The sequence below is a fragment of the Eptatretus burgeri genome, chromosome 1, assembly GCF_056783735.1.
Source record: "Eptatretus burgeri isolate ZD-2024b chromosome 1, Ebu_testis_v1, whole genome shotgun sequence".
NCBI classification, from domain to species: domain Eukaryota; kingdom Metazoa; phylum Chordata; class Myxini; order Myxiniformes; family Myxinidae; genus Eptatretus; species Eptatretus burgeri.
In genome coordinates, this window is record NC_140961.1 from 76,536,986 (window position 1) to 76,609,074 (window position 72,089).

General features: G+C 42.4%; 2 long non-coding RNA genes across 2 annotated transcripts in view; both read left to right on the forward strand.

Annotated features, from left to right (window-relative positions):
- The window catches only part of LOC147034785 (uncharacterized), a 97,308-nt gene extending 93,039 nt beyond the window's left edge, over positions 1-4,269 (forward strand). The window contains exon 3 of the long non-coding RNA XR_015060245.1: positions 4,053-4,269. This is a non-coding gene — a long non-coding RNA (uncharacterized LOC147034785). The remainder of the gene's footprint in view (positions 1-4,052) is intronic.
- A 27,118-nt stretch (positions 4,270-31,387) lies between these two features.
- LOC147034788 (uncharacterized) lies at positions 31,388-55,615 on the forward strand. Its single transcript, XR_015060261.1, has 3 exons — positions 31,388-31,605; positions 51,458-51,572; positions 54,810-55,615. It is a non-coding gene; the product is annotated as an uncharacterized LOC147034788 (long non-coding RNA).
- The last annotated feature ends 16,474 nt before the right edge of the window (positions 55,616-72,089 follow it).

Here is a 72,089-nt window from a genome sequence, read left to right on the forward strand (position 1 = left end):
GTGTGTGTGTGTGTGTGTGTGTGTGTGTGTGTGTGTGTGTGTGTGTGTGTGTGTGTGTGTGTGTGTGTGTGTGTTTACAGTGATTAGGTTTGGCTCACAGGGCACTTTTAACTTGCCATTGTTAGTGTAAAATCTGTGATTCAAATCGTCTCTTAAACATAATTTTCAGCATTTAGACAAAAGAGTGGACATTTGCAAATGGTTAACCACAATCGTTCTGTTCCTGAATACAAATCAGACTCACGAGACTATAAAAACACGATAAATATCTATGAACCTTCGGCCTTACTCAAGTAAGGGTCTCAAGTAAGGGTCTTACTCAAGTAAAGGTCTCAAGGGTCTTGTGGCCTACATCGTCGGAACTTTTCGCAATATGAACTACAACATATCAACTTTTTGGACGAGTTGATCAGGAAGTTCTCCAACTGTTTCATTGTGCAGAGGGACACACCTTTCTCACAGGTACGCTTACAAGTACATTCAGCTTCTTTAAAAGTTTTTTTTTTTTTGGTCGTTTCATTCGACAATCATTATCTGGGAGGCATGAAATATGTCTTGGCCACCTCAATTTGCTTCATTACAAGGAGTTTCTGTGCGTGCCTACCGAGCAATCTGGGGCGGATTTCGAAAGTCACGTATTAAAGCCAGACCAGAAAGTACAAAGCCAAGATTTCCTATCGGTCGGACTGAGGAATAATGGCGAGTTATTTTAAAGCACCCACTGTTATATTCGATAGAAAGAATTTTGCAGAATTTTTCTGGTTTATTCTTTCATTCATTTTTGTTTGTTTCATATCAGCCATCACGATTTGTTCATGAACAAATCCTCCATGAACAACATGAACTTGTCAGAGTAAAGATTATTAATTTATTCGTATGCAGCCTGTAGCTGCTTAACTGCATCATTTTCTGGCTGTGCCACTGATGCAGTGCCACTGTTACCAGTTCGCTGGTGCTCATTTTGCCAACCTGAGAAGGATGACAGACTGAGTCAACCAACCTGGTGTTGATTCAACGGTCAGACAGGGGCTTAACTCTTTCCTTGCTCTTCCTTGAGCCTAGATTTTGTTGACAAAAAAAAAAATGCTTGCTTGGTGAAGTCAGAAGGGACTTGGTCACAGAGAAAGGGCATTTAGTCCTTCATACCTGTGTTGCAGATTAATCATGATCACCTGGACACTTACAGCATGATATGACGCATACACACTGAGAATCAATGTCGATACACTTCATCTAAAAGGTCCAAGCATGTATAACTTACTTTCTAAAGGTTTTCCTTAAGGTCAAGCAGCCAAATTGATTTAGGGGAAAAAAAAAGAAAATTATTTCCAATCTACAAAGTCTAATTTTTATTTTGTTAACAAACACGTCATGCTCGATCCGGGTCGGTGGTCTCTCTGTCTTCTACCGCTTCCTTTCTGGTCTTGCACCCTCTGCCCTTTCCGTGATCTTCTCCCCCCTCCCCCAATGTTTCTGGAGAGTGCACCATCAACCCTTTTCTGGTGAAACTCCCAAAATACAGAATCACTGTTCATCTCCACTCATTCGTTTCTCCTTGTTTTTCTCGCCTGTGGAACCAATTTCCACATTCTCTTCAATCTCATTCTTCCCACCAGGTAATTCAACACGGCTGTTCACCACCATCTCAGATCACCCCCCCCCCAATCCACAACCATGATCTTTCCTACCCCCTTAACCCTTCTGAATGCCACCTCTTTCCAAGTTTCCAGTTTTTCCTTCCTGACAGTTTGCGGCTGTATCCATCTTGTTCACCCCATCTTATCTCCTTTCTTTTATTCTTCCCCACATCCCTTATTTCTCCAAGTCTCCTTCTATGTTGTACCTCAACCCTGCTGTTGCTGTGTTTCCCCCCTCTTTGTCTACTGTTCCTTTTGTTCTATTACGTCCTGATCCATTCTATGTTCCAGTTCCTCAACAAGCCTCCACATTGTATACAATAACAACGTATCAGCGCTTATTGAATCTCCGCTTAATATGACATAATGCGGGAATGAAGTGCCCGCTTGAAGAGCACAATTACAAAAACCACAGCGCTTGTTTGAAGACCTGAGCTGTAGGCCCAGCATCGCCATCACCACGGAGCCGTAACCCAAGCCGTCTGACGCTACAATCAGATGTGGCTGTCCGTTATCCAGCTAACGAGGCACGAGCGAGGTGTGCGGGGTGCACTACAAAGGCGTCCTTCAGCGGGCTGGGTCTTGTGGCCAATGCTGAGTGCAATGGGCCAGCCCAGCGGCCGGGGATTAAGAGCGTGAAAGGCACCGCTGTGGCCCTGCACGCTCCGCAGGCCACAGCTGCTGCTGGGATTTGACTTGCCATGCGCCAGCCAGTTGTGAAGCTGCGGCAAGACCGCAACCCTTCCAGCTAGTCTCTTGCACGATCTGCCTTCTCTGGCAATGACCTCCTCGTGGCATCCACTGCATGGGTAATGCAGCTAAAATGGTCATTCAAGAGTGGCTTCCAGTCGGCCTACTATTATTCACATGGTGTTGAACAGCGGCTTACTGAATTCCGCAAATTAGTGTAAGTGCACTTAACTTTTATTAGTATAAATTTACTTAGCTCTAAATTCTTTTCCCAAACACAAATACTGTACAAATATTCTGCCTGGGTGACTTAATTAGGTTCATAACAGTGTAATTGGATGTGTATAGCAGTAGGCATGGCACAACATCAGAGCAAAAGCAAAGAGAAGTTGTGAAAGACTATAATTTAAGACAACATCTCAAATGGTGGAAAGAGTACAGAAGGGAAAGGTTTTGTCCTCAGTCGAGCCCAACGGATCACTTGTGCAACTCCATTACAACCAGTATTGTATAGGTCAGTGTAGATGCCCTCTTGAACCCTGGCTTGCAAACGGGTTTCCTTGCTCCTCTCTACAGGGGGTGCAGAGGGTCAGGATTGGGATTTGAACCTGAGGCCCAGGAGCACCCAGGCAGCTGATGCAGTGGCAACATCTCTCCTAAATGATTTCCAACATGGACGGCACACAAGCGGGCAAGAATGCAGGGAAGAATGCGGGAATGCCTTTGAGATATCTTGGTATATCAGAACATTATATGCCGCAGAGAAATTGGCAAACGCTGTATTTCGGATTATTTGCTTTAGTCGCTGGACAAAGACAGGTGTCAGCTGTTCAGTCATGACAGGGAGCTGCGCCCGGGCCTCGACACACTCAGCACCTGTCGGTGGATTATAAGCACGCAAAAGCACCCCCATTCAGTTGGCCACGCACCCGATGGCCACACGACACGGCCTCACACAGACGTTCTTTTCACGGCGCCGAGTTGAACACCCTTGGCGTGCAGGCACAGCGGATGCAGCTATCACGTTACGAATGAGGATCTCCCATCCATGCCATCACAGATATGATGGATTGCGCATTGTTGAGCAGAGCGAGCACTCATCCACTGCTAAATTGCTTGTAAATGCAATACATCACATCTACATGGCAATGTCATATATGGTATACAATATATCAGGTGATCTGTTCCTAATTTACTATGAATGGATGATAATCACAGAAACTGACCATCTATTTAATACATATGCCAATATGGTGGGATATTTAACCTCAATCGCTGATTAACCCCCAAAGTATATGTACACTGCACACTTAAACCCAAGCCCCTTTTCAGAGTACTTAATAAAGATGGCTCCTAACTAGAAAACGTTCTCCACAACAACGATGCCAACACATTCAGCATAACGTTAAGTTGTCAGCTTGTCTTCACTGCTAAACATTAACCATATAACTAGTAATAGGCGTCCACAATCATCCCTGACCTTATTGTGGAACGTCGGCCAAGGCCCTTGTGTGAATGGGACGAAAAAGGATTCTACTGAAAGTTCCGGTCAACCCAAAGTTCAGGATCATATTTTAGTGCTCATTCTCTTCCATGTTGTCTATTGTGCCACATCGGCAGCAATTGTGCCACACCGCTGACACGCCACGTATGATTTGAGCTGAGAAAAGTTTTCAAACAAATCCAGCCCAAGCCAGTGTTTCTTCCCGGTAAATTGATTTCCAGGAATTGCTGGAAAATTGTGGGAAATTGATTCGAGATTCCTGCTTTTTCCTGGTCGTTTTGGTCCGTGCTTGAGAAATTTGGTCTCGAACCATCTGCAGTACATGTCGTGGGCAAGTATCGATGTGGTTGTGCAGTGTGCTCTTGGCACCTCCTTTCCCAACATGAATGAAAGACTTAACAACTTGTATTTGTTCTAAAATGTGGAATCAATAAAATATTTATGAGTTCACTACTTGTTTCACCAGAGGGGGTTATAGGTTTGCTCTCCATCTGTCTGTCTGTCTGTCCGTCCGTCCATCCGTCTGTCTGTCCCACCTGTGGTTTTTCAGACTTTTTTCCCCATCCCCTTTGACATATTCAACCTAAACTTGGTACATACCTTTACTATGATAAGTTACAGAATATGTTTGAGTTTCAAGGTGTTTAGTCAATTTTTCCCAGAGTTATGCCCTTTTTGGACTTTGAAAATATTACGTCGGTAGGGGACAGGGATTGCAAAGCAATTCTCACTCTTGTTGAAGATGCCACTATGTCACAACATCTCTTGATTCATCATCCATCAATTTATGTTGACCGATACAAGACCAAGCACTGGCACTCTGCCATTCCATGTCTCCCCTTAGAATCGCCCATAAATTAGCCATGTACAAGGCCTTTATGTGCAGAATTATAGAATACTCCTCATTAATATGTGTTGTTTGTATGATACCTCCTGGCTGATCCTCCTTTATGCTGTAAATAACAAGACTGTAGGTATCATTAACATCAGGTGCAGGAGGTTGAGGTGCAAGTTTCACTGCTTGCCCACTGCAGGTAGACCAATTTGTGGATTATTTCTACTGCTTCTGAGGACTTATCCAATCTACCTGATTTACTATTTGTTCTCCTCCAGTCTGATCGAGTAGAATCTACACGACTATTTCCTGCATCTGGAATGTTCCATATCACTCTGCTTTTTTATTTTTTATTTTTTTATTTACAAGGTTCAGGTTACGGTAACAGAGGGCACAAAGGCAAAAAATGGATAGTGGAGCAGTGGGGCACCAGTTGGACTCAACAAGCAAAGGCATGAACAAACATGACACGCGTGATGAGGGGAGGAAACAGTAATCTAAGAGTAAGAGGGTTTGGTTAGATAGGGTTGATGGGGGTAGAAACGATCACACGATGGATGGGGGTGACATGAAATGGTGCTGCATGGTCTCCATGAAGCCCTGGAGGGAAGAATGGAATTGAACAGTCTCAAGAAAGTGGTTCCACAAACAGGAGAAAAGAGGAACAAAAGATTTGAGGTGTGCAGAAAGTTTGGCCTTTGGAAGTTTAAGCAGGAGATAGATATTGGAAGTATGCACATGTCTTAGAGTTTCTGGGGAGGTTAAGAGAGTAGAAGGAGCTGATCAAGTGATTTGCAGACATCCAAGTTTTCCATCCTTCACCATTTCTGACCCAATCTACCTCTGTAGTACATCTCTGTCTCCTATAATGTTAGTAGTTGTCTCAACTCCATGTTTATTCACTTGACTTCCTGTCACTGCCAGCCTGGTGTTGGCTTAGTTGATAGGGTGGCTGGCTTAGGATCTTCGGGTCCTGAGTTCAAGTCACTTCCTGTCACTTCCAGCCTAGGATTGGCTTAATTGTTAGGGTGGCTGGCTTGGGATCTTCGGGTCCTGAGTTCAAGACCTGTTGGCCACCCAACACCAGGTGGGGTTGACTCAGCCTGTCATCCTTCCGAGGTTGGTGAAATGAGTGCCAGTGTACTGATATGGGGGCACACCATCAACTTCATAGTTGTGCCCCAACAAAATGATAGATACCTGGCAGCCAAGCTGCCATAACCAAGGAGAAGACTGTCGCTTCCTGTCAAATCATAAAAAACACACATTAGTCTTTGGTCATCTATATGATGCCAGTGGAATACCAGCTCTTCCATGAGCCTTGATATATGTATACCAAAAAAATTGATAAAAACACATTCCCATGAAATGAACAATGTGAGTAGAATGATCAATTTTCTCAACCGCAATTCCAAATGGGACAATGATTTATTTTTAACAATAACAGTGTAGCATCTACTAGTCTCGTCTATTCTATTCTATTCTATTCCATCTATCTACCTATCTCTCTATCTTAACTCAAGATGACACTTGATACATGAGAATCGATTCGATCTAGGTCTGGGATACACATGTGAAAGTAAAACATTACAATATACAAGCGAAGATAGGAAGAGATTGAGAGGTTATAGTCGAATTTATTAATAACTAATATTAGTATCCGTTGTACCCTTGAAAACCCCCCATCGTGAATTACTCCATCAGTTTAATCTGAAATTTAAAATGCTATGTTGATCAGTGTACACCAACAGCTTCCAAGTTGAACATTTATTCTACTTTATCACGGGTCATCTGGTAGTTTTCGAGTCGGTTCTTATTAAAAAGCAATGCAGCTCGTACAACACTGTACGATGATGTCACAAGAATGCACATGGGAGATGATTGTGGTATTAAGTGTTCACCTGATAATTCATCATGAGTACTGTGATCACTCAATTTGAATGCATTTGCAAAATCTTCCTTTTTAGCTCACCTGTTCGAAGAACAGAGAGCGAAAGCGATACCCCGGCATGAGGGTGAGCGTCAGCGTCAAAATGTTAAAATTTTTGGTGCAAGTTTTTTCCTTTCTAATGTTTTTATCCACCACACTATTTTTTTATACGCCCATATATATATATATATATATATATATATATATATATATATATATATATATATATATATATATATGTATATATATATATATATATATCGGGGCGTATTATGTCGTCCGTCTGTCTGTCTGTCTGTCTGTCTGTCTGTCCGTTCCTGTCCGCACTCCAACTCCCAAAGTTTTAAACTTTCACATTTCATATTTGGTACATAGGTACAGACTGTGGAGACGGTGTGTCGCGACACACGTTCGTCATCTAAAGTGGTTGCCATGGCAACCAGGATGCTGTGTTCCATGTAGTAGCACAATTCTGTATATACCTTCTTGTTCGGGCATATATTGTGCTCACTTGCGCTCTTGTTACTGATTACAATGTACAAATACATATATTGCTTTAAAATTATTTGGATCAGACTTCACTGGCAATGCTTTATAAAAAAAATATTAATTATTAGACGAGTCTTTTAAAAACGATAAATGTATAAACAGGCGAGCATTGGGTGTCTTTGACACCAACTCTGGTTAGACCTGCAATAAACTACTCTATCTACTTGTCAAACAATCTACCCTGCAATCATTCCTTTGTTTAGAAATCTCAACTTACTGATCTTGAATGTATCCTCCCCTCTCACCCCAAAATTCTTATTTTGATTATATTTCACCGTAACTTCAATTATACAAATACGAGACTTTTGAAATGATGTATAAATGCTTATGAGACCTTTTGCGCATGTGCTGCATGCGCGTTTTCAGCAGCTTACTTCTGCTAGCCGGGGCTCTTTTAATATGCCCGGGAGAAATCTGCAAGGGGACTCGTCTTTTTAACATAATTTTCAGCATTTAAATGCAAAGTGAAAGAGTGGAAATTTCAAAATGGTTAATCAAAATGTTTCACCTTCTAAGGATGCTCAACATGCTGCCCTGGAGGCTACTTGCTTTTGCACATTAACCCTCAACCCGAGCCTGTGTCTGCTCTGTAGCCTCAGCTGACCTGAAGACTGCTTGTCTTGCACGTTGATCCTCAAACCAAGCGTGTGTCTGCTCTGTAGTTTCAGCTGACCTGGAGGCTACTTGGCTTGAACGTTGATCCTCCAGCCATGCCTGTGTCTGTTCTGCAGCCTCAGCTGACCTGAAGGCTGCTTGTTTTGAATGTTGATCCTACAGCCGAGCCTGCGTCTGCTCTTGAGTCTCAAGTGACTTGTAGACTGCAATTTTCTTTGCATCCAATTTGTTTCTGCCCATCTGCCCATCAGGGGGTCTTTCTTGGTGGCATGTGGCAGTATTTATAATGCAAGAAAGGTAGGTGAAGATATTTCTTAACTGAAGTGTTCCATTGGGAGTTCCAAAAGTGCTCCAGTGGGCATTTTAATGTTCAGATGTTTGTGACGCGGTGAATTCAAATTTTAAAAAGCAAGAGACAGATCGTACAGAGATGGAGAGGAATAGAGGTAGGGGAGAAAAGTACCAAGGGAATACACAGTTTCTGTTATTAACTTGCACACTTATAGTATGACCTCAACAGACGATCTTCACAATACATTTTACTCGATTGTGGCAGTGTGTAAGTAATGTACTCATTCAAGTCCTGAACACGGAAGTATTATAATAAACCTGTGTAAAGCTTTAAAAAAAAAAAAAAACAGGCTCACATGTAAACACGATGATAATTTAATTTGAGTTGTCGACAACAATCCACTCCAACCTCAACATAGAATCTTCACAATACATATTACTCGATCGCTTGTGGGATAAAACGCAGGCAGTGGATAAGCCCAAGATGCGATTGAGGCCTGAAGGCCAATTATCTGATTTTAATTTTTTTTTTTAATGTATCAATTTTTTCTAATCCACACATTGCCCTTGACCTTTCTCTGACTGAAAGAGGAGGCCATGCAAAGTTTGGTTGCATCAGTTCCAGCAGAGTGTGAATGCATAAATGAACAAACACACACACACACACACACACACACACACACACACACACACACACACACACACACACACACACACACACACACACACACACACACACACACACACACACACACACACACACACACACACACACACAAACACAAACTTTCTTCTAGATATATTAGATACGATAAATATACATGGATGAGATGTGTCTAGTTCCTATCATTTCCTGTTGATGGAAGTGAGCAGTGGCAGACACACACATGTGGAGACACACACGCACACGCACACACAATCTCGTACAATTATCTCCACCACCGAAGGTGGACGGAGGTTATGTTTTCACTCCTGTCTATCTGTTTGTCTGTTTTTTTGTTTGTCTGTGAGCAGATTATTTGTTTGTTTATAGACGAAACTTGGAGCAGGATATATCAAAGAGTTGCGGGTGGATTCGGATGAAACTTGGTGGACAGTTTGGGTTTTGTGAGAAGGAAGAATTTATTAGATTTTGGTGAGCATCCAGATGTGGATACGATAATATCATTTTTATTTTTTGAGTGATTTTTTTCACCATTGAGAGATGGGGCCAAAAACTATGTATTGCATGATATTTCAAAAACTTGTGGATGGGTTATGATGAAACAAGGTGGATGATTTGGAGAGGTGACAATAAAAAGCCTCTGTTTTCTCTCTCTTCCTCTGTTTTTGACCGTGTGTGCTTGCTTTGTTTTTGCTCCTTTTCTCCAAGATATTGTTACTTCTGATCCCTCAGCTTAAATATTTTTCCTCTCCTTGCTCCATAAAATATACAAACAACAAAATCTGTTCTTCACTCCAAACAAACCAACAACAGAAAAAAATTCAAACTCGATCTGCAGCGCATGGTTACTCCTCCATGCGCTGCCCCTTTTCTTTTTCAATATCCCCAAACTGAATAAAACGTTTCTTCCTTTAAAAGTTCTCAATAACATTAAAAAAAAAACAACAAAATTGTTATAAAAAATGCCTTACTCCACTTGGTACTCCCTCAGCAACAACCCATTCATTCATTCATCCATTCTTCTTCTTCTTCTTCTTCTTCTTCATCATCAAAACCTCTTCTTTTTACAGCGCATGCGCAGTATACAATTGCACCGAGCTTGAAATGTCCCCGGTGTCTACCATGTCTCCGGTGTCCCCCCCCCCCCCCCCGTGCCTCAAGACAGCCAATGACGGCCGTCCGGTAGATGGCAGTGCGTAACCTAGACGGAAATGGCGACAATTCATGGAAATACCTGAGTATTTCAATGGAAATCTGTGAAATTAATGTGTTATATATGTGAAAACCATTGAATTTATTGATTGATGGAAAAACAACCAAGAAACGCTCCCCTCTCATGAAGGAATGAACGAAAGATGTCATTTCCGCCCACCATGGCATTTCGCGCCAAATGCTGAAAGCTGAAAGCTAAGTTCTTCTTATTTTACATCATTATTTTGCGCCCCCTGCCACGCTGTATCGAATGATTTCATTCCTTCTGTTATATATAAAGGTGCTTATCACAATAATAACAAAATTTTTACATTTCAAATATTAAGTATGCTTTTTAATTGTTTTTCAACTGAAAAAGCATAAATTGCATATTTTAACATTAGTGTACTCATTTGATTCACCACACGCGCTGTATTGAAGTTTTTCACTTGTTCTTTTTCACGAGGCTTATTTCCCAAAACCTTTTCACTCTGAAACCCTAAGTTCATCCAGCCTCCTCTCACCCGCACAGCTCCTTTATCTCCCGTTCCTTCAACGAAAAACATTATTACCACCCCACCCAAGAAATCTGTCATCGTATATCCAGTCTGGCAATCCTGAGAAGTCAATTTTGCAGAGGTTGTGTGCATACGACAATCAATTCCACTCCATGTCCATTTATGATGTCAACTCCTCCATGTCAGTACCCACCAACTCTCTACTTCTCCCTCATTCCACCAGATCTCAACTTCCTCCATGACCCATCCCCTCTCAGCTTCCCCTATGTCCCATCCCCTCTCAACTTCCTCCTTGTGCTGTCTTCTCTCAGCTTCCCCCCCCCCCAAACCCTCTCAAAGTTTCTCCACCATCATCCCCCCTCACAATTCCCATCCTCCGCTCCTCCCCCACTCAGCTTCTTCCCACCCTGCACTCCCTCACCTTCACCCCAGCCCTGCACCCTCCCAGCTTTTCCCTAGCCCCCTACCATCCCAGCTTAGTCCCCAGCCTCACATTGTCACATCTTTGCCTCAGCCCGACACCCTCTAATCTTTGCCCAGCCTCACACCCTTCCAGCTTCACCCTGAACCTGCATCCCTCTGCATCTTTCTAGCCATTCTCAGAGAACAGCCTCAACGCTGGCAGTTCAGTCAGGCAAATTGGCAGGGACTGCAAGCAGCCATCTTTCTTCAAGACAGGTCTCTTATATGTACCTTCCCTGATGTTAACTCAGCTGACGAATTCTTCCACAGAAACTTGCTCTCACTTCTGCACATATTTATCCCATCTCATCTTCATTTATCACACCCATCATCCCAAACATTGCACACGGAATCATGTGGTGAGGCAGTTGCGCTGACAGATCTTGCATTTTTCTACCGGAAGGCAAATCTGACCAAAGGTAACCTCAGATCATTCCATACAGCACATAACAAGTGTGTCTACTCTCTGGAGAGCCAGAAAACAACATCTGTCCAACCTGAAGATTGAACTTTCAAAGTTTTCTCCCTCCTGTAAAACCTGGTGGCAACTTGTTAAGTCTGTCTCTGCAGGATGCCCCCCCTCTATCCCTTCCCTCACCTCAAATGGCATCACAGTCGACTCAGTTTGTGAGAAGGCCAAATGCCTCAGTTCGGTGTTTGCTTCCAAATCTTGTGTCCCCCAACCCCTCACTTGCACCGAATTGCACAGAGTTGCACCTAATTGCACATGGCCTCTTTTGCACCTGAGAAGGTGGATAAGTTTCTGGCAAACTTAACGTGAAGGACACATTCTATGCCACGCTCGAGTCTGTGGTTAATCAGTGCCCCAGGCAAGATACACTTCTCGACTTGAGGGATTTCAATGCATCGACTGGAACTGATAGTGATGGTTATGAGACGTGTGTTGGTCTCCATGGGTCTGGAACTGTGAACCAGAATAGCACTAAGTTCCTTGACTTTACAAGAAGTCATGGACTTAGGGTGGCTGGTTCATGGTTTTAGCACCCACAGGCTCATTGCTGGACCTGGTATTCCAACACTGGTGGGGTGGCAAAGGTGATTGACCATGTGCTCGTTGATGGTCACTGGAGCATGACCCAGAATGGCAGGGTCTACTGGAGTGCTCAATTCCTCAATACTGACCACAGGCTTGTTGTAGCAACTCTGACGTTGCAGCTTAAATCCAGGAGAATGGTATCATTCCAGCCTTGGCTGGATGTTGGTGAGGTCAAAGATAATAGGGTAGCTGAGGAGTTTGTAAACAGGCTGAGTGGGGATTTGGGGGGGGTCTAGGTGCTTTGGGGAATCCACAAGTGTTGTGGAGGATCTTCAAGACCACCGTCCTTGATGTTGCCAGTGGATGTCTTGGAACTCACCATTGGGTGAAGATGAATTTTGTCTCTCTGCAGTTTTTGAATTTTGTCTCTCCTTTGTGTACTGCAGTTTGTGTGGAGGATGGTGGACTCTTGACCGAGGAGTCTGAAGTGAAGGTCCGCTTGGCCGGTTACTTTGAGCGTCTGTTCCAGGATGATCCACCAGCTGTCGATTTGGATGCCAGGGGGTGTTACTATCTCTATTGCTGACCCTCCAATAAACTGTGATTCACATTTGTTTGTGGAAACACAGGCTGCGGTGAACCGATTGAAATGGAGTAAAGCTCCTGGGATCTGTGGCATCCATGCTGAACTTCTCAAGGCTGGTGGAAATTTTATCATGCCATTGCTTGCAGTTCTGTGATCTGCTTGGAACACAGACATCATCCCAACTGATTGGAAGAGGGATCTTGTTGTCCCTCTCTGGAAAGGGAAGGGTGATGGCAAGGATTGCAACAATTACCGTGGGGTGATGTTGCTCTCAGTGCAGGACAAGGTCATTGCTCGGAAAATTATTGATAGGGTTCACCAGCATCCAGAGCAGTCAGGCTTTACACTAACGAGGTCAATGATTGACTGTATCCTTACGCTTCGGAGCCTCACCAAACGCAGATGAGAGAGTTTCGGCAGGGGCTACCAGGTCTCTTCGGAGAATCCTTGGCTATCGTTGGTCGGACTTTGTGTCCAACGAGCGGTTGCTGAGACTCAAATGAGATTTTTTTACCTGCATAGTCTGTGAGCATCATCTTCGGCTGTATGGACATGTGGCTCATTTTCCTGACCCTGATCCTGCTCACCAGGTTTTCTCAGCGAGGGAGCCTCGTGAGTGGAGGAGGCCAATGGGCCGACCACTTGCCTTGTGTTTGAAGTGGGTTGATCAGAATCTCCTTGAGATGGGGAAAGTGGATGCAGCGACGCGCAACTCCGGCGCTCACTCCCATACCTGACCTGACCTGACTCTACCTTGAACTTGACCAAAACCTTCATCACCTGTGGTGTAGCAAAGTTTGTTCATGCTATTTAAAAATGAAACTAATCGGGGTCTAAGCAGATCAAAAGGGATCGGGTGTGTGTGTGTGTGTGTGTGTGTGTGTGTGTGTGTGTGTGTGTGTGTGTGTGTGTGTGTGTGTGTGTGTGTGTGTGTGTGTGTGTGTGTGTGTGTGGTCATTAAGCACAACATATCATTCTTTTTGTTAACTATCCCTCCCCTCACATTTTTCTCTTTTTTCCTCCCCCTCCCCCCACCTCACTCTCCTTCTCTGTCCCCTCTCCCCCTCCCTCCCACCTTCCTCCTCACTGCCCCTCCCCTCTCGCTCTATCTCCCCATATTTCCCTTTCCCTCCTCCACCCCCTCTTAATATTCCGATCAGCGAAGCGACAGGTTGTATTTGCTTGCGAAGAATATAATAAGTAAAGATAAAGATAATTTTCAATGTCACCCTCAATTACAAAACTGAGAGTTTAAATTTACTCATTCAGAGGAATTCAACAACAGCTCATAATATTTGAGATGTAAACAAATAAAATCTGTCAATAAAAGTGACTCTTTGAGAGAGAGGAATGGAGGCACAATTTGTTCACAAAAGCAACGAGAAAGCATCTCAAAATGCAAAGCCTGTCCTTGTCCGCTTTGTCCTCAAACTGAACTTTACGAAAACGCAGTTTAAAAAAATTGTTTTGGTAGCATTCTGATTGGGAGGTCTGGAGAGGAAGATTTTTGAAGGAATTTACATGATTGTGCAAAAAATATGACTAAATCCATCATTTTGACAGACTTCGGGTCATGCGATCGGCATGACCTCCACAATTTAACATCAGGACCTTGTCCTAATGTTGGAACCCAAATTTGGTAGCATTCTGATTGGAATGTCTGGAGAGGAAGATTTTTGAAGGAATTTACATGATCGTACAAAAAATATGACTAAGTCCATCATTTTGACACGCTTCCGGTCATGCGATCGGCATGACCTCCACAATTTATCATCACAACACTGTCCTAATGTTGGAACCCAAATTTGGTAGCATTCTGACTGGTGGGTCTGGAGAGGAAGATTTTGGAAGGAATTAATGCGATTTTCCAAAAAGTTGACCAAGTCGGCCATTTTGACACACTTCCGGTCAAGTGATCCACATGAGTTCCACAATATAATTAACATCCCCACCCGAGCCTAATGTTGCAACCCAAATTTGGTGGCATTCTGACTGGTGAGTCCAGATAAGAAGATTTTGGAAGGAATTTGCACAACCACCATTTTTACACAGTTCTCGTCACGTGATCGGCCTGACCTCCGCAATTCAACATCCCTACCCTGGTCTAATGTTGTAACTCAAATTTGGTCGCATTCTGACTGGTGGGTCTGGAGAAGAAGATTTTTGAAGAAATTTACTGTCGGCCATTTTGACCTACTTAAAGTCACGTGACCGAAACGAGCTTTGAAATTCCTGTTATCAGTCATGAGGGGAATGTTGCTGCCAAATTTCAGACGGATTGGCCCAGCGGTTTGGCCGGAGAAGTCGAAAATGGAGACGGACGGATGATGCACGTTGACAATACCTTATCTGGAATGAATAATTCCAGATAAGATAATTCCAAAAATCGGACCGGCATCCTGAAGCTCACCTGGATCAGGAGCAACAATCACTCAAACCCCCTGCAGACACCCTTAGACCCTGATTTATTTTAAAACCATGAACAGACTTTCGTACATCATGGGTGATGCAGGTTGTGGTCAAGTTTCATTGAAATCGTATGTATAGTTTCAGACAAGAGAGCAAATACCTATTTTTGGGGGGGGGGCTCAACCCCCCCCGCCCCCGTAAACCCCCTCAAGAAGTGCAGATTTTGATGCGGTCAATCCACCTTTGTTAGGTTCCAGAGAAAAGCTTATGGCCAAGTTTCATCAAAATATTATGTTTGATTCAAGCAATAATGACTGAAGTGTTTACAGACTGACTCACTCACTCACTCACCTCCAGACAATGCTTGATCACATAAGCTCACCTGACAAAAGTCCAGGTGAGCGAATAACAAAAATTGTGAAAATTATTTTTACAAAATTATTTCTTTGTCTTCTCTACATTCTCATAAAAAAAGTTTTGTTGAAAATTTGATGACAAAAGCTCAAAAGGTGAAAAAGTTACGGCCCAGACAAACACACAGACAGACAGACATACAGACAGATCTACAGACGTGATTGCAAAACTCCATCTTCTGCTGTGCGGGGGATGAGCTAATAAATAAATATCTCGCAATTTATCATCGATAAAGTTTCACTTGTGCAACGATACAAGAAACAAACATTGCAAACAGAGTTGACAATGTCTCTTAAATCATCATTTTGCTAAATTTCATTAATGACACAATGCATTGTGAATTGTCTGCCAAACAAGATTATCAGAACTTAAAGATTTGTGCCACACAGGTCTGTCTACCTTGCTTTGCTTGTCAACACCATCACTTTCTAGAGAACCAGAGGATTCCAGGTTGGTTGTGGAAGGCACCTCTCGGTGTCGGGTGCATATCCATCGTTGCATGACAGGAGGCGCACGGACCACAGAAAAGCACAAACATTTACAGTAGCTTGGCTCCCTCTATCTGTCACTCCCTTTCACTTATGATGCCTTTCGGTGCATTTCTCACCAAAGGCAGTGGGCTGGCCGAGAGGTGTGTACACTCACCTCAAAGCAGTCGAGCATGGGTTACACAATGATACACAAGGAAGTTTGGTGTAGGAGGAGGTCATTCGGCCCATCATACCTGCGCTGCACCAACCCCAGTGTCGTCACTTTCCACACAAGCCAATCTCCCCAATCCCACTATCCAATGCATCCAAGTACCTATATAAATCCCATTTATACTTATCCACCCCCTCCACCGCCACTCCTTTCCGGGGAGACCATTCAACGCATTAACCACTCTCCGACTGAAACACCCTAACTATTATCGTTTTTACCCTCAAGCTCTGGCTCCTGGTCCAAACACTGTCCACTTTGCTAAAAAACAAAAAAAACAAAACAATTGCACTGCACCTATCTTGTCCACACACTTCATTATCTGAAACATCTCTATCAGATCCCCTCATAATCACCTTCTTTCCCATGTAGTAAATTCTGTCTCCTTCAAACGTTTCTCATAGCTTAGTCTTGCTAGCCCTCATGGCTTAGTCTAGCAAGCCCTCATAGCTTAGTCGAGCTAGCCCTCATAGCTTAGTCGAGCTAGCCCTCATAGCTTAGTCGAGCTAGCCCTCATAGCTTAGTCTAGCTAGACCTCATAGCTTAGTCTAGCTAGCACTCATAGCTTAGTTTAGCGAGCCCTTATAGCTTAGTTTAGCTAGCCCTTATAGCTTAGTTTAGCTAGCCCTTATAGCTTAGTCTAGCTGGCCCTCATAGCTTAGTCTAGCTAGCCCTCATAGCTTAGTCTAGCTAGCCCTCATAGCTTAGTCTAGCTAGCCCTCATAGCTTAGTCGAGCTAGCCCTCATAGCTTAGTCTTGCTAGCCCTCATGGCTTAGTCTAGCAAGCCCTCATAGCTTAGTCTAGCAAGCCCTCATAGCTTAGTCGAGCTAGCCCTCATAGCTTAGTCGAGCTAGCCCTCATAGCTTAGTCGAGCTAGCCCTCATAGCTTAGTCTAGCTAGCCCTCATAGCTTAGTCTAGCTAGCACTCATAGCTTAGTTTAGCTAGCCCTTATAGCTTAGTTTAGCTAGCCCTTATAGCTTAGTTTAGCTAGCCCTTATAGCTTAGTCTAGCTGGCCCTCATAGCTTAGTCTAGCTAGCCCTCATAGCTTAGTCTTGCTAGCCCTCATGGCTTAGTCTAGCAAGCACTCATAGCTTAGTCTAGCTAGCCCTCATAGCTTAGTCTTGCTAGCCCTCATGGCTTAGTCTAGCAAGCACTCATAGCTTAGTCTAGCTAGCCCTCATAGCTTAGTCTAGCAAGCACTCATAGCTTAGTCTAGCTAGCCCTCATAGCTTAGTCTAGATAGCCCTCATAGCTTAGTCTTGCTAGCCCTCATGGCTTAGTCTAGCAAGCACTCATAGCTTAGTCTAGCTAGCCCTCATAGCTTAGTCTAGCGAGCCCTCATAGCTTAGTCTAGCTAGCACTCATAGCTTAGTCTAGCGAGCCCTCATAGCTTAGTCTAGTTAGCACTCATAGCTTAGTCTAGCTGGCCCTCATAGCTTAGTCTAGATAGCCCTCATAGCTTAGTCTTGCTAGCCCTCATAGCTTAGTCTAGCTAGCCCTCATAGCTTAGTCTAGCTAGCCCTCATAGCTTAGTCTAGCGAGCCCTCATAGCTTAGTCTAGCTAGCCCTCATAGCTTAGTCGAGCTAGCCCTCATAGCTTAGTCTAGATAGCCCTCATAGCTTAGTCTAGCTAGCCCTCATAGCTTAGTCTAGCGAGCCCTCATAGCTTAGTCTAGATAGCCCTCATAGCTTAGTCTAGCTAGCCCTCATAGCTTAGTCTAGCTAGCCCTCATAGCTTAGTCTAGCTAGCCCTCATAGCTTAGTCTAGCTGGCCCTCATAGCTTAGTCTAGATAGCCCTCATAGCTTAGTCTTGCTAGCCCTCATAGCTTAGTCTAGCTAGCCCTCATAGCTTAGTCGAGCTAGCCCTCATAGCTTAGTCGAGCTAGCCCTCATAGCTTAGTCGAGCTAGCCCTCATAGCTTAGTCGAGCTAGCCCTCATAGCTTAGTCGAGCTAGCCCTCATAGCTTAGTCTAGCTAGACCTCATAGCTTAGTCTAGCTAGCACTCATAGCTTAGTCTAGATAGCCCTCATAGCTTAGTTTAGCTAGCCCTTATAGCTTAGTTTAGCTAGCCCTTATAGCTTAGTCTAGCTGGCCCTCATAGCTTAGTCTAGATAGCCCTCATAGCTTAGTCTTGCTAGCCCTCATGGCTTAGTCTAGCAAGCACTCATAGCTTAGTCTAGCTAGCCCTCATAGCTTAGTCTAGCGAGCCCTCATAGCTTAGTCTAGCTAGCACTCATAGCTTAGTCTAGCGAGCCCTCATAGCTTAGTCTAGCTAGCACTCATAGCTTAGTCTAGCTGGCCCTCATAGCTTAGTCTAGATAGCCCTCATAGCTTAGTCTAGCTAGCCCTCATAGCTTAGTCTAGCTAGCCCTCATAGCTTAGTCTAGCTAGCCCTCATAGCTTAGTCTAGCTAGCCCTCATAGCTTAGTCTAGCTAGCCCTCATAGCTTAGTCTAGATAGCCCTCATAGCTTAGTCTAGCTGGCCCTCATAGCTTAGTCTAGATAGCCCTCATAGCTTAGTCTAGCTGGCCCTCATAGCTTAGTCTAGATAGCCCTCATAGCTTAGTCTAGCTAGCCCTCATAGCTTAGTCTAGCTAGCCCTCATAGCTTAGTCTAGATAGCCCTCATAGCTTAGTCTAGCTGGCCCTCATAGCTTAGTCTAGATAGCCCTCATAGCTTAGTCTAGCTAGCCCTCATGGCTTAGTCTAGCTAGCCCTCATAGCTTAGTCTAGCTAGCACTCATAGCTTAGTCTAGCTGGCCCTCATAGCTTAGTCTAGATAGCCCTCATAGCTTAGTCTTGCTAGCCCTCATAGCTTAGTCTAGCTAGCCCTCATAGCTTAGTCTAGCTAGCCCTCATAGCTTAGTCTAGCTAGCCCTCATAGCTTAGTCTAGCGAGCCCTCATAGCTTAGTCTAGCTAGCCCTCATAGCTTAGTCGAGCTAGCCCTCATAGCTTAGTCTAGATAGCCCTCATAGCTTAGTCTAGCTGGCCCTCATAGCTTAGTCTAGATAGCCCTCATAGCTTAGTCTAGCTAGCCCTCATAGCTTAGTCTAGCTAGCCCTCATAGCTTAGTCTAGATAGCCCTCATAGCTTAGTCTAGCTGGCCCTCATAGCTTAGTCTAGATAGCCCTCATAGCTTAGTCTAGCTAGCCCTCATGGCTTAGTCTAGCAAGCACTCATAGCTTAGTCTAGCAAGCACTCATAGCTTAGTCTAGCTAGCCCTCATAGCTTAGTCTAGCAAGCACTCATAGCTTAGTCTAGCTAGCCCTCATAGCTTAGTCTAGCTAGCCCTCATAGCTTAGTCTAGATAGCCCTCATAGCTTAGTCTAGCTGGCCCTCATAGCTTAGTCTAGATAGCCCTCATAGCTTAGTCTAGCTGGCCCTCATAGCTTAGTCTAGATAGCCCTCATAGCTTAGTCTTGCTAGCCCTCATAGCTTAGTCTAGCAAGCACTCATAGCTTAGTCTAGCTAGCCCTCATAGCTTCGTCTAGCGAGCCCTCATAGCTTAGTCTAGCTCGCACTCATAGCTTAGTCTAGCGAGCCCTCATAGCTTAGTCTAGCTAGCACTCATAGCTTAGTCTAGCTGGCCCTCATAGCTTAGTCTAGATAGCCCTCATAGCTTAGTCTTGCTAGCCCTCATAGCTTAGTCTAGCTAGCCCTCATAGCTTAGTCTAGCTAGCCCTCATAGCTTAGTCTAGCTAGCCCTCATAGCTTAGTCTAGCGAGCCCTCATAGCTTAGTCTAGCTAGCCCTCATAGCTTAGTCTAGCGAGCCCTCATAGCTTAGTCTAGCTAGCCCTCATAGCTTAGTCTAGCTGGCCCTCATAGCTTAGTCTAGATAGCCCTCATAGCTTAGTCTTGCTAGCCCTCATAGCTTAGTCTAGCTAGCCCTCATAGCTTAGTCTAGCTAGCCCTCATAGCTTAGTCTAGCTAGCCCTCATAGCTTAGTCTAGCTAGCCCTCATAGCTTAGTCTAGCTAGCCCTCATGGCTTAGTCTAGCTAGCCCTCATAGCTTAGTCTAGCAAGCACTCATAGCTTAGTCTAGCTAGCCCTCATAGCTTAGTCTAGCAAGCACTCATAGCTTAGTCTAGCTAGCCCTCATAGCTTAGTCTAGCTAGCCCTCATGGCTTAGTCTAGATAGCCCTCATAGCTTAGTCTAGCTAGCCCTCATAGCTTAGTCTAGCTAGCCCTCATAGCTTAGTCTAGCTGGCCCTCATAGCTTAGTCTAGATAGCCCTCATAGCTTAGTCTTGCTAGCCCTCATGGCTTAGTCTAGCAAGCACTCATAGCTTAGTCTAGCTAGCCCTCATAGCTTAGTCTAGCGAGCCCTCATAGCTTAGTCTAGCTAGCACTCATAGCTTAGTCTAGCGAGCCCTCATAGCTTAGTCTAGCTAGCACTCATAGCTTAGTCTAGCTAGCCCTCATAGCTTAGTCTTGCTAGCCCTCATAGCTTAGTCTAGCTAGCCCTCATAGCTTAGTCTAGCGAGCCCTCATAGCTTAGTCTAGCTAGCCCTCATAGCTTAGTCTAGCTAGCCCTCATAGCTTAGTCTAGCTAGCCCTCATAGCTTAGTCTAGATAGCCCTCATAGCTTAGTCTAGCTGGCCCTCATAGCTTAGTCTAGATAGCCCTCATAGCTTAGTCTTGCTAGCCCTCATAGCTTAGTCTAGCTAGCCCTCATAGCTTAGTCTAGCTAGCCCTCATAGCTTAGTCTAGCTAGCCCTCATAGCTTAGTCTAGCTAGCCCTCATAGCTTAGTCTAGCTAGCCCTCATGGCTTAGTCTAGCTAGCCCTCATAGCTTAGTCTAGCAAGCACTCATAGCTTAGTCTAGCTAGCCCTCATAGCTTAGTCTAGCAAGCACTCATAGCTTAGTCTAGCTAGCCCTCATAGCTTAGTCTAGCTAGCCCTCATGGCTTAGTCTAGATAGCCCTCATAGCTTAGTCTAGCTAGCCCTCATAGCTTAGTCTAGCTAGCCCTCATAGCTTAGTCTAGCTGGCCCTCATAGCTTAGTCTAGATAGCCCTCATAGCTTAGTCTTGCTAGCCCTCATGGCTTAGTCTAGCAAGCACTCATAGCTTAGTCTAGCTAGCCCTCATAGCTTAGTCTAGCGAGCCCTCATAGCTTAGTCTAGCTGGCACTCATAGCTTAGTCTAGCGAGCCCTCATAGCTTAGTCTAGCTAGCACTCATAGCTTAGTCTAGCTGGCCCTCATAGCTTAGTCTAGATAGCCCTCATAGCTTAGTCTTGCTAGCCCTCATAGCTTAGTCTAGCTAGCCCTCATAGCTTAGTCTAGCTAGCCCTCATAGCTTAGTCTAGCGAGCCCTCATAGCTTAGTCTAGCTAGACCTCGAATCAACCCAGTAACCCTATGCTATACCCTCTCTATGGCAGCTATATCCTTCTTCAGATGTGATGGCCCCACTGAACACTATATACGAGATGAGGCCTCACTAAATTCCTATACTGTTAACACTACCTCTTTTGACATTATTTATCCCCCTACGAATACAACCTAAAACCCTGTTAGCTTTACCTGTAGCTGCCTGGCACTGCGCTGTCTGCTTGCACCCCGTATCTATTACCACCCCCAGATCCCTCCCTTCTATGACGTGCTCCAAGTCTGTCCCTTGCATCATGTAATCTCTATTTTCATTATTCCTACCCATCCCCAGCACCTCACATTTACTTATGTTAAACTGCATCTGCCAATCTTTTAACTAATCTATTAAAGTATCTCGACTTTCCTGCATTTTATCACCACGCTCTCTGCTACCCACCTTACCACCAAGCTTTGTGTCATCTGCAAATGTAGCAATCTTACTCTTAACTACACTGTTCAAATCGTTGATGTAAGCAAGAAAAAGAGTAATCAGAGATTGCAGACCCTCACCAGGACTTGTTTTGTGTGGTTTGTTGTGTGGTGTTTGTGTAGTTTTGTGTGGTGCCTGTACACTGGTATGTTACATAATTAATAAGAGACATAATTAGAAATGCCACTTTATAACTGCTGGCAGTGATGACCGGGTACCATTCGTACCAAGACGTCCCACTATGATGCAACCCCGCTTTGATCGGACACCTGACCCTGACCCATGACGTTTTTTATTATTAATTATTTAATTGAATTTAGAATGGGATTAAAATATATTCAATTCAAATCAAATGGAAGACCAAATAGGAACAGTCCTGCATTGGAGTAATCAGTAGGAACCGAAACAAGAAAAAAGCAAAGATGAAGTCATCAGAAGGAACCTGGATCGGATTAGCATTTCAGCTGCGACTCCTCTACCCTCAAACCCAACCAGGCACAGCCAAATGAGCCTTATTCAAAAAAAAATAAAATCAACAACAACAAAAAAAACCCACATCAAAAAATTAAATAATTCTGGCTGCCAAACCAAGTGTCCAATCCAGTTGAAATTTAAAACACTTATTCCACATCTCGACTGGATCACAATTATGAGGTTTCACGTCGATTGATTTAGCAGTTCCAAAGAAAATGTTATTTAATATTTTTCTGCAATCCAAAATGGCTGCCAAACTATGTGACTTATCAGTTATCCCTTAACAATCGTGTACACACATGCCTGGGGAACATTTGTGTGAAGTTTCCCCTTCATCTGTCCAGCTGTTCTGGAGAAGATTTTTATATGTTTTAGGGTAAATCCAATATGGCTGCCAAACCATGTGACTTATGACATCGTATGCGTGAATCTTTTGTTCCTCATGGATGGGCGGTCATATGTGTAAAGTTTCACCTCGATCTGTTCAGCCATTTCAGAGAAAAAGATTTTTGAAGGTTAAAAAAAATTAAACAGGCTGCCGAATCACGTGGCCGATGACATCATCAACATTTCTTTTTTGGTGGACCATTTTAACCCGAGAGGACCCTCAAAATTTTTCATACTGATCAGATGTAGCGTTCCACATATGCAATTATGACGTCATAACGAAGGCACCTCTGAAATCATAACAAAATCACATTCATTCCCGATGAGGATGACTTGCTAAGTGCCAAGTTTCAATTTTTTTCCTTGGTGCGGTTTCAGATACAGGGGTCCAAAATTTTTTTCCGTTTTCCGGCTTGGCCGCCATACCACGTGACCTATGATGTCATAATTATGATTAAAACATTCCACATGAGTAGTCACACCAATGGTGAAACTTTCGTCTCAATCCGCCCAGCAGTTGCTGAGAAAAACAGGAAAGTTCTGTGCGGACAAATAAACAAATAGACAGACAAACAAACAAACAAACGCAATACCATCTCTTTCGGTGAGAGTAATTTTAAATAATAATGGTCCAAGTACTGACCCCTGAGGCATCCCACCACTTACTCCTCCCAGCCAGACATTCTTCCACTCACAGCCACTCTTTGCTTCCTATGACTAAGCCAGTTTCTAATCCAGTTAGCTCTCATCTCACACTCCCAACCTGTCCACCAAGTTTCGCCCGAATCCATCCACAACCTTTTGAGATATTGTGCTATATAACATTTTTAGCCATATCTCTCAATGGTGAAGAATTGTCAGTTAAAAGCTAGATTATGTGGTAAATTTAAGCATTAGTAAATGCCTGTAAATTGTAACATAAACTGCTTGATGTAATGAGCTAATTTTGACTGTTGATGGTGTTATTGTACTGTAAACTGCCTGGTAAGATTCGTGAAGGTGCTGGAACGTTCTCAGATGAAAGTTACAGCATCAACTCGAATCGCATTTGCTGGAATGCACGGGAATGTTCTGTGATACTATATTAACCCACGAGAGGGTGGTGTGGAGAGATGGGTGATATGTGATGAGCTGTGCGTTTCCATCATCCCTGTGCTCGATTTACCTCCGAGTGAACGAGGTGTTAATGTCCAGAGCGGTTGCTAACGTGTGGAGCCGATCGTAATCAGGTTGTTTAAAACTCATTAAGATTGTGCATCAGGAAATAATTCCTTTGAGCTCTTTAAATCAACCTGGATGGGCCATCGTACAAGAGAAAACCGTGACAAGACAAACGTTCAACAACCATTGTGGACAAGTTGAACATGTGTGAGTTGTGCCGGCAGGACTGGGACACTGGACGGTGGAAACAACTACTTGCGGGAATCGGAGTTGGACATCATATGTAATGGTGAACTTCCTCATTTGACTTTGTATCTATTTGTTTGAAATACAAGTTTTAAAAAAGTTATGCTGCTCATTGTAACGCCAATCAGAAGTCGCAGACACCAACTGACAAATATCCTATTTGAGTGGTAGCTGCCCTGTACGTTCGTCCAGACTTGTGAAGCTCAAAGCTTGGATTGTAGTCTTTAGAGGACATGCTGAGTCCAGCGCCACGAACAACATACGTACACCAAAGGGAAGGACATTCTGAAGGTGTGCACATATCATTCACCTCCGACAAGAATCACTTGAAAAAGTCTCGGATCCGGATTCGGATCTTCACCAAAATCAAATCAATTAGTCATTGTCATACAGCCAAACATGTCCCCCAAGTTTCATCCAAATCCATCCCCAACTTTCTGAACTATCATGGAATAACGTTTTTGGCCCTATCTCTCAATGGTGAAGAATAACGTGAAAAATTATCGGATCCAAATCCGGATCTGGATTCAGATCTTCACCAAAATCGAATCAATTCGTCCTCATCACACACCCTACCTGTCCACTAAGTTTCGTCTGAATCCATCGATAACTTTTTGAGATATTGTGCTACATATCATTTTTGGCCTTATCTCTCAATGGTGAAGAATCACTTAAAAAATTCTCAGAACCGGATCCGGATTCGGATCTTCACCAAAATTAGGCGTTGCTGTCCTTGGCCAGTCACCTTCATACACAAAAAAATCAGAAGAATTGCTCGAAAACTGTGGCCAAAAATGGTGTGACAGACAGACAGATAGACAAACGCGACAGACTAACACACTTAGCAAAAAAAAATATTTTTGCCAAGTAATAAACACGGGTGAAAACATAACCTCCGCCCACCTCCAGTGGTGGAGGTAATAAGTCTGTTATCTCATTCTCATTGTCCACCAATTCTCCTGCATTATTTAACAACAACACCTCCCATATTGAGGCCAGATGGAGGACTTGTGACATTTCACATCAAAAGCACAAAGAAACTTGAAAAGTGCTTCGTGTTTATAATGAGTGGGATGTTAAATGGGACATTTGACTGGGAGACCAGAAACCATCATGGTAAAGTTGGCTGTGGATCTCTGGAGAGGGGCAGGACAGCCAAGAAGGTAGCGCCGCCCACTGGAAACAGGTGGTCAATGAGGGGCCCCGCTGTGCAGGATGGTGGTCCTGGAGGTGAAAAGGGCCATGTCCACACATGCGCACGGCAGTTGAGCTTTTACTTTGAAGGAGTTAACATCACCTCCCTCTGCTTCATTGTGACAATGGGAAGGAGCTTTTGGAGAGATGTGGATGCTGCATCCACCATCATCGCTCCTCAGTACCCCTCATTGCTACCTTCCATCCTGCACGATCTGAGCCTGCTCAAGCCACCATCACAGTGAGCCAAGAGACCATCTTGTGCCTGTCACAAGTCCTCACCTGCCCCTTCCTTTATCGTGAGAGTCCGCAATTTGAAGCCATTAGTTTGGGTTTGGCCGTATTTCTCCTCTATATAAAATTGCGTGTCCCATCATCCTCTATTTATGTGTCAACCACTTGATCTGTTCGACATTTATCTGGTGTGGCCTGTCTCCCTTGACCCCCCCCCGCCCACCCCCGTATTCTTTTGAAATAAACTATTTCAATTGTAAGAAACGTTTTGCCGCCTTTTGCCTTTCACTCGTGGACACTGCCAATTTTGGTTTTGTTTCAACGAACCTTGGGAGATTGTGAATTGATAATTGAATGCAGTAATAGTAAGAACACAGTAGCTTCTAGCATTGTTTCAGCATTCGCTGAGGTCTTAGCCCTCTGGCTCAGAGCGGTCTGTGGCAACGGCCCCTGTGATGCGACATGAGTTTTGTGTATGACTGATCACAACATAGAATCACTTATATTAGAGTGCATTCTGAAGTATCAACCTTTCTGCCCTGTTAGTCAGGCACATCTATGTTACTCCTTTTTGTAATACCTGGGTTCACTTTTAAAAATGGCATCATTGTCATCAAGTGCAACATTTTGGAAGTAACTGAGACAATGGATTGAGTGATTAAACACAGCAAGGCCATAGGAGTCTTCATCTCGAGTCTGCTCTCAATGTACTGGGAATGCGTAGACCATACATGTGAAAGCTTTGAACCCAGCAAAGGAGGACCTTGGAGAATGGCAGGTAACCTCGATGTGCCATGGAGTATCCAGCATAAGCTGATGTCACATCGAGCAACACGACAACTTAATATAACTAACTATCAATCTTGCATGGTTTTGGTATTTTATAGGGCCATGGATAGGATAAGAGTTGAGAGTTAAAGAAGCAAGTAAATTCCAGAATGGTTGGGATGACTGCCGGCTTCAAGAGGAAAGCAAATTAATTCAGGAGACAGCAATTTTACACAACAGAGGAAAAAAAAGTAATATTTTACAACAAATTATTTATGGGCCTTCAGCAAGCTCACAGCAGCTCAAAATATCATTTTCAATTATAAGATCATCCAGATTATGTGATCCGTCATGGTATGCGTGTGAATGGCTAACATTCTACATCAGGATTTACAAGTGTATGGTGAAATCGATTTATGTATTTGCCATCATGTGAAGTGTCATTATTGTGAAATGAAAAAAAAGGAGAAGAATTGCTCAGCTTCATTTTAACACCAAATATAAACTCAAAAGCACCTAAATATTTTATTTGTTATTGAAAATTGGACCATCATGTCAAAAACTAGTGTCAAAAATGATCTCTTGAAAAAAAATGCCAAAAGTGCAATTTCATAGAAATTTACTTGGAGTTTATTAATTCCTCGTTTAGCTTTGGATCATCATTCCAATTAGGTTTTGGTCCAAAATTCCAATTAGGTTTTGGCCCTCAATCCAATTAGGTTTTGGTCCTCAATCCAATTAGGTTTTGGTCTGAAATTCCAATGAGGTTTTGGTCCTTTATCCAATTAGGTTTTGGTCCTTTATCCAATTAGGTTTTGATCCTCAATCCAATTAGGTTTTGGTCCTTTATGCAATTATGTTTTGATCCTCAATCCAATTTGGTTTTGATCCTCAATCCAATTAGGTTTTGGTCCAAAATTCCAATTCAGTTTTGGTCCTAAGTTCCAATTAGGTTTTGGTCTTTAATCCAATCAGCTTTTGTTAAAAAAAATCAAATTAGGTTTTGGTTCTCAATCCAATTAGGTTTTGGTCCTCAATACAATTAGGTTTTGGTCCTAAATCCAATTAGGTTTTGGTCCTTTATCCAATTAGGTTTTGATCCTCAATCCAATTCAGTTTTGATCCTCAATCCAATGAGGTTTTGGTCTGAAATTCCAATGAGGTTTTGGTCCTCAATCCAATTAGGTTTTGGTCCAAAATTCCAATTCAGTTTACGTCCTAAGTTCCAATTAGGTTATGGTCCTTAATACAATCAGCTTTTGTTAAAAAAAAATCAAAATAGGTTTTGGTTCTCAATCCAATTAGGTTTTGGTCCTCAATACAATTAGGTTTTGGTCCTAACTTCCAATTAGGTATTGGTCATCAATCCATTTAGGTTTTGGTCCAAAATTCCATTTAGGTTTTCGTCATCAAAGTATTCAGGTTTTGGTCCTAAATTCCAAATAGGTTTTGGTTCTCAATCCGTTTTGGCTTCAGTTTTTAATTCCAAATAGGTTTTGGTCCTCAATCCATTTCGGTTTTAGTCTGAAATTCCATTTAGGTTTTCATCATCATACCATTTAGGTTTTGGTCTCTCAATCAATTTCGGTTTTGGTCTTAAATTCCAATTATGTTTTGGTCCTTAATTCCAAATAGGTTTTGTTCATCAATCCAATTAGGTTTTGGTCCTCAATCCAATTAGGTTTTGGTCATCAATCCAATTACGTTTTGGTCCTCAATTCCAATTAGGCTTTGGTCTTAAATTCCAATAAGGTTTTGGTCCTCAATCCAAATAGGTTTTGCTCCTCAATTCCAATTGTGTTTTGGTCATTAATTCCAATTCGGTTTTTTTTTGATATTTTAATACAATACAAGAAAAACAGGGTAGAAAATTATCATCACCAAACAAATAATTAGAAACAGGAACACATGGAATGAACAGGGTGCAAATATATTGAGGAACACATTAATACAATGGGTTTATAGGCAGACACAACAAGGTTAGCGAAGCGAGATCATTTTGAAAAGGTGGTGAATTATTATCATGAGGGAGTGGAGGAGAGAAATTGGTTTGATGTATGCTGGTGGTTGATGAATTGGCTTATATAAATGCTAAAGAAAGAAGGGGAGAAAATCAGAATGCGAGCTTGGATTTAGGTTCAGAGATTGCATAAGCAGTGAATTATTTGATGAATTAATGTGAACTTGTATTTGGAAATTAACAATGTCAGAGATTGCTGCGGTGTGAGAGATCACATGAAACCATCACAAAAAGGGAGGCCATCGATCTGTATGTAATAGGAGAGTAGTAGACTTATGCCCTGGCCTCTTGCCGGGAGATGGCGTTGATGCACTACACTTTTGGGTAGGCCTCGTTGTTTCAAGAAGTTCAAGGCAGGACTTCATCACCCAAAATGAGAGGCATAGTCCAATATGTACTTTCACAAAGGTCATGTAAGTCTGAAATAATTAGTGTGTATCAAAGTTGGATTTGCTTGGTAGAGTATGATTCATCATCGTCTGGTTTTGGTGTCTATTTTGGAAGTGGAGTCTAGTCTCGAAGGTCCAATTCAAACATCCATGGTAAAACACGTTTTAAAGCTACAGTATATATCACCGTTCAAATGATTTAAAATTGCCTACATCCTTACAATTGACTGAGGTATCTCAATGAGAGGAGACCACAAAACTGTGATTAGTTGCAGAACAACAGTTAAACAAGTCAATCAAAATATTTATGCTAAATAAAAAAAGCAATGTAGGGATGATAAACTACATTCTAAAAAGGGTTTTAAACAAGATAGGGATGATGTTGTTTAAAACCTTTTTCAGATTGTGGTTTATCATCCCCACATTGCTTTTTTTATTCACTTGTTTCTGTTATTTTTTTTTTATAATGTTGAAATGGTATGGGATGGAGAAGATACCCAATCATGGAGCAAAAGTGCCAAGACATCTTAGTCAGCAATTTCAAATATTGAAATATGTCTTCCATGATTGTATCTTGCAGCTCTTTCTTATTGCTCATTTCTCAAAGAACTAGATAGTATTCACATAATCCAATGGCTTTTAGATCCAATATGGCTGCCAGACCGGGTGACACATGATGGTCATTTTAACGAAAATCCTGTTCAAATTTCAAGTCAATTGGATGAAAATTGAGGATTTCAGAAATTCGGCTTATGTTGATTTTTTGGCCTATGTTCACCTCAAAAATAATTGGTAGTTGAATTAAGTGAGCTGATCTGAAAATCCTGTTCAAATCTCAAGTCAATCAGATGAAAATTGACAATTTTAGAAATTCCAGAGTATGTTGATCTTTTAGTCTATGTTGACCTCAAAAATAATAGGTGGTTGAATTAATTGACCAGATATGCAAATTATCTTCAAATTTTAAGACAATCAGATGAAAAATGACAATTTTAGAAATATGGCCGATGTTGACCTCAAAAATAATTGGTGGTTGAATTCAGTGAGAAGATATGAAAATTCTGTTCAAATTTTAAGACAATCAGATGAATATTGACAATTTTAGAAATTCCAGCAAATGTTGACCTTTTAGTCTATGTTGACTTCAAAAATAATATCTGGTTGAATTAATTGACCAGATATGCAAATTCTCTTCACATTTAAAGTCAATCGGATGAAAATTGACAATTTTAGAAACTTGGCCTGTGTTGACCTTTTGGCCTATGTTGACCTCAAAAGAGTGACCACTATATCACATGGTCATATAACATGTCGTAAGGTTTCAGTTTCCTCCGCTGAACCCTTTTCGATGTATGCTCTAAGCAAAATGTAGACACGTACGACGTATGACATACGTATGTACGCGACCAATCATTTAACCCTGCTTTTCGCTTGTCAAATATTATGAGCGCAGGGTAATATTGTCGTCATCCAGCCTCAGGGCACACAATGACCTGCACTTAGAAATGTTCAAACTAATTACTGTGGATTAACAGTGGAGAGAACGACATCAAAGTGACCATGCTTGGTGTACTACATAGACATCTGCGTGACATTATCAGGCAAATCTTCATCAACATGCACAGGGGAGTACCTCACCCAATACATACTCTCGCTGTTGTTCACATACACTGGAGGCGTTCAGCAAATCTGCTCGAGTAAGAATTTTTTCTGTACCCCAAGTACCTGTACCCTTGTCTATAAGTACCTGTACCCCTGTCTGTACCTGTACCCCTGTCTATACATACCTGTACCCCTGTCTGTACCTGTACCCCTGTCTATATGTACCTGTACCCCTGTCTGTACCTGTACCCCTGTCTATACGTACCTGTACCCCTGTCTATAAGTACCTGTAGCCCTGCCTATACGTACCTGTACCCCTGTCTATATGTACCTGTACCCCTGTCTGTACCTGTACCCCTGTCTATACGTACCTGTACCCCTGTCTATACGTACCTGTACACCTGTCTGTACCTGTACCCCTGTCTATACGTACCTGTACCCCTGTCTGTACCTGTACCCCTGTCTATATGTACCTGTACCCCTGTCTGTACCTGTATCCCTGTCTATACGTACCTGTACCCCTGTCTATACGTACCTGTACCCCTGTCTGTAACTGTACCCCTGTCTATACATACCTGTACCCCTATGTATAAGTACCTGTACCCCTGTCTATACGTACCTGTACCCCTGTCTATAAGTACCTGTACCCCTGTCTATACGTACCTGTACCCCTGTCTGTACCTGTACCTCTGTCTATAAGTACCTGTACCCCAAGTACCTGTACCCTTGTCTATACGAGAAGCTCTTCTGCAGGCTTCAAGACTGGACACACCAGTGGAAACAAGTATGAATGGCTCAATATCAGACGTGTGCGCCAGTCACAGTACACACAACTCCGGGTTGTTGCGAGCCAGTGATGATGTGTGTTAATGAGCCAAATACAGTTACCTCTACTTAATTGGACATTGACCACTCCACTCGATGTAGTATGTCAAAACAAAGATTAAAGGAACACTAAATGTCAGTTCAAATATTTATTCTATTCAGTTAGTGGACAATCCCCTGCTCAGGCTATTCTGTATTCATGATGCCAGATGCCCACGATGTGTCGACGTAGCGAATCTGCCACCGAGAAACCGTGACTCGAGAATGTTCTTGATCACGTGGTTCGCTTTTACCTTGACACTGTGACTCGAGAATGTTCTTGATCACGTGGTTCGCTTTTACCTTGACACTGTGACTCGAGAATGTTCTTGATCACGTGGCTCGGTTTTTCCTTGACACTGTGACTGGAGGAGGGTTCGTGATCACGTGCGTCCCGTGTGAAGCACTCGGACCTCGCTATTATTTTATTTTCATAAATATAACGCTGAAAAACAAGGGATTTCCCGAGGTATGATATTTCTGCTGATATTATTTGATGTCCATATTTTCCGACACTGAGAGGAATGTATAGCGGCCCCGCCCCCATCAGGCTGATTGACAGTTGTACAGTCCCGCCCACCCCCTCGGATCCCTGCCGATTATTTTACAAAGGAATATAGTTTTGTGTATATTTCGTGGAATCCTTTCAAGATATAAAAATTACAATACCAAAGGATGATGCATGAGGTAAAACTCGTCGGATGGAACCAGAATCATTGCCATTAATAGAGGCAGCTGGGAAATATGCTGTGTGAAAAAGATTATTAATATCATTGTTATTAATATTTTTACTATCTATCTATATATTACTAAAACTCTCATCTTGGATGTATGTATGTATGTATTGTTGTGGGGCCGGGTATCGGTGGCGAGCACGACCACTAGAGGGAGCAGTAGAGTCGGCTCCACCGAACACCCGGAATTTAGGCCGTGACCCTCGGATAAGTCCGAAAGGCACGGGTCCCTTACAGGACCATGAATCGCCAATAATTCGACCGTGTGGGGGTAGGGTCAATTGTCAAACTTCAATATACCTAAGTACCCACGCGGGAAAGCTACCGGGGAATTCACACCCTCGACGGACCTCGAGCGGAACAAGCCGTTACCATGCCCAAACCGTGCGTAGCCTGAGTGGAGGTCACCAAGGCCCGTCGGTCCAAATGGACAATTTACTGCCTCGCTATTTCTCAATACACACCGTGCTAAGCCAATGAAAGAAACACAGAAACGAGCTGGAACATTTAACAAAAGGGATATTTATTTATAATGGGGCAGGGAAGCACGCAACAAGGCAGAGTTAACCAAATAAAAGGAATGCAATTTACACACACGGCAGTTAAACGTTTCTACTTAAAAGATGGGCTCACACACACACACCACCCCCTCAAAAAGAAATAGTGGCCGCGGCCTTTATTTATACCCCCAGCTCGGAGGGAAGGTGAGCTGGAGGTAAGAGACTGGCTTGGACCTTCCCGCTTCGTGCGGTTCCCGACAATCTGGCCCGGCGGGACTTGAACCTGCAATAAGATGCCGCTCCAAGCACCAGGTACGGAGGATAGCGTCAGGCGCTGGCACGCTCCACCGGCAAAAACAGCCGACGAGGCAGGCGAAGCAAGTCAGCTTGGCAGGCAGGCAAGCAATCCTCCAGCTCGCAGGCAGGTGATTCATGCCGGGAAGACTCTCTCAGCCTCAACCAACGAACCCTCTGACTCTCTCTCTCTGTCTCTGTCTCTGTGTCTCTCTCTGTGTCTCTCTCTCCCTCTTTTGACAGGTGGGAGGGATCTGTCTTGTGTCATCCCCCTCCTCATTGGACGGGTGTGTCGTGCGATCCCCCGGCCATCTGAGATTGGTCGGGGGGGGGGGGTGGGGTGCTCATGTCTCTGCCCCTCGACCAATAAGTCGAGCAGCAATATGTTGTGTTGGCTTCCCATTGGCCGAGAGGCGGCAGGCGTGCTCGCACCCCTCCGATTGGCTGAGAGTGGTGCCATGCCCGTATTTGGAGCGGAATCCAAGACGCCAACGTCCGAAGAAACCCCGCCTGGCACATTGGACTCCGCCCACATACGTGCTGACACGCATGCGCGTGGGAAAGGCCAATGGTGAAGAAGCAAAGATGGGCGTTGTTGTCGTTGGTAATGTAAAAATCCAAACCATAAAATAATTTACAGCGCACGTACAATTAATCACCCATTAAAAATAGGACGTAACTATAATAGGACCTAACTAGAAATAAACTAAAAATAGGACTAACCTAACTAACCTAACTAAAATAAACCTAACTAAAAATAGGACCTAACTAGAAACACATACTTACTGATATAGCTGATCTATAGGACCTGGCTGTTGTGTGCAGTAAGCTTCCAAATTCGCAACAGTATGTATGTATGTATGTATGTATGTTCCCGAAATACAGCCAAAACGTACACGACAGCACAAAAATTTTATGGCCACCTTACTCGCCATTCGCCTGCGGTGTGCAGTATCAAGTTTCGTTAAAATCGGGCAACGAAGAAAATTATTAAAAAATCAATTACTGATTCAGTCAAGTACTCTTCGGGAGAATTTGATCAATGCAAACAACCTCAGCGGTATAGTTTGCTGGAGCTGTCTTTCTTTTTTTCTTGAAATGATTTATTTAAAAATCTCAAACATTTAGTATAGACAAAGAACGATTTATTTAAAAGCATAAAATAAACATCGCCATTTTGATCTAATACTTCCGTGTTCATTAATACATAAAATTGTGTTTAGAAGATTATGCACAATAATTTCTTTGACTTTCTTTTCTCCGTTTTCTTTTTTCACATTTGACACGCAATATCAAGTTTCATTCAAATGGGGCAACGAAAAAATAATTAAAAAATTAATTCCCGATTCAGTCAAGTACTCTTCGGGATTATTTGATCAATGCAAACAACCTCAACGGTACAGTTTGCTGGAGCTATCTTCTTTTTTTTCTTGAAATGATTTTTTTATCAAACGCTGTCACAACGGGTTCACCTGTCTAGTTATTATTATGAACGAGAAGATGAAATCCTGGTTTTGACAGATCTCGTTTTTTTTTTATTTTTATTTTTTTTATTTTTTTTTTTGCTTTTTGCTTTTTGCTTTTTGCTTTTTGCTTTTTGCTTTTTGCTTTTTGCTTTTTGCTTTTTGCTTTTTGCTTTTTGCTTTTTGCTTTTTGCTTTTTCCATGGTCTAGAGAATTGAAAATGTGATCCCTGCCTCAACATTCAGCTGAACAAACCAAGTAGGTTCTCATATGTAGCCAAATCGACTTTTTAGAGAAGATACTCCGACTTTAGTTTTGTATGTAGCAGATGGGGAGGCCATTTTTTTGGTTATTTATGACAGTTTCAACATTTTAATGACAGTTTGAATCTATGGTGAGATGGAGGTGCTGTGTAATTGACATATCTACAAGATAAAGTGTTTATCATTTAATATATTATCATATGAAGTGGTGCATGTTATTAATATGTGGTAATACTTTAAATAAAACTAATAATTAAATATGTTTGAATTCGGATATTGCATTGCTGTGTTGACTGATTGGACACAACTTTGAGGTTGTGGGTCCATTGATGTTGAGTAACCCACTGATGTGGATCAGTGACTGAGGTTGTGGGTCCACCGTTTGAAGAGGTTCTGGGCTGAAAGGATTGAAACCTTGATGAAAAACAGTGCCCAGCTGATGATCCTGGGCAGATCCCAGGTGATGATCCTGTGACCTTGAAGGCAGTTGCTGAGTCAGTAAATTGCCTATGTTAAGGTAATAACTTCAAATAAAATAGCTTTTGCAAGTACTTACCAGTACATAATATATCTGTGTTTGTGTGTTTATGTGTATATGTGCGTGTGTGTGCTGAGCGTGAAGAAGGAAGCATATGTGCGAGGAATCTGTGAGGGGGAAGAGCATCACCTATGGTCAAGTGATTTTTTTCCTGCTTACAGGGGCATTCATGCCATGCGTTTCACCAAGCCCGTCCCTCGGTGTACTGCAGTTAAGAGTGGAGGGTGGAGGGCTCCTGACAAAAGAGTCCAAAGTCAAGGCCCGCTGGGCCGGTTACTTTGAGCGGCTGTACCAGGCTGATCCACCAGCTGTTGAGTTGGATGTCGGAGGTGTTATTATCCCTATTACTGACCCTCCAATCAACTGTGATCCACCTTCGTTTGTGGAAACACAGGCTGCGGTGAAGCGGTTGATATGGGGTAAAGATCCTGGGATATGTGGCATCCATGCTGAACTTCTTAAGGCTGGTGGAAATGCTGCACTCGTGTCATTGCATGCAGTTCTGTGCTCTGCCTAGAACACAGGCATCATCCCAACGGAATGGAAGAGGGGCCTTGTTATCCCTCTCTGGAAAGGGAAGGGTGATCGCCAGGACTGCAATAACTACCGAGAGGCGATGCTGCTCTCAGTGCCGGGCAAGGTCTTTGATCGGATAATTCTTGATAGGGTTCGCCACCATCTGCTTGAGCACCAGCGCCCAGCGCAGGCAGACTTTACACCAAAGCGGTCAACAAATGACCGTATCCTTGCCTTTCGGATCCTCACCGCATGCAGGTGAGTTTCGCCAGGGGCTGCTTGCAGCATATGTTGACCTCCACACAGCATCCGATTTAGTGAATCTGGATGCCCTCTGGAGGATTCTTGGTCTTCGTAGGATGCCACCAAAACTGATAAATCTGATGTCTGAACTAAACTCTGGGACTGAGAGTTCTGTGAGATGTGGTGGTACCATCCCTGACTTATTTCCAGTTGTTACTCGAGTTTGTCAGGGGTGTGTACTGGCCCCCACACTTTTCAGCGCTTGTATGGACTGGATTCTGGGGAGGATGTCGGAGAGATCAAGCTGCGGTGCATCCTTTGGGAATGTCAAGATCTGTGACCTTGATTTCGCAGATGATGCAGTTATGTTTGCGAAGACTTTAGATGTCCTTTTGGGGGCCACCAAGGTTCTGAATGAGGAATCAGAGCCGCTGGGATTACGCGTTTCCTGTGTCAAAACTAAGATCCAGGCTTTCAATGTCATCTTGGATGCTGATATCTTGTCTACCTGTTTGTGGTGAGGAGGTTGACGCCACGGAGAGATTTACTTATGTTGGCAATGATATTCATGTCTGCTGGCTGTGAGCCAGAGGTGAATAGACGTTTGGGTTGGGCCTGGGTAGTCATGGATTCACTGGATCATACAGTGTGGCGCTGTCGGAACCTGTGCAGGAGGACGAAAGTCTGAGTCTTCAGGTCAAGTCTTGCTCTACAGATGTGAGACTTGGATTCTGACCAGGAATCTGAGATGGAGACTTAATTCCTTTGGTACCAGGTCTCTTCGCAGAATCCTTGATGATCGCTGATTGGACATTGTGTCGAACAGGCGGTTGCTGAGAGAGACTCAAATGAGATTTGTTACCTGCATAGTCCGTGAGCGTTAGCTGTGGCTGTATGGACATGTGGCTCATTTTCCTGGCGCTGATCTTGCTCACCAGATTCTCTCAGCGAGGGAGTCTCGTGGGTGGAGGAGGCCAATGAGCCGACCACATGCTTTGTGGTTGCAGCAGGTTTGTCAGCATCTCAAGGAGATGGGGATAGGCCAGGTATCTGCCTGGGGGATGGCTGGACAGAGGTCTGAGGAGTACTGGTGGAAAGTGGACGCAGTGACACACTGCTCTGGTGCGTGTTCCCATACCTGATGTGTGTGTGTGTGTGTGTGTGTGTGTGTGTGTGTGTGTGTGTGTGTGTGTGTGTGTGTGTGTGTGTGTGTGTGTGTGTGTGTGTGCGTGTGTATGTGAATGTGAATTGTTATGTTTGGCTTCCTTCTTGGGATATCTGTGCAGTCATGGATCTTTATTTTGATTAACCACCATTAAACAGCATTGTAAGGCTCATTTGAGAAGTGAAATGGTCTTATTTTAGTGAAATGGTGCTTGCGATAAGACAACATACACTGACCATAAGAGTTTGATGAAAGCCAAAGCCATCACACTCAAGCGAGCTTGCTATCGTTTTACATCACGTCTTGATACAAACAGATGTGAATTCTCGCTAACGAGAAAGGTTACTCACTTTGAGTGATCTACTCCTGCTGTTCTGGTCATCTAATCAATACAAAAGTAGAGTTAAGTACACCGCAGGCCAGAGTGAACGTTTCAACGTGTTGCTAAATGCATCACCAATTCCCTTGGACTCTGACATTAAGGCAGCCACCGAGTCACCCATTTCACACACAAAATTACCCTTGTGCATTCACAATGGATGACATGCACTGAGCCATAAAGTTAGCTTAAGTGAAATGAGTTTCTTGGAATCTGCGGAATTCCTGAAGAACTCTTATGAAGCTCTGGTCCAGCCATTCTTTGGCAGTTGCTGGTGCTGTTCGACATGATTTGTAAAATCGAAGTGATCCTGTTTGACTGCCAAAAGGGTATTCATCATCTTACCTCTTTGGAAACATAAAGGCAGAAAATGAGACTTGTAATTATCACAGCATCATTCATCTACCCACTGCCACAGGGCCTGAACTGCTGTACCTTAAGGAGCAAGACCATAACAACTTAGATTCACTGCCAGTTGTTGTACAATGGAGCAGATCTTCACAGTGAGACGGCTCATTGAGAAGGCACAATAATTCAAGCAGCCTGTTTGCATTGCATTGTGGATAACAATGCAATGTTCGTTCTGTTGATAGGGAATAGCTGTGGCTGATGTGAAAACTCACCCGCCTCCCTGACATGCTCTATAATATGTTTTATCTCCGATAAGATGTATCCTTAACCCGGGTTCTTATAAATGGGTAAATAACCATCTTCGTTTGAATTAGATCAGGCATCTGACAAAGATGTGCTGCCACTACAGAGCCTTTCGATGCATCATAGATTGCATGTTGACTCGACACAGCTGCTTCTGTTTTTTGTATGGAAAGTCTGGGGTTGTGGAGGAGCTAGAATATAGAATAGAACACAATGTAACAGAACAAAAGAAAAAGTAGAAAGAAAGGGTCTTCTTCTTCGTGCATATGGCAGCTTGGCTGCTGGGTAGCTGTCATTTTGGTGGGGCACAACTAAGCCGCTGATACTGTGCCCCTATACCAGTATACTGGTACTCATTTCACCAACCTCGGAAGGATGACAGGCTGAGTCAACCACACCTGGTGTTAGTTCAGTGGCCAACGGGGCTCGAACTCAGGACCCTAGGATACCAAGCCAACCACCCGAACCACTAAGCCAACACCAGCTTTACAAAAGAGGGTGTCAGGGAGGGGGGGGGGAAGCACCAACAGCAGGGTTTAGGGACAACTACAGGGAGACTTGGCCAAAAAAGGGAAATGGGGAAGAATGCGGTGTAGGGCAGGACAAATGGGGTGTAAAAGATGGATACAAAAGAAAACTCTCGGGAAGGAAAAACTGGAAACTTGAAAAGAGGTTGACTTGGGGGGTGGGAGTTAATTGTGGGAAGGGGAGGGGAATTGATCATACTTTTGGATTGGAAGACCTGGAGTGACGAATGTGATTGAATAGAATGTGGAAGTTGGTTCTACATCCTTACAAACCATCATGTGTGGTTTGAATAATTAAGGCATATTTTAGGCATGTGTCTTAATTATTGATTATTGGAACCTCACCAATGTTGATTTTGCTGATGATATGCTTCCAGCTGAATCAATGTATGATCTAATTGATATATTCAAATCTCTGGAAAGCTCAACAGTAAAAGTCAGCATGAAAATTAACTGGGGAAAAGAACAAACAAGTTTCGTTCAGTGACTGAACATACCGAAGGCTCCAGCACCTTAGTGGTGGGGGGGGGAGGGGGGTCCACCCCAGTCAAAATTGTCAATGATTGCATCTTCCTCAGCAATGTTGTCAATAATTTGGGTAATATCCAGAAATGGCATGAAACCCACAATGCCAAGTATTGTCAGATGTGGGGAATTTAATGAAGAATGTCTTTTACACATTGAATACGCCGATAAGTAGAAAGACTATGCTGAGGTGGATGTGCATCTTCACTAACGTGACTGAAACATGATCGATCCTTCATTGTTCATATTGAAAACAAGTTGGACACCGTCCAAATGAGGCATCAAATGAAGCGAATTCAGGTTGAGTGAAGAGATTGGTTATGTAAACTAAAAAGGGCCCACTTTCTCAAATGATTGCCCAGCATTCTCTAAAGTGGCATGGCAGTCAAGCTCTAATTGTCTACTAGCCCCATGCACAGAATCATCTTCAACTTTGACCCAACAATCGCATGTTGGAACAGCCACACGACATAAAAGTGGTCAGTGTCAACAGACGCCCATCGTTTGAAGGCATCCCAACCCACAACACACCAGTTTGACTCAGGACAGATCATCATTAAGGCACATAAATGTTCAACGACCTCTCGACTATCGAACCAGCACGAGCATAAGAGTTATGTCAAAGTCAATTCAAGTTGTGTCAAATGTTCATTCAACCAGACTCGGTGGCGTAATAAGCTCTGATCATGGGGAGGTCGGTGGTTCGAACCATGGCCGAGTCGTACCAAAGACTTAAAAAATGATCTGACGAGCTGCTTCCTTGCTTAAAGGTCAGCATTTTAAAAAAAGGATAGGAGAGAGCATGGACAAACAACCATATGTTGGCAACCGTTGTGCAGGCATTGATGGGCCTCATGGCCTCCTGTGTTGAAGTATCCTTGAAAGGGAATTATTTTATTTGTTTTTATCGAGCTTGGTTGTGGTTCTTTCCTTTCAATTTTTCAATGTCTAGTGAACGCTTAAAGCAGTATCTTGAGCAGTGAAATGTCTTCGAATTGGAAATACATGTGGAAGGAGTCAATAAACTCCACATCAAAGCCAACTGCAATTGTACTAAGAATTTACACATTACACAGAAGTGTCTAAGCATAATAGTTGGTTATTATAATTGAAAAACAAAAGCTGCTATCTTGCTGTTATTTGAATTTTACGGATTTTCTTTGAATCACTTCCTTCGTTGGTTTTGGGTGCGAAGAAGAGACGGAAGTGTGGCCTTTGTAGTATTCTTGACTCTTAGTACGTGCTGCACCCACTGGGATACTTGTTGCGCTGTGCAGTTCTGCATTGAGGAATATATTGCCTTCGGAAGAAACCTGTCTCCTGGTCCTCTGGTTATTCTGTTAAAATGCAGATGTAACACCAACCAACGTAAATCGGGTGTTATACTGGTATCAGTGGTGGGATTTCATATGTGGCAAGGGGACAGTTATTTCACATCCTCAAAACTATGGCAAGAACTGCACTTGTAAGTCGTTTATCTCGTATTCTGGACTTTATAGTGCAAGTTAGAGCAAAAATATGACTCAAATGGCTGACAAAGAACAGCGAGCTGCGGCTGCAGGACAGGTGGCAAGAGCGGACACAGGAGCAACATGGAATGGCGTTTTTTTCGTTTTGAGTTTCCTCCTCCCTTTACAGGAGATGGCACAGAGTCATTCAATTTGTGGATAATGTAGTTTGAAGTTGCTCTGAATGTTTCTTCATTTCACCTTGATAAGGAAAAACTGTTACCAGCAAGAAAGACGATCAGGTGCAGCGTTTTCCTATTGGCAAAGCCTCTGCAACAAAATTACGAATGACTACGAACAAACAAGGAATAGTCTGAGTGCCGTTTTTGGACGCACACACTACTTGGCAACATTCCAAACGTATCTGAATGCTTGTCCTCGCAAACCCAACGTACCCATAGAGGTTTATGCTGCAGAGGTTGGAAGCCTTGTGGATGAGGCCTTTCCAACATATGGTCCTGAAGCAAAACAATGTGAACTTTTTCGGAGATTTGTGGCTGGTTTGGATTGGACACTTCAGCTTAAAGTGCATGAGCATTGAGCAACAACAGTACAAGCTGCTTTGAAGATTGCTCTCCAATGTGAGCATTCACAACTTGCTCTGAATATCGCAATTCCCAACTCACTCGCATCATTGACTGCTGCAGCCCCTGAGTGGCAACATCCTTCTGCACCTCCAGCACACACATCGCTGAATTACCTGCTGCCATTTTGGACATCAAATTGGAATTGTGAGGAATTAAACAAAATCAAACCAAGAACACTGAAGACAAAATTGATCTTCTGACACAGCAGTTCGCTCGCCTGCATGACCGTGATGTTAATGTGATTGCACATCAATGTCTTGTGCAACACAGCACAGACAGCCATGCCTACAGCAGGGGCACAGTCCTAAGCACTTTGACCCTCCATCTCAAAAACACCATGGCTACTCACCATCACTTCACGGCACTCCTTCACGTGATCACAGGAGGCATCATGCTGATCGAAGGCGTCTTGACTACTCACCATCGCCTCTCCACTCTCCTTCACGTGACCACAGCATGCATCATGCCAATGTCTCCGACAACTCATTTGCTGCTGACAGACGCTGCAGCTGCTGTCCCTCGTACAAAGATGAGTCTTCACACAGATGGCATTCTTCATCTCACTCACCTCAAAAACGATACTCACATCAGTCTTCCAGTCCAAAAAGCTACTCCTGCATGGGGGGGGGGGGTCTTCACATCAATGGTATGACTTATCCTTGCGTAGAGTGTGCTTTGACATGCCCAATAAATACCAGGACTTCGATGAAAGGAACATCAGGGAAACGGTCATTAGCTGACATTGCCGACCAGATGCCAGCTTATTCAATGCAACCGGTCTGTCCACACATCTCTGAGTTCCCAACCAATGCAGTCCCCACATTCTTCATTCAACTGATTCTTGAAGAAACAGGTCAGTGTTCTTGTGGATACAGGGTCAGGCATGTCACTTATTGCAGAAACATGTTGCCAGTCCATTCCAGCCCTACAATCACAAACCCTTGTGAAGTGCTTTGTTTTTGCATCATCTGTAATGGGACATCTTCCTGGACATGCTTGGTTCTCTCATTGTGCAGCTGCATATGGGAAGCCACACATTGAAGCATGTGTTCCATGTCATCTGTACTGATAATTATTCTGTCATTATTGGCTAGGACTTTCTCATACAACACCACGTCACCATTGATCTGTCACCACGTCACCACGTCACCCCCCAAAAATTGTCACCCCCCCCAAAAAAAAATTGTTAGAGAAAATTTTTTTTTTTTTGCATTTCTACATATTTTAAGTGATTTCCAACCCCCCCCAAAAAAATTGTTTGAGAAATTTTTTTTTTTGCATTTTTAAATGTTTTAAGTGATTTCCAACCCCCCCCAAAAATTGTCACCCCCCCAAAAAAAATTGTTAGAGAAAATTTTTTTTTTTTGCATTTCTACATATTTTAAGTGATTTCCAACCCCCCCCAAAAAAATTGTTTGAGAAATTTTTTTTTATTTTTTTGCATTTTTACTTGTTTTAAGTGATTTCCAACCCCACCAAAATTTGTCACCCCCACCCAAAAAAATTGTTAGAGAAAATTTTTTTTTTTGGCATTTCTACATATTTTAAGTGATTCCCAAGCCCCCTCCAAAAAAATTGTTTGAGAATTTTTTTATTTTTTTGCATTTTTACATATTTTAAGTGATTTCCAACCCCCCAAAAAATTCCCCCCAAAAAAAAAAATTTTTTTTTGCATTTCTACATGTTTTAAGTGATTTCCAACCCCCCCAAAAAATTGTTACAGAAAAAAAAATTTTGCAACTTTTTTTTCAACAAAATTTCGATTTTTTTTTTTTTTTTTTTGCATTTTTACATGTTTTCAGTGATTTCCAACCCCCCCCCCTCACCCCCCTCAAAAAAAAATGTTGGAGAAAAGAATTATAACTGTCAGCACTGTTGACATCATATTTAATGAATAAGATATAAGGTTCACTTGAGTGACCCAGCAGTATTGGCGGCGGAGGTTTTGCACTCTCCCGAGTGCTCCCCCTCTAGTTAACAACTGCACCCACTCCAATCAGTTGTGCAATACTAACCTCTACCGTGTTTGTGCAGCTCATACACCATTTACCGCTCATCTTGGCACAGGGTGCACGTGGTACTGGTACTAGCACCATTTACCGCTCATCTTGGCAAAGGGTACACGTGGTACTGGTACCAGCACCATTTACCACTCATCTTGGCACAGGGTACACGTGGTATTGGTACCATGGCGTTTACAAGTTTTTAATCAATGAGAATCTGTTATTTGACCAAGCGAGAGTCAGGTCAAGTCAGGTATGGGAGTATGCGCCGGACGAGCACATCGCTGCGTCCACTTTCCACCGGTACTCCAGGGGCCTCTGTCTGGCCATCCCCCAGGCAGATACCTGGCCCATGCCCATCTCCTTGAGATGCTGATCAGCCTTCTGCAACCACGAGGAATGGGGTTGGCCTATTGGCCTCCTCCACTCACGAGGCTCCCTCACTGAGAGAATCTGGTGAGCAGGATCAGCGTCAGGAAAATGAGCCACATGTCCATGCATCCGCAGCTGATGCTCATGGACTATGCAGGTAACAAATCTCATTTGAGTTTCTCTCAGCAACCGCTATTTGGACACAAAGTCTGACCAGCGATAGCCAAGGATTCTCCGAAGAGACTTGGTACCAAACGAATTAAGTCTCCATCTCAGATCCCTGGTCAGAGTCCAAGTCTCACATCCGTAGAGAAAGACTGGAAGCACCAAGGACCTGAAAACTCGGACTTTCATCCTTCCGCACAGGTACCAGTACCACACCCCATGATCCAGTGAATCCATGACTCCCCAGGCCCGACCCAGATGTCTGTTGACCTCTGGCTCAAGCCAGCAGAGACATGAATATCACTGCCAAGGTTGGTGAATCTCTCCGTGACCTCAACATCCTCGCCACAAACCGGTACAGACAGGACAGCAGCATCCAAGATGTCATTGAAAGCCTGGATCTTAGTTTTGACCCAGGAAATCCATAATCCCAGTGGCTCTGACTCCTCATTCAGCACCTCAACGGCCCCCAAAAGGATATTTAGAGTCTCCGCAAAGATGACTGCATCATCTGCGAAATCAATGTCAGGTATCTTGACATTCCCAAACAAATCAGCTTGGATGAGAGAGCCACAGCAGCTTTGATGAGAGAGCCACAGCAGCTTGGATGAGAGAGCTACAGCATCTTGGATGAGAGAGCCAAGACCAGTGGCACCAGATTGGAGGCACATTTGTTCCTCTTGTTTCCAGGAAACTGTCTTTATAGGAGGAACTCAATCTCCATTGCTTGCAAGTACACTCGCTCCTTTGTCCTCCACAGTACTGCTTCTTGTGGAGGAACCTGTGATCTCAGGATAGACACTGAGCACGGCTGTTTGAGTGAGGAGAAACGAGAGATATTGACAATGGCATACAATTTTCAGTTATCGGTGAGCACTGCACACCTCAAGTCTGGTTCATGTCATTTTCCTCCAGTGTAGTAGAAGAGCTTCTTCCATGTTGCTAGGTTTTGTGTAAATTAATAGATGTTTAACCATTCTGACACCATGTTGGATTGGTGGTAGTAGAAGCACCGGCTCCCTATGCGAGCTACCAGGGGGATCATGTTATTATCTTTATGATTATTAATACTGTAGCAGAATACTCATCCTTTGGGTGATCTTGCTCCAAGTGTGCAATGTGTTCTTATGACACGTCCCTTTATTTGGGCGGCGTATAAGCAACCGACCGCTGCCTCGATCGCTCCTGAAAATAAAAATTATACTGCTTTTGTGCATATATAATATATCATGGTTAGAGCTTGGATAATTCCAATTGCAACCACCTTCCTCCCAAAGCAAGAAAATGCTAAAGGCCCAGTAACACCTTGACGTTTTAGCCAACTTATGCCGATTTTTGGAAAATTTGTCTAAAACGCTGGTACACGTCAAATACGTTATGGGTAAGTTTTGATAACATTGAGAGCACGCTGAAAAACACTGCCATACGTCGTTGTACGCTGGCTTTAAACGTTGTACTTTTCGGTTGTCCTCAAATTTTCCATGCTTGAAATTTTTTAGACTTATGCCAGCGTATGACTCACACTTTCCGCATAACGCTGGTCATAAGTTGTAGGCATGTCACGTGATCGTTGACACACGTCGACACACGTTACTTGTAAGTTACTCATAAGTCGAAACACGTCGAGGTAATGTTTAGCGTACCCGAAACTTATTTCTAACCTATGAGCAACGTGTTGTAGGTACGTTACGCGATCGTTGAAATACATCGACACACGTTACTTGTAAGGTGCTCATAAGTCGAAACACATCAAGGTAATGGTTCGCGTCAGTGTTCCAGACTTCCTGGTTTTATTTATTTATTTTCTCCCTTTCTTCGGTATGATGGTGATTTTGACACTTCGATTTCTAGTGCGGTTATAATATAATATAATTAATAGGCTGCCGCTCAACGATTTAAACCATAACCGCACTGTACACTGAACACCGTCATACCGAAGAAAAAAAAACTGGGAGTCTGGAACACTGACGCGAACCATTACCTTGACGTGTTTCGACTTATGAGTACCTTTCAAGTAACGTGTGTCGATGTGTGTCAACGATCGCATACCGTGCGTACAACTTATTCCCATCGCATGCGGAGCGTGTGTCATACGGCAAGTATGTCGTAAAATTTTCAACATGTTTAAAATTACAAGACATACCCCATTTAATACGACGTATGATAGCATACTTTAGCGTTCTATTCATGCATACCAAACTTACCCATACCGTATTCGACGTGCGCCAGCATTTTAGACGCATTTTTCAGAGGTCGGCATACGCTGGCAAGATCGCCAAGGTGTGACTGCGATGTTGACACTTCCATTTCTGCGGCGGTTATGATTTGAATCGTTGTGCGTCAGCCTTTTCATAACCTACGCCACGTCATCGTCGGCAATGCGTGCAGCGCGCTATGCATAAGTTAGACTATCGTTGGGCATAGGTTGTGAAGGCCGACAACAGGTTCAGCATTCGTTGGTATAAGTTATCTATAACACAACGAAACGTTCTGTGTCCGTTACTAATACGTTCTGCATAAGACCAAGTCGTTATGAATACGTCCGAATCTTTTAAAAAATCATCAAAAGTTCAACGTAAGCCAGCGTTTTACATACATTTTAATACGTTGCCATTGCTGGCTAAAACGTCAAGGTGTGACTGGGCCTTAAGATGGGCAAAAAATTTTTTTCGAACAAACTTCATGGAATCAAATGAAACTTACACAGACACAACTTCAGGGTGCCCTCATTGCTCCCTGAAAGTTTCAGCTTCCTAGGTCAAATCCTCGTGGAGTAGGAGTTAATCGGAGGAGTAGGTGATCGGAGGAGTAGATGATCGGAGGACGAGTTGATCGGAGGAGGAGTTGATCGGAGGTTATGTACATACATTTTTGCTCCATTATATATAGATTTCCACAAGCAAACTCGTCACTGCACTTCCACAGTTTTATAATGAAAAAAGCCCAGTGAGCAACAACAACAGACACTATTATTAGACCTAAGTAGATCATAGCAAGAAAAATTAATCAACGCACTCGAAGATTTCTTTTTAAGGCTGGGAAATCTAAGCGACAACTCTCCCACAACTAACTTCACTGCAATGCTCACTTTGCAGCATAATTTATTGGACATGTGCAGCTGTAAAGGCATTTTATATACAAGATGGAGGCTCGTGGAAGGACGAGGTGATGGAAGGGGAAAAAAGCAAAAAAGCAATGAATTGGCAATGGAGCGGTAGGCCACAGTTGGACACAATAAGAAAGGAATGACAAACAGGAAAAGAGGAGTGAGAGGATGTGAGGAAACACGATACCCTGCAAGTAAGATGGAGGATAACATGTTAGGTTCAATAGAGTTAATGGGGGTAGAAAATATTTTGGGTAGCGGTCGGGATAGATGATGATGTGAGATGGTGGTGCACAATACCACCTGCTTGAAGCCTTAGAGGGAATTGTGGGATTGAACAGCCTCTGGAAGACAGTTCCATAAATGAGGAAGGGGTGAGTAGAAAATTGTGTGCATCCTTATGGAATTGCTGGGGAGATTCGGAGGGCTGAGAGAGCAGTGGGAGCAATATCGGAGGAGAGGCAGTAAAAAACGAAAAGAGAGCCACCGACCTGTCTTCAATATTGGGAATTCTTTCCTTGAGACACTGACTTATGAAATCCAAGGGGATTTAAAGTATTTGACAATAAAAAAAAATTCTCAACATGCACTTTCCCATTGCATGTACCCATTATCTTTAATTGTTGTTGATGCTCTTTGCACTTTAGCCAATTATGAAGCATGGAGCACTCATGAAAGAAAATCCATCACTTTTATAGTGCAGAACTTTCTTTCTCTCTCGAATCCTCCTCTCTTATTTTATCACCCCTCCACACTTTGTTTGAATGGAGCAAATCGATAGCCGACTAGTGCATCATGCCTTGTGCATGCAAAGAGTGACCGACACCTATTCAGTTGAGATGTACATGTTGTGAAAGTCTTGGGTCGGAGGTTGTCAACAACAACCGCCCAGAGTAGAGTACTACCATCCTCACTTGGAACCGTTAAAGTGGTATCCAGAATCATCTTATGCTCTCCGTGTCAGGATTACTGGTCTTATCTTATGTCTCATGCAAACTAAGCTACCAGGCTAGTTTTAATTTCTCTTTCTCATGTGCACCATCTGACTCACTTTCACTCCATATCTTTACATTATTTTTCCTTCCAAAAGGCCTGGCTTCGGTGAGGACTATATTTCAGTAACTAGAGCCTTTGACGTAAAGAAAGAGAAAAACTGAGCACGCTAGCCATGTGGGTCCATGTCGGCCCAGACAAAACAATGCATCAAATGGACTCCAATGATGGAAGAAATTTGAAATTCCTCTCCAGTTATACCATTCTAAAGTGGCATGGAGCACCTTATTATGTTTGTGTACTTGATTAATTTCACAACAATTAAACAGCTGTTGTTTGTTTTCAGAGAATCATATTTTTTACACAAAGGGAAATTAAGTTGCTCCCCATCTGCCACTTAACTCATCACTCAAGTCAGACACTCGGACTCGAGTCAGACTTGAGCTGCAATTTTTACGACTCGCAAATAGACTCAAGACTCAGGATGCTGAAGACTTCATGATACCGGTAGTTGAAACTTTAGGGTGGAGTTCAATGATAATTTGATCAGGTCGTTTTGAAGTTTCGTTGCGTGCAATTCACGGTTTGTTTTTTTTTCCTTGTTCCAAGAATATTAGGAATTGAAGGAAAATAATGTAGCAAGAAAGGGGTAAGGTAGCAGATTTGTAATGAAACATCATGTTACTCAGAACTCGGTCCTTTAGACTCAGGCTTTAAGACTTAACCCATGATACACCTTTGAGCGGGTTTATACACGGGCTCAGGAAACGGTACCATTTTACATGCAGAACCCAATACAATCATAAAAGTAATGTTCATTTAAAAAGTGTAGGACTTAACTGTAAGTCCCATGAATCCTAAAGTATAAAAACAAATGTGTGTGTATGTTTCACAAAGCCATAATCTCGGTTATATGGAATAGTATCAATTCATCGAGTCAGTTTATGCAAAACTGTTTACGATTTCAATAAAATATAGCGGAGACAACCTTTCACTAAAATGAGTAAAATAAGACAACAAAATAATGACAGTTTTACAATTTTCTTTCATCTGACAGGTAAATGCCAGTAGAGGTGGGGGGCACCATAATCATGCAGGTGCCAACTTCCCTTCTCCCCCCCCCTCCTGCCTGGCATTAGTAATAAGTAAGTAACAAAGCAAGTAAGTAGAGAGTTAAGATGAGAGAAATCTGTTAATATGAGTTTTTTTTAGAGTTGTAGGTAGGCTTTGAAGATAGCCCATCTCAGCCATAGATGTTTGCACATACCACCGAGTCCTCTACTTTGGGGTTGAATCGCAGCACAGCTACAAACTGTCATCCCAGCGTTCTGTATGTTGAGTGAGGCAACAATGTGTGTGCCATCCCTCAGATGGGCATTGAACTGTGCCTCTTGTCTACCAGCATGAGTTGGTAGACGTTAAAGTTCCCACGGTGTCCTTCACAAACAGTCGGTGAGCTCTTACCGGCACCTTGAACAAATTCCAAATTCCTGCTCTAATTTACACTCACTGTATCAGTGGCACAGCTGATATGATACCTGCAGCCATGTGTTGCATACGAAAGAAGAAGGCTTGGAGGTTGTGGGTCAAAAGGAAAACTGAAGAGGGAAAAAAATTCCAAATTAAATGTACGGGGAATGAGGTGAACCGGGAGATAATCCATTTGAATCATTCCGTTTGAGCCGGAAAAAAACAAGGGGGATTCTTATGAACAGGGGCATTATGATCCTTCGTTACAAGAGTAAGACTGATTAGGTTTCTTATGAGGTGCAGGGAATGATTGTTTCCACCCCTGGTGAGATTATGCAGCGGAGATGTCTGCAAATCGAAATATCATCAGTCACATGAATGGTTCAATGTCTCTGCAGGTACATTTCACCTCATTCTCAATTAAACATCAAAACATGTTCACAATTGTTTTTCATTGCAGCATCAAAGACTTCTTTCCCACAAATTTTCACTTCCGTTTGGAGTCTGTGGATCGTGAATATCGGAAAACCCTGTGCAAAGTTTAACAATCAATGCATGTGTATCTTCTAAAAGTTTGTCAATGTTGCAAAAATGGTTAATTAGGTGATGATTATTTATTGGATTTTCTGTTATTACCCAGAATCGGTTGTATGTTGAGTCACTTGATTTGCAGTCCAAGAGGATCGAGCCAATCTTGGGGGCTTCAATGAAGAGTTTGCACGACTTATTTAGCTACTCTTGTGGGAATTATTTTAGGATTCTTTTGCTACTTTTATCTCTCTTAGGGTTTGCTCCCAAAGTCTTTTGGATTTGTAGCTGCAACAGCACAAGGCCAATATATTTACTGATTCAGCTCAAACCTTATGGGACCCTAATCTCCATGGAAATTGACAGACTTCTCGATGCAATGTGGCCAAGAGGTGAAGATACAATTGTCTTCAACAAAAAATGTTTTACATTAGTGGTTGATTTGAAAGTTTTAAAATGAGAAATGTAGTTTTCGTGAACATTGTAAATCTTGCATTTGTCCGACAAGGAGTACGACAAGCAGGAGCAAGATTAAAAATCAGGTCACCTCCACAAATGCTACAAATTTAAGATGAATAGATACCCAAGTGCTATATATCGCTTTACAGCCATACAGTGAATGTGATGCACAGTACACAGCATGGCTCAGTAGGGTAGAGTGTCCAGGCTACAAACACAAGTTTACAATGTTCTACATAACAAACACAACAAAGTTTAATGCTGCAATTTCAAAAGCTTCAACAAAGTTTGTTGTAGATGGACCACTGATTTAATCGAATTATGATTAATCCAAATGTTGTTCATCCAATTACGTCTGCCACTGAAGGTGGAAGGAGGTTACATTTTCACCCCTGTCTGTCTGTTTTTCTGTTTCTTTGTTTCTTTGTTTGTTTGTCTGTCTGTGCGTAGAATATCTCAAAAAGTTGTCGACAAATTTGGATGAAATTTGGTGGACAGGTTGGGTGTGTGGCAAGGACAAACTGATTAGATTTTGGTGAAGATCCGGATACGGATCCGACTACAAGAATTTTTAAAGTGATTCTTCACCGTTGAGAGATACAAACAAAAACGATATGAAGCACAACATCTCAAAAATGTATATGTTCTCTCGGATCAGGCTTTGCATGGTAGAGGTATGCACTCTACCATTCATCCATCCATTGGGAGCATACCCTGTGCAGTGTTGGTGCTGCCTAAGCAGTTGGACACAATCCTTGCCTATTGCCTCCAATCCACAATCCAATCCTCCTTGCCTATTGGACACAATCCTGGACGGGTCACCACTCCGACACAGTATACCAGCAAGCTGGCACTCATTTTGCCAATCTCAGAATTCAACCCCACTTGGTATTAATTCAACAGCTGAGTGGGATTTGAACTCAAGATCCTGAGGTCCCAAGCCCACCACCTTTACCATTAAGCAAACATCAGACATATGCACTCTACTGAGTGCCCTTCTACTTGAATTTGTTTTAACTAGAAGTACCCATTCCCTACGGGAGCCATCAAGGGGGACATGTTATTATTATGTGTATGCCTATTTTACTCCAAGGGGTCCCAGGATTACACAACCAAAAAGTGGTGGCGATTGGTTCAGCCGTTTTTGCGGTACCTGGGAACAGACAGATGGACAGACGGTGAATTATAGTAAGATTGTATTTGGCTGTAAAAGTGCTTTGTGGTTTATTTAAATTTATCTCTCTGGGTTTTGGTTTGTTGAAATTTATCTTACTTTGTGTTCACATTAATGCAGCAATAATGTATTCTTTTCATCTATGTTCATGGAAGAGTGAGGTGACAGATGGCAAAATCGCAACGTACTGATGGTAGTGCTACAGTTGGACAAAACAAGCATGGGAAAGAATGAACATGAGAAGAGGAGAAGGAGGAAACACAGGAATATGTAAGTAAAAGGGTTGGCTCAGTAAAGGTAATAGCTCGTTCTGTCAGGTTGCGGCTGACTTCTGCTGACATTCATTTAACATCCATCTGAGGGATGGCACACACATTGATTAATCCCCCTGCCTGTTAAACACCAGAATGACAGTTTATAGCTGGGCTGAGATTCAAACCCAGGCTAGGCAGCTGAAAGGTGAGTGTGCATACCTCACAGCCATCCTGCCAGCCTGCTCTCAGCATAATCCTCATAAATTCATGATCAACACAATCAAAAATTTATTTTAATCTATAAAACAGAGAAACACCTTCCTTTAATATTCCATTGCGTTTTCCATGATCCACCTCAGATTTGCGATTTGATCTCGAGTCCCTCTTCCCGCTTGCTCAATGGGCATTTCTCACTTTAGATGAAGTCTTCTATTCTGTTTTGAATGATCTTTTGTAATATCTTGTGAGCATTTGAATGGTGAGCATTAAGGGAATGGTTCGATTATTTGAACATTCTTTTGCATCCCCTTTCTTTGGCATTGGTATGTAGACTGACTGTTTCCACCTTTTAGGCCATACAATCCTGCTCCAGATCTGTGTACAGATAGCTGTTAAAATGTTGATTGCCTCCTCCCCAACTACCTAAAGAGTTCCATTATGAGATCATTATCCATACAAAACTCCACCATTTGCTCTCCTGGCTCATTTTGGATACCAAGTCCATGTTTTCCTGCAATCCCTGGTGCTCCTGCTTCTCCAAATTTTGCATTCCAGTCTCCCATAATAATTAAAGCCTCTCTTTAGGCACCTGTTCTATCAGTTTCTGCAACTTTCCATAAAACTCCTCCATGTTTTCTTCATCTGTTGCAGAATTTGGAGCATGTATTTGAATGATGGTGGTGCTCAACTAAAGTATTAACAACTAAAGTATCACTGAATGCCCTTTCAACCTCACTGATATTAACCTGTCATTGAATGAGTTATATCCCAGTATTGGCTTTGCTATCTTCTTATTGTAAATTAGTGTCACTCCATTTATTATCCTCCATTGAACTTAGTCCAAAACAGGGCTTCTGGATGAATCTCGATTTCTGTGTGTGTGTGTGTGTGTGTGTGTGTGTGTGTGTGTGTGTGTGTGTGTGTGTGTGTGTGTGTGTGTGTGTGTGTGTGTGTGTGCGCGCGCGTCCACAACCATATTTTTGACATGTATGGACTGATTGTATTCATACTTCGGAAAAAGATAACACAAGATCGTGTACATATGCGCATCATTTTGTTTCGCGATACGATCAAAGATCGCCAACTGGCAGTCATTTTAGTTGTCAAAAAATCCTAATATTCAACACGTCCTTCACCATTTCTTGGACATGCATTTACCGATGTTGTTCAAACTTGGCACACGGATAATGAATGATGGCTTACATACACGTCTTAAAAAAAAAAATCAGATCCAAGATGGCTGACTGGCAGCCATTTTGTTGCTTAAATGCGCCCCCAACCATTTATCAGACCGATTTTGTTCAAACTTGGTACAAGCACAGTACAATGTCTGTGCTTGTACCAAGTTTGGATTTCCTGCTGATTTCATCCATTGCTATACCTCTCTGCTGATGCAGATTGACACCAGCCTACATGAGCATCACTAGTTCTTCATTCTTGCAGAGTGATGCTTTGAGATTTGCAGGATCCAAAGGCAAAGTCCATTTATCAGACCAGAATCTAACACAGAGTGAAACAGCTGCCATTTGCCTGTTAGTGTGATGGGGTATTGGATGATACAATGTGGAGTCATCTGTAAAAAGGAGGAGTGGGTTTTCCAGACAATCAGAGAGATTGTTTGTACAGATATGGGACAAGATGAATCCATGACTGCCTTGAAGCACTTTAGGCTCCACTGGCAGAAGAAAGGAGAGGGTACCAAGTCAAGTATGAAGGCAGCCTTGTATGCCAAAGGCAGCAAATTGGACAAGCAGTCCAGGATGTCACATTTCAGAATGTTAAATTCCTGAGATATATCCAGGGTGAAAGACGGTCTTGACCTCTTTTTGAGAATATCATCCCTGATGAAATTCAGGTCAACTAAATAATGATTGGCATAAAATCAGTGAGTAAATTTGTGAAGGAAAATTTCACATGATCCTCATAAGTATCGATGCAGTTTCTAACTCATTGGACAAACCTTTGGATGTTTGTGCTGCAACTATGCATTAACAACTAAAGTATCTCATGTAATTGTCATATTAATACTCCAATTTTAGAGTTATAATGTGCTAATATGTCGGTCAGTGTTTGAGCAATTGACATAAAATCAAGATTTGTTTGCAACTGAAATCAAAGTGCCAATGTTAAATGACTCCATCAATTTGAATAATCAAGTATTCAAGGTCACAGAGTCTTGTAAATAATGGCTATATTATTTGCATACAGAGGAGGCATTGAATATGTTTAAGGTGATGTTTAAGTTTGGCAGCTTGCAGAGACCTCAGGCAGCATCGTATTTTGTATTCATGACAACCATCTCGGTCTGCAATTTAGATATTGCAAATTCAATCCAAATTCCGATTTGCTTCATATTATCAGAATAGGACTCATGATGGGGGGAAATGGCATTGGCACGTTCTTCAAATACATGGAGTATTTCAGGCTTGGAGTTGAGCTTACGAAATACCAGGACAATTATTTAAGTCAAGAGTCTTTGATATTTAGTTGGGTCACTTCACATGATCACAAGTTGCATCAATGCACCATGCATGCATGTTCAGATCAGCAGAAAATAATCTAGATAACAAAGTAAAAGTCTGAAGTAGCAATAAACCAATGCAGATACTTAAGTTGATCGAACAATCAAAGATTGCATACCCCAATCCAAACTTCCTTTGTGTAGTTTTATAGTACATACTTTATAGATGTACTCACATTCCAATTGAACATACTTTATAGATGTACTCGTATTCTAATTGTAATACTTTATACATGTACTCACATTCTAATTGTACTTACTTTATTGATGTACTCGCATTCTAATTGTACATACTTTTAAGATGTACTCAATATTCTAATTGTACATGCTGTTGCGGATTTGGAAAGTTATCGCACTCAACATTTAGGTCCTTTAACTCAGTTATATCAGTAAGTACATGTTGCCAGTTTGGGTCCCGACCCTCGTCTAATGGGTAATTTAATGTTACTGCGCTGTGAAGTTGTTTTAATAGTCAGGTTTTCTTTCGTTTATTTTTTACACCACCAACTGCAGCGCCGACATCGCCTCCGACCACAACGCATCGTCCTCGCCTCGCTTCCTTCACCTCGCCCTGGCAACGTCAGGGGTGGGTGGAGCCCTGCAGAGACATGTTGCTCAGCTTCCTGTGCCAGGAGCGGATCCAAGTGATGTCACCACGCCGCCTGGCCAATTGGGGGGGTTTGTCGCCCATTTTGGTGAATGGGAGGAATGACGAGGGCGCATGCGCAGAAGGTCGTCCGGTGTGGAGAAGGCGGAGTTCGGGGAGGAGCCACGCGGTGGCCCTCGACCAATCGGCGTGCAGCGGGTGGGGTGACCGCGACTCAGCCAATCCGGGCCCGCGATGGGAGAGGGCGGAGTTGCGAGGAGCCCCCCCCCTTTTGAATCGGGGGAGATAAAAACAGCGCGGTCTGCGTGGTGTGCTTAGGTACATCACATCCCGGTACATGACATTTGCTGGTCGTCTGGTTGGTCGTCGTTTTCGTCGTCATTGGCTTGGTCGTCGTCGGGTAGGTCTGGAGCCTTCTCATCTTGGTTATCGCCATCGTGGTCGTCGTCGAGGACAGGTCCAAGATAGACCCTGACTTTCAGATCGCCTGTCCCTCCGAGCTGAAAATCATATTGAAGGCAACAGCCACCATTTCTGTCTGGGTGTGCGTGTGTCTGTTTGTGGCGCTCATCTCGTAAGTAGTAAAATTGCATAATTGCCTGTGCTGTATATTAGTTGCATTTCTTTTTTTCGGTATAAATCTGTCCTTACGTGCCTCCCGAACAATTCCCCCATCATTTGTATAAATAAATATCCCCATTTGTTGAATGTACTCAGCTCGCCGTGTCATTTCTGCCATTGACTGGGTGTGTCGTGCGTGTGAGGGATTAGCTGGCCGTTGGGCCACGGTAACCAGATAATCGGGCCGACGGAACTTGGCGATTGAAACCGCTCGACATCGCACGTGGAACGGGCTCGCTTAAGCGGCTTGTTTCCGTACGAGTTTTGTCGAGGGTGAAATTCCCCAGTAGCTGGACCACGTGGGTAATTAGGTAAATTGAAGTTGGCAATTAACCCTACCCCACGTGGTCTACCCATTGGCGTATTTCGATCCAAAATAACAAGGACCCGTCGACCCCGGACTTCTCCGGGCCGGCGATTTGACATTCCGGGCGATCGAGCCGAGACGACTCCACTGCTCAATCTGGTGGTCGTGCTCGTGGCGACGCGCCGGCGAAATCACAATACTTTATTGACTTATTCACATTTTAATTGCACATACTTTATCGAGGTACTCTCATTCTAATTGTACATCATGTATAGAAGTACTAAGTTGAAAAAAGAGACCATGTACTACTGACTACCACTTAGGTGTGTTTGTTGCCAATGTTGGCACACTCTGTGCATACAAACAGACAAACAAACGAAGTGCTCATATCTGATTTAATTACTCGCCAACACTCAGAGCTATCCAGAAGAACAGACTTGACATTGCTGTTATAAAGTCTTTTCTTTGTCTTCAGGCTGTACTACTTCGACTTCCAAATGCATCAAAAGTTGAGTGAATGCATTACAAGCTTTGTGGAGTCTTGCCTTGATGTCCTTCTTGGCTCCATTGTCTTTACTGATGAGACTTCCTCGGTATTTAAACTCCTCCACAGTCTCTCGGACTTCTCCATTTACAGTGGTGGATACAGAAGATGCAATATTTGTATTCATCACCTTTGTCTTGGTGGTATTAATATTGAGACCTGCTGTTCTGGTGAAGCTGGCTAACCAGTCAATTTTTTCTTGTTAATGTGGACTCCTTGATGACACAACAGCTGAATCATCAGCAAAGTCCAGGTCTTCAAGTTGGGTGGAAAGGTTCCACTGGATGCCTCTTGGTTTGTCTGATATGGTGTTCATGATGACACTGCATTCAAAGTGTTCATAGAATATGCTTAATAGATCAATCATCTTCTGTGGAATTCCATAAGATCTCAGTATCTTCCACAAACTCGCTCTATTTACACTATCGAATGCCTTCTTGAAGTCAATGAAGTTGATATAAAGTGGTGTGCTCCATTCTAAACATTGTTCAGTGATGTTACATCATGACAATATTTGGTCAATACATCCTCTTCCTGCTCTGAATCGCACTTGCTCCTGTCTCAACTTGATGTCAATAACCTTGTCAATTCTGTTGAGTATCTTACAAAAGACCTTGCTGGGGATTGAAAGTAGTGTTGTCCCCCACCAGTTGTCACAGTTACCAAGATCGCCTTTCTTGGGAAGCTTGATAATGAGGCTTTTTGTCCAGTCGGTGGGGATAACATCCTTGTTCTAACCCATTCTGAAGAGGTCAATAAACACCCTTGTGGCAGTGCTGATGCCAACTTTAAGCATTTCAGAGTGGATGGAATCGATACCAGGGGCTTTTCCACTCTTCATGGCTTTGATGGCAATTCTGACTTTTTCTTCACAAGGCGGCTCAATGTTTATCCGAAAGATATCCTCTGCTGGTAGGGGGTCAGCTGGTTCATCTGACTCTGGGCTGTTCAAGACATCATGAAAGTGTTGAACCCATCTTGCTGCTTGTTGATGCTGTGTTAGTATAACATTCCCTCCTTTATCTTTCACAGGGGTAGAGTGATTGGTATTTTTATTGCACAGTTGTTTAGTGATCTTATACCCTGTGCTCATCTCTCCCCTTACTGCAGCCTGTTCAGCTTCACCAACTGACTCCTATAAAAGTAACATCCTGTCTTTGCATGCACTCTTCTTGATTCTTTGTCTTTGACCTGGTAAGCTTGTTGGACCTGTTCCTGGAGCCTGGTGACTTCGTGCTCAACAGCTTTTCTTTCAATTGCTTCCTTTAGTCAATTTTCTTCCATGTCCCTGATGTTAACCATTCTTTATATTTCTTCTTTCTAAAACCAATGACTTTCTGTGTGGTTTCTTTATATACCTCTTTGGTGGTGTCCCATTTCTTCATGACATCTTGGTCTTTTTCCTCTTTTTGGGTTGCTAGTGCCTTAAAATGCTTTCTCAGCCCTATGGCAAAGTCTCTTGTCTTGAGACTTGCGTTTGGCAATATCTAGATGTTTTCTACCTTGACTCTGTGTTTCTGTCTTTCGGAGCTTCAGCTTGATACTTGCTGCAACTAGGTAGTGATCACTACGAGCATCAGCACCACGAAAAGAGCATACATCTTGTAGAGATCTATGCCATTTGTTTTTAATGATGATGTGGTCAATCTGGTTGGCTGTGTGACCATCAGGTGACGTCCAAGTAAGTTTATGGACCTTCTTGTGTGGAAAAATCATACCTCTGATAACACAGTTATTCAAACAGAAGTCAATGAAAAGTTTGCAATTTATTTTGTCTCACCACATCTGTGTATCTCCACAGCTTGCTCACAGTTGGTATTATCTGTCCCAACCTTGGCATTCATAACACCTATCATCAAGAGCATATCATCCTGGGGGACCTTAGTCACTGTATGTTATGACAACTCATACCAATTGTCTTTGTCCTTCTCTTCAGCCGCATTCGTTGGAATGTAGCACTGCATGATGGTAAGCTTACAATACCTTGAGTTGAAACGTGCTCTGATCATTCTCTCGCAAATAGGTTCCCATTCTATCATGGTCTTAACCTTCTATTTACAAACTATAATAGCTACACAATGGGTGTGTGTATCCTTCAGTCCAGAGTAGAGAATGGTGGTGCCATCGTTCATCATTTGGCACCCTGAACTAGCCCAACGGCGCTCACTAATGTCCAAGTATGTCCAGATGATATCTTTGCATTGCTCTGATAACGTTAACTGATTTTGATGTTTCATACATGGTGTGGACATTCCACAATCCTCTATAGGTACTAACTTTGGGTCCAAGTGGGCTCCACTTTGTACTCCTGACTTTCCTAAAATGACTTTGATCAGAGGTAGTCATACTGCTAGAAAGTTGGCTATAGCTTCCTGCAGCACCTGAAGAAATAATTGCCATACTCTTTGCAGTTTCTGAAACTAATAGTGTTTTTATAGGTTGGAGTAGTTAGCCCCATGCCCAACCCCCAAGCATGAAGATCAGTTGCTGTCCTTAGTCTGGCCCTTCACCTGAAACCTGTTCAGCTTAGTTAAACCTGTGAGGCGCCACAGCCCCCGCCGGCATGGTTCTCAAGCTCCTTCAGGTACATAAGCAAGCCACCCACCACATCAAGGTGACAGCAAGTGGTGGGTGGTGGGGGGGGGGGTCGAAGTGCTTGAATGGGTCAATGGTCCAAGCTGTCTAATCTGTCTGAAGGGTGAAAGGGGTCTTAAGGGTCTTGCGTGTCTTTGGGGTCTTAGGAGTCTAAAGGGTCTGAAGTGTCGAGGGTCTTAGGAGTCTTCAAGGTATTAAAGGTGTTTTGGAGTCTTAGAGGGGCTTAGGGTTCTTTAGGGTATTAAGGGTATTTGGGGTCTTCCAGGTATTTAAAGGTCTTCGACGTCGTAAAAAGGTCTTTGATGTTGTAAAAGGTCTTAGGGGTCTTTGAGATCTAAAGGGTCTGCAGGGTCTTAAGTGTGTTTGGGGTCTTAAGGGTCTTCAGGGTCTTGAAAGGCTGAGGTGGTAGATGAAAATACCCTGAGGTCGAACTTAGTCTGTGTGCCAGATTTGGTGGTTGTCGGCCCAACGGTCTTTGCATAAAACACGAACATACAGACAGACAGACGGATGACAAATTTTACTTTTTAGACAAGTAAGAAATAATGTGAATTTTGTACATTTACTATGGTGTTCTTGTGTGCAAGGGAGATTGTGTGAAAGAATGAAGGATTGATATGGGAAAGAATGAATGGAGAGAAGTGATGAATGAAGGGAGGAAGGCAAATGGTGGATTGACATTCTGTGGCGGTGTGGTGTTGGATTAAAGCCTTATTAGTGAAACGAACAACGTTCTCCTGGTGTGGAAGAACAATATATTGGTGATGAGGAATCTGAGACTTCGGTACTCAAAAGTTCCCTGGACCGAAACTGGGTTATGAAACAAAATGTGGATGCCAAGAGTTACGCTTCAACCTATGACATATTTTTATATATATATATATATATATATATATATATATATATATATATATATATATATATGTATATGTATATATATATATATGTATGTATGTATGTATATATATATATATATATATATATATATATATATATATATATATATGTATGTATATATATGTATGTATATATATATATGTATGTATATATATATATGTATGTATATATATATATATATATGTATATATATATTTATATATATGTATGTATATATATATGTATATATACATATATATATATAATGCAGTTCTACATTAACCAAAATATAATAAGCTGAGTACCACCTGTGATCCACACCCTTTTCAGTAGTAGCAGTAAAGGAGCTGGTGTTTTTCTTCAAACAGGTGGATAGAAAATCATGCGCAACATAGCACAAGTTTGATTATTTATCGGCAAAGTTCATTCACAGTTGTGAATGTTGGAGGAGACACAGGAGAGGAGGAGACAGAGGATGTTGGTGATTCCCTGAGTCAAACCCGGGAAATGACCCCCAGGGCATGTCTGGAGGCCAGCCCACGATGAGCCACATACCCTCCTCTATACCTGCAGGATTCCATTACAGATTTTTACATCCTCGTGGAGGATCTCTAAGTCTTACTCGTGTTGTTGTTCTTCATCTTCTTCTTGTGGACTTTTTTGTTTCACAGCCTACAGTTTTCATCGAAACTTCCTGAAACTTGACATAGATATGTAAAAATTCCCTGCGCAGACAGTAACCACCTCCGATTTTGAAAATTCCTCCTAGAAAAAAAAGTTATGACGTCAAAATATCTCCGCTAATGGAAATCGCCTAAAAAATTATCTCCAAAACTAGGTAAGCTTTTTGAATTCTGTTTGCGGGAATCGAACAGGGCATTAGCAGAGATGAATCACAGCGCATATGATACATCACTATGACGTCATATCAATTTATATGACGTCATTCCTATTTTTTGACATTTTTTCTTTCACAACCCAGAGTTTTCATCGGATCTTCGTGAAACTTGCCATGTATATGCAGAAAGCCCACGCGCAGGCAGCAACCATGTCCGATTTTGGAAATTCTTCCGATAAAAAAAGTTGTCATAATATCGCCGCTAATGGAAATCGCCGATACCATTATCTCCGAAACTAGGCAAGCTGGTTGAATTTTGTTTGCGGGAATCAAGCCGGGCATTAGCACAGATAATTTATCGCAAACCTGATACATCACAATGACGTCATATTCGTTTTATGACGTCATCATTAAGAGGACGAGGATCTTAGCTCATTTGAGCTTGTTAGATTTAATTGTGAATTTGGGATGATGAGGCCACCATGCAGAGCTGTTATGTTCATGCTTTGAGTGTTTTTGAGAGATATCTTGATTCACTTCATGTGGTATGTGGCTGCTTAAGTTTTCTTGCCCATCATACTAAAGTACGTAATTTGGTGTCTGTCTGTCTGTCTGTCTGACTTTTTTGACTGTGATACATTCAGTTTTTTTTTTTTTTTTTTTTTTTTTTTGTATACCTTGGTCGAGGCTCATATGAGAGCGAACACACAACTCACAGCAAGGAGGCATGAGACAAGAGGGGCGGCGGGAGTGGAAGGGACAAAACATTGGGGAACAGACACAGGTGAACTGTGGAAGGGAGAGGGATGGGGATGGGACGGGGAACATGGCGAGGGGAAGATGGACATTAAAGGGACTTTCAGGAAGGAAAGCAGGAGAATTGAAGGAAGTGGGCTTGGGTGGATTATCGGGGGTAGAAAAGATCGAGGATTTGGATGGGGGAAGATAAGAGGTGGTGGTGAACAGCTGTTTTGAAAGCCTGGAGGGAAGAATGGGAAAGAATAGAGTGAGGAAGTTTATTCCAAAGGCGGGAAAAAAGAGGAATGAAAGAGTGAAGATGAGCAGTGATTCGTGATTTTGGTAGTTTTACCAGAAGGGGGTTGTTGGCGGACCTTGAGCGCCCTGTGGAAATGTGGTTGGGACAAATCACAGAGAGAGCAGGGGGCAAGGCTGGAGAGGAGTCGGTAGAAGACAGAAAGACCACCGACCAACCTGCGGTGATTGAGTGAGAGGCCCAAAGACTCAGCTTCATTGCGGGAGATGCCAATGATCTTAAAAGCCCTGGTTTCGACAGCGTGAAGTCGAGAAAGGTGGGAGGCAGGAGCACCAGCCCAGAGGGGAGAGCAGTACTCCATCAGGCTACGGACAAAAGCTTTGTAAGTGGTCAGGAGCTCAAGAGGGCCGAGGAAGGACTTTGCACGACGGAGGATTCCCAGTCGGCGACTGGCTTTTGAGGCAAGGTTGGAAATGTGACTTTCCCAGGAAAGGTCATAGCAGATAGTGAGACCCAGAAGCTTGAAAGAAAAGACTTCTTCCAGAGGATTGTTGAGAAAGTGGATGGGGGGGTTTTGTAAACGGTCCTTTCGAAGAGACATAGTGAGAGTGTGAGATTTGTCTGGATTGAAAGACATGTTCCACGTGTTGGACCAGTTTGTGATTTTATCCAGATCTGCAGTGAGCGAAGAAGCTGCTGCTTGCCGGTCTGAGGGATGACAGATGGTACGGCAGAGGGTGGAGTCATCGGCAAAGAGAAATAGAGGATTTTCCAGAGAGTCCGAGAGATCATTGATGAAAACCAGAAAAAGAACAGGGCCCAGAACGCTACCTTGAGGAACTCCAGCCTGCACAGGAAGAGGGGATGAAAGAACTCCATTTAGGGCCACACGTTGACTGCGACAGGAGAGGAAGTCTGCGAGCCATGAGTGGAGATGGCCTTGAATACCATGGGAAGAGAGTTTGGTGAGTAGGGCAGGGTGCCAGACTGTGTCAAAAAATTGTGTCAGTTGTTATTTATGCAATCTCAACCAAACTTGACAGGACTACGGGTCACACGATGGAGGTTGTAGCAACTTAATTCCCCCCCCCCCACCTCTTTCCTCCCCAAGGGGGTGTTCCACCTTGAATGAAGCTCATATTAATGTGTATATCCGAGTGAAAATTGCGAATGGTGGCGTTCTTCCAATGAAGTAATATCAACACTTATGATAATAGTAAGCTTGGTGTTGGCTCCGTGGTTCGGGTGGCGGCTTGGGATGCTAGGGTTCTGAGTTCAAGCCCTGTCGGCCGCTGAATTAATACACCAGGGGTTTGACTCAGCCTGTCATCCTTCCGAGGTCAGCGAAATGAGTACCAGTTCCAGTGTATGTACTCGTTGAGGGGCACTGCATCAGTGACACAGTCGCGCTTCAAGAAATGATAGCTACCCCAGCAGCTAAGCTGCCATACAACCACCATGATAATAGCATAATATTAATGTTATTACAAAACAATGTTAATACGAAGAAATATCCCCCCACCCAAAGGTATTTTCCATCCTTAACGAAAGGCTGTGTTCAGGTGTATAAATAGCTTATTGTGGTTTTTTGTGGGGCGAGCTCACTGAGATATATATGTTTATATGTATATGTATATATATATATATATATATATATATATATATATATATATATATATATATATATATATATATGTTTATATGTATATGTATATATATATATATATATATATATATATATATATATATATATATATATATATATATATACAGCGGGGAGAACAAGTATTTGATACACTGCCGATTTTGCAGGTTTTCCCACTTACAAAGCATGTAGAGGTCTGTAATTTTTATCATAGGTACACTTCAACTGTGAAAGACGGAATCTTATACAAAAATCCTGAAAATCACATTGTATGATTTTTAAATAATTAATTTGCATTTTATTGCATGAAATAAGTATTTGATCACCTACCAACCAGTAAGAATTCCGGCTCTCACAGACCTGTTAGTTTTGTCTTTAAGAAGCCCTCCCATTCTCCACTCATTACCTGTATTAACCGCACCTGTTTGAACTCGTTATCTGCATAAAAGACAGCTGTCCACACTCAATCAATCAGTCTCCAACCTCTCCACAATGGGCAAGACCAGAGAGCTGTCTTCGGACATCAGGGACAAAATTGTAGACTTGCACAAGGCTGGGATGGGCTACAGGACAATAGGCAAGCAGCTTGGTGAGAAGGCAGCAACTGTTGGCGCAATTATCAGAAAATGGAAGAAGTTCAAGATAACAGTTAATCTCCCTCGGTCTGGGGCTCCATGCAAGATCTCACCTCGTGGAGCCTCAATGATCATGAGAAAGGTGAGGGATCAGCCCAGAACTACACAGCAGGACCTGGTCAATGACCTGAAGAGAGCTGGTACCACAGTCTCAAAGAAAACCACAAGTAACACACTACGCCGTCATGGATTAAATTCCTGCAGCGCACACAAGGTCCCTCTGCTCAAGCCAGCGCATGTCCAGGCCCGTCTGAAGTTTGCCAATGATCATCTGGATGATCCAGAGGAGGAATGGGAAACGGTCATGTGGTCTGATGAGACCAAAATAGAGCTTTTTGGTTTAAACTCCCCTCGCCGTGTTTGGAGGAAGAAGAAGGATGAGTACAACCCCAAGAACACCATCCCAATCGTGAAGCATGGAGGTGGAAACATCATTCTTTGGGGATGCTTTTCTGCAAAGGGGACAAGACGACTGCACCGTATTGAGGGGAGGATGGATGGGGCCATGTATCGTGAGATCTTGGCCAACAACCTCCTTCCCTCAACAAGAGCATTGAAGATGAGGCATGGCTGGGTCTTCCAGCATGACAACGACCCGAAACACACAGCCAGGGCAACTAAGGAGTGGCTCCGTAAGAAGCATCTCAAGTTCCTGGAATGGCCGAGCTGGTCTCCAGACCTGAACCCAATTGAAAATCTTTGGAGGGAACTGAAAGTCTGTGTTGCCCAGCGACAGCCCCGAAACCTGAAAGATCTGCAGAAGATCTGTATGGTGGAGTGGGCCAAAATCCCTGCTGCAGTCTGTGCCAACCTGGTTAAGAACTGCAGGAAACGTCTGATCTCTGTAATTGCAAACAAAAGTTTCTGTACCAAATATTAAGTTCTGTTTTTCTGATGTATCAAATAGTTATTTCATGCAATAAAATGTAAATTAATTATTTTAAAATCATACAATGTGATTTTCAGGATTTTTGTTTTAGATTCCGTCTTTCACAGTTGAAGTGTACCTATGATAAAAATTACAGACCTCTACGTGCTTTGTAAGTGGGAAAACCTGCAAAATCGGCAGTGTATCAAATACTTGTTCTCCCCACTATATATATATATATATATATATATATATATATATATATATATATATATATATATATATATATATATATATATATATATATATACATATATATATATATATATATATATATATATATATATATATATATATATATATACATATATATATATATATATATATATGTATATATGACTGGAGTGCATGCTGCTGTGGTGATTAGTCGGTGGTGACTAGCATCAGTGATTAGTCATGACTTCCATGTTGGAATATCCCAGAAGCTGGTCAGCTGCACTGGTTTCAGTGAAAAACATGGTGTTCTGCTTTGTTTTCAGCTACAATTACAGGCATTCCTGTGAGTTGAAAGTGACCAAAAGCTTCACTTTTCACAAGTAAGGGAATTTTATTTCTTACTTGACGACCCGTGAACCCGTTGGGTTCCCGTTGTGACAGCGGTTGATGAAAAAAAAAGAAAGACACGAAATGTTAACATTATTTAGTGGTCAAACTTTAACTTGAAGAAAATTTGAGCATTTACCTCAGGAGTCATCGTTCAACGAAGCACGCGTCAAAACACAGTTTTATTTATTAATGAACACGGAAGTATTGTATCAAATGACGATGTTTATTTTATGCTTAAAAATGAATCTGAAAACAGAAAACAGATCTCCTGTGGGGAGATCTGAAAACAGCAGGTGGGAGAAGGCACCCTTCAAATCTGGGAGAACTGGAGCAGTTTGAACAAGAAGAGTGGGCCAAACCACCAGTAGAGAGGTGTAGGAAGCTCATTCATGGCTATAGGAAGCGCTTGACTGCAGTTATTTTGTCCAAAGGCTGTACTACCAAATATCAAGTCGAGGGTGTCAATTTTGTCAATGCCAGGTCATCCTGAGGTGAAATTTCTAAAATCGTTATTTTTCATCCGATTGACTTGAAATTTGAACAAGATTTGCACATTTGCATCTTACGTCACTGAATTTGGAAACCAACTATTTTTGAGGTCAAAAGATCAAAGGTCAACTTAAAGTCAAACTTCTACAATAATCAATTTGAATCTTAAAAATATTCAATTTTCACCTGATTGACCTAAGCTTTGATTAAGATTGTCAATTTTAATCTTAATGAAATGGACAATTTGATGTATCCATGGAAACCTTTGGAGAAGAGGGTGGATTTCGCACGTATCGTGCACTGTACGACGTCTTTTTCTTGTTTGTTTGTCAATCGCCTACAGGTCACAATTTTAAACCAACCTTCACGAACCTTCACCTCATGATAGAGTTTCTCATAAGCAAGAAGTGTATATATTGTTTTTGAGGTCAAAAGGTCAACATAGGCACAAGGTCAAAAATTAATGTGGTATTTCTAAAATCCTCAATTTTCATCCGATTAACTTGAAATTTGAAGAGGATTTGCATTTCAGCTCACTAAATTCAACCACCAATTATTTTTGAGGTTAACATTGGCCAAAAGGTCAACCAACATAGGCCGAATTTCAAAAATTGTGACTTTTCATCCATTTGATTTCAAAATTTGAAGAGAAGTTGCATATTTTGCCGTTGAATTCAACCACCAATTATTTTTTTAAGTTCAAATTTGGTTTATGGATTTCGCAAGTATCGTGTTATGCATGACATCTTTCTTGCTGGTGTGTTTGTTTGTTTGTCCGCACAGAACATGAGTGTTTTTCTCTGCAACCGCTTGTTGGATTGAGATAAAATTTTCACCATAGGAGCGACTATTCATGTGGAATGTTTTAATGATAATGATGATGTCATTGGTCATGTGGTGTGGCAGCCATGTTGGAAAAAAGGAAAAAAATGGGCATTTGTGTGTCCAAAATCGCACTAAGGAAAACATTTATAAACTTGGCACATGGCAAGTATTCTACATGGGGAATAAGTGTGATTTTTTTTAATGATGTCATACTTACCTTCATTATGATGTCCTAATTGCATACATAGAATGCTACATCTGATCAGTATGAAATTTTTTGAGTGTCATCTTGGGATATATTGGTCCACAGAAAATAAAATCAGATGTCATCGCCATCTGGTTTGGCAGCCATATATATATTTTTTTAACCTTCAAAAATCTTCTCTCACATGGCTGAACATATTGAGGAGAAACTTTACACATATGACTGCCGAAACATGAGGAACAAAACATTCACACATATGACATCATCGGTTACATGGTTTGGCAGCCATATTGGATTTACCCTAAAACCTATAAAAAAATCTTCTTCTCCAGAACGGCTGAACTGATCGAGGGGCAACTTCATACAAATGTTCCCTGAGCCTTGGGGATACCAGGGTATTCACAAATAAGTGATATGTCACATAGTCTGGCAGCCATATTGGATTGAGCAAAAATCATTCATAAATTATTTCTCTGAACTGCTTCATTCATTGACATGAAACTTCACAGTTATAATGTAGACTATATGTTTTAAATTTCAACCTAATTGGGCACATGGTCTGGCAGCCAGAATATTTTTTTTTTTTGTGATCTGGGTTCTTTTTTTTGTTTGCAATAAGGCTCACTTGGCTGCACCTGGATTGGTTTGAGGGTAGAGGAGTAGTAGCTGAAGCTCAAATTTATTTTAATCCCATTGTGAAGTAAATTGAATAATAATAAACATCATGAGTCAGGGTCAGGTGTCCGATCAAAGCGAGGTTACATTAAAGCGGGACATTTTGGTACCCGGTCATCACTGCTAGCAGTTATAAAGTGGCAGTTCTAGTTTTGTCTGTTATTAATTACGAAACACACCAGTTTGTCACGCACACACCAGTGTTTCACCAGTTTACATAAAATGCATGACACAAAACTATACAAACATCACAAAAAACAAGGCCTGGTGAGGATCTGCAATCTCTGATTGTTCTTTTTCTTGTTTTATTTGCAATTTGCATTTCCATGTGAAACTTTGGCAGATTCAGTTAAATTGAATGGTTTTGAGTTGGGGTCTGAAAATATCCTAGTTGGTAAGATTAGGTTATAAAATATGTTGGTAGGATTAGGGTTAACCAGGAGGGGATCACTGGAAGAGCACATGCATCCTGGAGTAGATATGGAGGGTCAGATAACTGAGAGAGCAGTAGGAGCAATATCGGAGAAGAGGTAGAAAACAGAGACCACCGACCTGCCTGTGACGTGAAAGCAACAGACCTTGTGCTTCGGCCTCATCACAGGAGATTCCAATAATTCTGAGAGCTTTATATTTTACAGACTCGAGGAAGGACAGATGTGATGCTTGGGTGCCCCATAGCAGAAAGTGATACTCCATTTAACAATGGACAAAGGCCTTGTAGATTGTGAGCATCTGTGATTTTCCAAGGAAAGACACAGATCGATGGAGGATGTGGTTTGATTTGGAGACCAGCTTTTTTTCCAGATGTCGTTTCTTTAATGTCCCTTACACAAGTGGAAATAATTAAACCTAACAAAAACCTTCTATGAATTTTCATGAAACATGATATATCACTCTTCTTTGATTTTTCATGAGAGATGATCGATATCTGATGAGATTTTCATGAGATGTTATGATGATATTTTGTAAGTGAAAGTTCTCCAGTTCATTCGCTTGGGTCAACAGCACCTCAGCTCTATTATTGTGAAAAACGATGCCTCTCAAAATGCTCTTCTTCCTTCAAATGGCATGTCCTTGGCAGGCTTAGAACAGTATCATCTTGTAAACTCAAGTCAGAGTGGTCCAGTGCATACATCAAGATGTACAATTTTACAAAAAGATGCCACTGTCACTTAAAATAGATTATAAAAACTTTCAATAATTATAAAAACATAATGAATTTCATGAAATGAGTTTGTTTTAGCAAGCATTAGTAATTGGCAGTTAATCCTCATAATTAAGACAGAAAGTACTGGTCACTTCACATTTTCTTTTCTTTTTACAGAAGAAAGCATTGAAATTGAAGCAAACTTCAGCTTTTAGATCATTTTCACATTTATTGGGGAGGGGGTATTGAGATAAGTCAGGAATTTTATCACAGAAATTTTAAAAAGACTTCTGTGATGAAAGCGAAAATTTAGCAATGTCAAGTCAACTGATAACGACGAAAATTCTGGCAGGTTACTCCTTGATGAATTGTATTTGCCAACACCATAAGTATTAACAGGTGAGAACTTCATTGAAGGTCAAGTGGCTATTTTTGACCTAGGGAATGAAAAGACAACCAGCAGGAGAATTGAAAATCATTACGCAGAGCAGTAGGTAACTTTTCTCAAAGAACAGACATAACCAATAATTATCCCCTATTTTAGAATAGGTTGGAGCACAACCTAAAAGGGCAATCGGTCTCACAGAGCAATGGAGAACAATCGTCGGTTTTATAAGACACTAGCACCTCATTCGAATGTCATAAATCAGTATGACTGCAGAGAGCAAAGACTGGACATGTATTGATGAAAAAATATAATAAAATATATTGAAGAAAGAAAGCATTCCACACCGCGAACAAGGGCACAACGAGATAAGTGCAAAACAAAGTCAACAGCTTGGCTTTTTTTCACTGAAGACATGACAGTTGTCTCTGTGATACAATCAATTCTGCAGGTGTGAGAGTATCTTACAAATTACATCGTGCTTGGGAATCTACAAAGCATTGCTTGAGGGCACAATGCATAAACCTTCACCAGCATAGCCTTTCACGTATCTTCTGAGCACCTTTTTGTGGACCTTAAAGATCCCAAAGCATTATTCATCAATGAAGACCTTTATAATGTACCAGAGGCTGTAATTTACATAAAAAAGAATGGTTCAAGTGTAGTATTCACTGTTTGCCTCTATCTATGTGGTCTATCGATTTGTATTATCAATACAACCTAACAATCAACTATGAGAGGGTTTGGATTCATTATTTTCATGGATGAAACAAGATTTCACACACACACACACACACACACACACACACACACACACACACACACACACACACACACACACACACACACACACACACACACACACACACACACACACACACACCTACTTCCTGTGTCTTGGATGTTTTGTTATTTTTAGCTCGCCTGTTCGAAGAACAGGGAGCTATAGTGATACCCCCGGCGTGAGTGTGAAAAATGTTAAAGTTTTTGGTGCAAGTTATTTCCTTTCTAATGTTTTTATCTACCACACTATTTTTTACTGATTACAATAAACAAATACATATCTTGCTTTAAAATTATTTGGATCAGACTTCACTGCAATGCTTTATAAAAAATATAATTCGACTAGTCCTTTAAAAAACCATAAATGTATAAACAGGCAAGCATTGGGTGGCTTTGACACCAACTCTCTGGTTCTCTTTCTTTTGTTCTGTTTTGCTTTATCTAACATTCCCCCCCTTACTGAGAGTGGTTTTATGTCTTGTTTGGGGCGATTTCCATAAAAAGAAAAAGAAAACACTCTCAGGAGCACTATCTCAGTTCTGGATAAGTTCACCATCTCAGGATAAGTCAAAGCACTTCGGGATTCGGTAGATTTTTTCCCCATTTCTTTCCTCCTTTGATTCCTTGCACACAAACCTCTCTCACACCAAACAAGCACACCACGCACATAGCAAATTTACATACGCACACCAAATCCCGGTTTGAATCGTGCACCACAATCAAACTGCCACATCGTTTCAACCTTCACCACTCTCTAACCGCAAACTCTATCCGTGAAAGCTGAAAGTCCGTTGAATCGAATCTTTTTTTATTTATTGTAATAAATGCCCTCCCGTGCATAACGGACATTATTAAAGTTATACAGCGCATGTTTATAATAAAAACACTCAAATAAGAAATATACAGAAGAAAACAAGCATGAAGTAGAAATGAAATAAGTATATAGATTACTTTATTGTACTCACCATTTGTGCCGTGATCGATAGAGGTGACTCAGTATTCTGAGTAACAGCTAAAGGGGCTGTTACACCTTGACGTTTTCGCCAGCGTATGGCAAGGTCTCAAAATGTATGTAAAATGCTGGCGTACGCTGAACTATTGATGTTTTTTTTTAAGTTTTGGGCGTACAATAACGTGTTGGCCGTATGCATAACGTATTAGTAACGTACACAGAACGTTTTAATCACATATAGATAACTTATACCAACGAATGCTGAGCGTGTTGTCGGCGTTCACAACCTATGCCCAACGATAGTCTAACTTATGCATAGCGCGGCAGCGTATCGCCGACGATCACGTGGCGTAGGCTATTCATAGGCTGCGGCTCGACGATTCAAATCATAACTGCACTAGATGTCGAAGTGTGAAGCCGCTGCCACACCTTGACGCTTTAGCCAGCGTATGCCAACGTATGAAAAATTTGCCGAACCAAGCTGGCGCATGTTGAATACGTTATGGGTAAATTTTGTATATGTTAAGAGCACGCTGCCATACATCGTAGTTTTCTGGCATACGTCGTCGTACGTCGAGAAATTTTCAGCATGTTGAAAATTTCTCGACGTACTCGACGTATGACACACGTTCCACATACGCTGGCATAAGTTGTAGGCACGCTACACGATCGTTGACACACGTCGACACACGTTACTTGTACGTGACTCATAAGTCGAAACGTGTCGAGGTAATGGTTAGCGTCAGTGTTCCAGATTCCCTGTTTTTTTTTTTTTCTTCGGTATGACGGTGATGTTGACACTTCGATTTCTAGTGTAGTTATGATTTAAATCGTTGAGCGGCAGCCTATTAATTATATTATATTATAACCGCACTAGAAATCGAAGTGTCAACATCACCGTCATACCGAAGAAAAAAAACAAACAAAAAAAAACAGGGAGTCTGGAACACTGACGCAAAACATTACCTTGACGTGTTTCGACTTATGAGTAACGTACAAGTAACGTGTGTCAACCATCGCGTAACGTGCCTACAACTTATGGCCAGCATTATGCGGAATGTGTGAGTCATACGCTGGCATACATCGAAAAATTTAAAGCATGGAAAATTTGTCTCATACCTCGACGTACAAAGACGTATGCCAGCGTTCTACGAAAAAAAAAGCCAGCGTACTACGACGTATGCCAGCTTGCTCTT